Here is a 71,298-nt window from a genome sequence, read left to right as displayed (position 1 = left end):
GGTCATAAGCCCGAAAGACAACGGGGGAATGCCATAGCTTAAGAGGCCAGGTGCACCAGCCCAGTCGGGACTACACAGTTCAACATACAAGCAAAGCAAAATAGTTTTTCTCTCATTATTCCGTTTTGTGCACGTGAAAGAACGTGCTTATGAATGCCTCCCTGGGAAGAAAGGTGCCTTCAAGGCCCTCAGCGTCCACAGCAGGATCCAGCACTGTGCTAGCAGGTACGTTATACCCGATTTTGATGGACTGAACGCCACTGTTGATGACAGAGATGCAGGTTAACTTGTGGGAATCCCTGGGCAAGAGCTAGCAGCCTGCTTAAGGAGGGAGAGCATGGTGTTTAAGGAGCTCCTCATCGAGTGGAGCCTCTGGTCCTCACCACCCCCCTGTACTCACCAGGGTGTCTGCATCCAGGAAGACGCACTTGCTATAACGGGTCAGCGTCCAACAGTGAAGCTTGGTGAGGGTGACTCCTAGCTCCGGTCTGTTCAGAAAGGCCAGGTGGATGTAATCGGCACTGTCTATCAGGTTCACCTCGATCACCTCGTCAAACACCCTCGAGAGGACAACCCTGGAAAAGACACGTGCCAAATACTAGGAGAACAGGAGACCATTTAATGCAGGACATCCTATATCCCTTCAAGAGGACACGCCTTTGCTGCCCACAAACACGGAACACGGATCCAGAACCCCACCACACTCATTGCCATCTCCGTGTTCAGGCTTTATTTTTTTCCGTGGATGTCTTTAGAGCTTTGCACATTGTTCACTTAGGCTCAAAACATACGCAAACTTGAAAAACTTGGCAAATGGTACAGCATTGGCTTAAGGTAGGTTGATTTGGGCTGTCTCTCAGGAAGCTACTTCTCTTTGCAAAATGCGTGGGTAGTGAGGCGCAAACGCTGCGCAGGCAGAAGCCAACACACGTCCACTGCAATCTCTATCAGTTTTTACTTTGTGTATTCAAAACTTACATTGCTCGTTGCCTACAAGTTGGAGTCTCAAATTTTGAAAGAGTGTACCTTTTATCAAAATGAAATTTGCCTTCGTTCCATTTAATAATTATTATTATTATTACTGTTGCTTAAATTCTACTTTATCATTGGCCGGGATATCTTATGCTCACAGAAACTCAAGGAAATGCTAGAAGAAGAATGGGGGTATGTCAAAAAGATATAGGGAGCCAACCAGGAGGAGCTCCCAATGGCCAAAGCTGAAGGAATTTGAGCAAGAAAACAAATGACAAACCCAAAATATAAAATGAACATTCCTGGGTCCCATACTGATATAATCATTGAATAAACAGGTAAACGAGAAAAAGGAGCAGCTCTTCCTTGCAGAAGAATTCCAAGTAATACACGTAGAAGGAATGAGGGAAACAGAAAATCAGCGTTATGCAGACACCCCAGATAACTGCTGCAGACCAGACTCACCGACGGATGCTAAAACCAACGGGGAACAGTTCTGAGGAGAAACAGCATGTTTTCATTGTCGAAAAGTACCTCCCCCAAGATGGTTATCAATTGCAAAGAGGAAAATTCTGACTTCAAAGGAAGAAACACTGTAGATACCGGCTTATCAGTAACAAGACAGCATCACACGCTCCCTGACACGATGTCCTGAAAAAGGCATTATCACTTCCGAGAATTTTTCTTTTTGCCAAAAATGCATAACCTCAGTCTAATCATGAAAAGACACTGGACAAACCCAAGTGGAGAGGCATTCTAGGAAACAACCAACCAGTACTCTTCAAAAACACCATGGCCATGACGCATAAGGCACGAAGGAAGAAATGTCATGGATGGGAGCAAGACATGACAATGAATGCACTGTGGGATCCTGGATTGGATAGTGGGATGGAATCCTATGACATCCTATGCATCCCTTCACTCTCAGGGTTGGTTGTTAGTTAAGCTGTCTCCCACACATGCATCATTATTTTATATATTTTTGTTTGTTTTTTTACATTTGTCATACTTTCTTCTTCTTTGTAATCCTTTCTCACGTTTCATGGCATGGGTTGGGATGTCTCCATTCCATGCATTTCCAGTTTTACTCATTTATCTGTTCAGTGCTGCTTCTTATATACTATTTCTCCTGTCCTGGATTCACATTTCATTTTGCTTAAGTGTATCCTCAAGCAATTTTTTTCCTCAAAAGTCTCTGAGGAATACAATTTTTGAGCTTTTGCTTATCTGAAACATCTTTATTTTGCTTTCCAATTACGCTAATTTGGCTGAGGACAGAAATCTCATTTCAAAATGATTTCGTCCCAGAACTTTGAGACATCAACTCTCTCAATCAGACTGATGGTGAAATACGTTAGGACTTTTTCTTCATTCTTGGTGATTTGAAATGCCACTGTTTTGTGTCAACATTTGGGTTTTCTTCATTCGTTCTGCTCAACGCTCAGGGAACACTCTCAATCTAAAATTCTTTCTCAGAGTTGAAATAGAACATGAGCTATTTTCTCTAATCCCTTCTCTCTGCTTTTTTTCTCTTAGAAACTCCTATTATTAGACACATGTTGGAGCTTCTGGGTCTCTCTTTGCTGTTACTAGCTTTTTCACTTTTACGCCACATTTATCCGTGCTTATTCATTGCACAGGATTCAAAGTAACTATATCTCTAAGAATGTACTATTTCATCACCACGTTCCCCCTGCCTTTTGCCCAGTTATTTACGGAATTTATGGCATTCTCAGGGTTGTATAAAGATCATGGGGTGTGGGGAAGGAAGGCACGAGAAATACCACTCTTTGTCACTACAAATAGCACGGCTTTTTATGTCCTTAAATGCTTCTGTTCAGCTCTGCTTCTTTCCCTAAAACAAATTCCCGGAAGCAGAATTAAGTTTCAGGAATACAATTTGTTTGAAGCGATGAGCACATGCTCCTGGCTTTGTTTCCCTGCAGAAAAACTCTCCCCCACACACATCTGCACCACATAGCCTGGATAGTGGTGGCCCCCTGACACTCACACCCCTGGTAATTTATGGTCATGGGTCATTGTTTGTCCTCTATGGCCCCAACAGTACCATACAGCACCATTCCTCCATCCTCCCAATGACTGGGTCCAAGAAAAACTCAACTGGGTCTGCAACACTGAACCCCTCCCATATTTCCGTGACGTTGTTTCTGAATATTTTAAAGCTCATCTTCAGTAAGCCAAACGACTTAAAAAAACAAATGTTGACAGCTTTTGACACCCGAGGAGACAGAAATCTAGGAGAGAATCATATATATATTTTTTCTTCCACTGATACCATCATTTGAGGGATGATGGGAGAATAGGCAACCACAGAAAGGTCCCCCCAAGGATGTGTGTCCTCCCCCAGAGTCAGCCCCCCCAACTGTGTGTCCACTGGAGTCTCTGGTCAGACTCTGAAGGCCCCAGTGGCCTGGACAGAGGAGAATGTCCCCTGCAGCTAAATGTATTGTCTTTTCTTGTCTTTCTCTTTGGGGCCTGAAGGGCTCATCTTATGCAAGAGGAAATACACTGGAAGCATCAATTAATTTGAAACACTTTTAAGAGAATGGGTTACACTCAATTTAACTCAAGTCTAACCACATGACTTGATGTCAATGACTGAGGTCCGCCCCCAAACCCCAACATTTAAAAAGATATTTGCCAACCTAACCAGTCATAAATATTACCACGTATTGATTGGTCATGCTCTGTACCGCTGTTGTATTCGTCGGTCCATCTTTGCTTACTGTATGTAAGAGTTCTTTGAATATTATACAGACAACAACCCCGGTCTCCAGTATAAATTTTGTAAATGTGCTGCCTAGATTATCTATCTTTTACTTTTGCACGGAATATTTCTGACATTCACCAGTTCTGGTGTCCTTTGCTGGGAAAATGGCATGCCCAGCTTTCAGGTGAATGGAACATCCATCTATGTCAGCGTCTGGGGACACTTTTGCTTGTCACAATTACCGGGAAGGTTGGGGGTCGGTGATCCTACTGGCATCTGGTGGGTGGAGACCAGGGATGCTGCTCAACACCCTACAGCGCACAGGATGCCCCACCACACAGAGTGGTCCAGCCCCACATGTCAGCAGTACCTCAGCTGAGAAGCCCTGATCTATTTACTTCTCAGATTTCTCTGTGCTTTAAAATTTGCCCTTTACATTTACGATCTATCTGGAATTCACTTCGGCACATGTTTAACTTTTATATTAAAAGGATCCCATCATTGCCTTTTTCTGATGTATGGATGCGATGAATTACATTGACAGCATGGACTATCCTTGCTTTCCTAGAGCAAGCAGCATTTATTTCTTTACCCTAGAGCCTGAGTTGCCTTGCCATGTTCTGTATTCAGGGGGCTTTTTCCATCTGTATAAAAACACAATTAAACCTGTAAATCAAGATTTGGGTATCCAGGTCAGGACAATTCCTTAAAATAAATTAACATTCACTTTTTTTGTAGGCTCAGAGATATTTCGTAGTGCATGGACACTAAGTAATTCATCGTGGCCAGTTGAACGGAAAATCCCTCATAACTGCCCAAATCCAGAATCTTTCTACCAGACCAGCCTTTGATAACGCTCTCAATTCTCCCATTCTGACTGGGCAGCAGAAAATCTCTACTTCTTTGGGTGTCAACGTGGGTCATCTGAATTTCCCTGGAAGGATCAAGCACTTCTTCAACACTTTCAATATTATCAGCAAAGCATTCTAGAGAGTATTTGCTTTTAAAATTTAAATTGCATCCAAGCGACTATTTTGTCAAATGGAAGGTTTATTTGTTTGTTTTCTCAAATGGAAGGTTTACTTTTAAATAATCCAACACTTGAATTTGTTGCTTGTTCCCAAAGACTAGGTTTTTTGGGTTTCCGTTTTGAATTTCTTCCTTCTGTTTGCCCTATATATTTTTTTGTTTTCTCTTCTTTTAATTAAAACATTTTTGAACTAGATAATTTCTTCACTGATTTTAATTTTTCTCTCTGGTATCACTGTAGCTGTCCCCTCTGGTTTGTGTAAGTAGCATTCACATAGCAATTACTGTTTAAATAGCATGTAACTCAAGCTTTCATTGGTTCACTGATCAAGTTATTTAGGAGAGAATTGCTGGTTTAAGATGTCCAAGCAGACTGTTTTGTTTTGTTTTGTTTTAGTTTAACTGTTAACGTCTAGCTTTAAACCATTATAGTCAAAGAATATAAAATTCACTTCTTCCTCCAAGGAACATATTAAATGCCTCCTTGTACCATTAGTATAAAATCGATTTTTCTAAGTGATCCATGGTTGATGAGAGAGAAGAGTTTTGTTTACATAATGCATAACATTTTAGAGACACCTCATGCGTTATTCATTAGCTGAATTTACTTATGTGTTTGCTCTGTTTGTGAGTTAAAGACTAGGAGGGCTAAATAGACAGACTCTCCCACCATCATTCTCTCCAGGTCCACGCATATCTAGTCGATTTTGTTTCTACGTTTTAGCTAACGATTGTTGATGCAGAAAGGATCATGTCCAATATATAGATATATATATGTGAATTCGACACTTTTTCATCCAGCATCTCCCGCCTGAATTCTTACACTCAGAAAACAGTGGAACAGTCTCTGCTTTCTCTTTCCTCTCTGCGGCATCCAATATCTCTCTGTCCATCCTTTATTAAATAAATATATTGGCTAAGATGGATTACTTTAACTGTGCCTAGTTTCATAAATATATTTACAACAAGCATTTACTCTTAACTCTAGGTTTGGCTTCCTTGCCCTGTTAAAAAGAACTTTCCCATTAAGTTCTGTATTTTCATACGACGCTCAGTCAACAGCCAACAATTTCCTTCAGTAGCAAACATCCTAAGCTCGTCCATGTGTGCGACTCTTTCTGTTGCTTCCCCGGAGAATGAGCAACGTGGCTGGGCATAAGAGTCTTGGGTCCTAACGTTGTGGTTCCATAATTCCACATCTTCATTATTTTCTGACCTTTAATATTGTAATGAGGAAGCCTGAGGTCATCTAGATTTATTTTTCCCTTTGCAGACAAATCTGCTCTTATCAATATTGGAGGCCCATGGAAATATTTACCATGACGATTTTAAAAATTCTTCAATATACGTCTATGTAGGTTTTGATTTTTTATTTGGTGACATGCTTGGTGTCATCCATTTTCTCCCGGTATTTCTTCAACTCGGGAAATTTTCTTCAAGTATCTCTTCGTTTATCAAGATGATTTCATCTGCATTCAGCTTTTTATCAGGTACATCTCTGTTTTGGGGCTTCCTTCTCTATAAAGTTCTTCTCCAATACTGGAAAATATCTCACGTTTTTGAAAACAACCATTCTATAAACGGTGGGGCTGATTTTATTTCATCATTAAACTACTAATTTAAGTTAAATTAATTTATTTTAAATTTCTCTAAAACATTTAATTTCTTAATGATTTTAATTGTTGGTGATCCATAGCATCTCCCCATCTCATTCTGTTCCGGCTCTACACAGCCAGACCATTTTCAGCTAGTCTGTCATCTTATCTCACTTTTTATCATCGAGTCCATATTTTCCTGAATTTTATTGAAAGCACACCTCGGATCTTTTCCCAACCTTCTTCTGTCTCCTGCGGTAACTCTTTCTCACAAGTATGCTCTTCCCCTGAACTTGAGTGTGGGACGACCCCACCTTAAGTTGGAGAAACTTTTGGTGGGCTCCATGGTGATTTTAATGCTTCCATGTCTTCACCTTGAAATAAGACCTGGGTTCTCCCACCTTAGGGTCCCTCGGGCGTGGGGCGGGGAGAGTCTTCTGGTCTCCCCAGTACTGAGCTGGCCAAGGTAACTTGAAATCACTCATTTAATGATTTAACAGAGGAGAGGGCAGGAGGCTACATGAGGTACATTCCCACGTCTTTCTACTGTGTAATGACGCCGCTGTGCATGGAGCCAAGACTCCTCCATCCGCTGACCCAGCTTCCTTTCCTAGTGCCACCTCTAAGCGGGATAATCCCTTCCTGGAATGGCCATCCAGCATGCCAGACGCAAGCCCATGCAAACTCCTCAAGCCTCCTTCAAACTCTGGGACTCTCCGTGGCCTCCAAGGCTGCCCACTCTCAAGATCAAAAGAGCAAAACACAGAGCCTGAGTCGCGTCTACCAACGGCCAAGTCCTGCCTTCAGCCGTCATCTCCTCTGCCCTCCCACGGTGAGGGAAAGGCCACTATCCTTCCTGACTCACCCTGCACACGAATGCCAAACTCTTCTGGAAGCCGCCCCCGCACTGACAAAGTGGAGGAAGGTCATGATGCCCAGAAGCTCCATCACAAGCTCCTCCAAATGGCAGGCGTTTGGACCGTTTCTCCAGAAGCCCCACCTTCATGAAACGCTGCTGCTTCTGAGAAGGATGCTGGACATCTGCCCTCGCCTCCTTCCCCCATCTACACAGGGGCTGCCGTCAGATGCCACCCGCCCGGTTCCCCTCTGCTACAGGGCTTTCCTACTGGCAAATTCACAAAGGACCTTGGTTGGGGGGCGGGTGGTGACCAAAACGCATATGCTCCCATTTCCACATGGTTCCAGGTTGCACCGAATGCTCTTTCACACATGCTCCCCTATAGCAAGAGTTTCGGAGCTTGAACATCCTGCCTGGCGTCACAGGAAAGGGAGGGTTGTAAATCCCATCAGGCAACTCCACATCCGAAGCTTACATCACTAACTCCCACTGTTCTCAATGTTCTTGCACTGGCTGCTTTCAAGAGAATTCTCTTGAATAGAAAAAAAAAAGAAAATAACATTCTATCCTCTCTTCCTCCACTGGCATCATCACTGTTCAAATGGACAGCTAAACTGAGGGGCCATCGGTTACCTGGAAGCAGCCAGAAGGAATCGTCTCCCAAGTGAACTAACGCAATTCATGATATTCTGATAATACCATCACGTGTCTCTCTACAAATGAGAACATTGCCACGCTCGAGTCTCAGAGTGTATAAGGCACATGCTCTACAGAACAAGAGTGCTGAGCAGCTGCAGTGTTGTGTATCTGTGAGCATGCAGAGATGGAAGCACAGATGTCCTTATGAATCCAAGGATGGAGTCATCCGTGACCTCCCAACTCAACTCCTGCCTCATGATTTCAAGCTGAGCGTCTGTAGCTCCCAGACCCTAAATCCCTGGTCCTAAATCAGGTCAGCCCATGGCACTCAGCTTTTCCCAGGAATCAAGTCCTGGACTCAACATGGCACTCGGCTCTTCCTAGGAAACAAGTCGTGGACCCATCATGGACCCATCATGACATGGACCCATCATGAACTCATCATGGAATAGACTCATCATGGATCTACTATGGCATGGACCTATCGTGGACTCATCATGGATCCATCATGGAATGGACCCATCATGGGTCCACTATGGCATGGACCCATCATGGCAGGGACCTATCATGGACTCATCATGTACCCATCATGGACTCATCATGGATCCACCATGGACCCATCATGGAATGGACCCATCATGGATCCACCATGGCATGGACCTATCAGGGACTCATCATGGACCCATCATGGCATGGACCCATGATGGCATGAACCCATGATGGATCCATCACGGAACAAAACTCCCTTTGTTCCTACCTGCCAAAGCTTCCCTCTATGGGACACTGTGTCTGCGGCAGCATGAAGTAACCAGGTGCCAATGGGAAGTCCCACTTAGCCTGGGCTTGTGCTGTTTGCCCTACATTCCCTCCATGCCAGGGTCTCCCCTCTCCTTCCTCAGACCCTCCAACCCACCCTTGTTGACCACTGACCTTGGGACAGCTCGCGATCTCTTATCATAGTAAGGTGGCATAGTAAGGATAGTAGGTGGCAGAGTGGAGCATTGAGAGACAAGGACTCCAGAGCAAGCTGGGATCCTAGCTCTGCCCCTCATGCCTGAGTGGGTCTCAGGAAAGGTCAGAAGACAGCAGCAACAATAGCACCCAACCCAAGAGGAGTCTTGAGCTTTAAATGAGTGGAGTAGGTGTAAGAAGCTCGCAGTAGCGCCTCCTAAGAGCTGGCCGTTCGCATTGTCATCAGGCCGTCCCAGGAGTTCCAGCTCTCAGGACCCAGAGAATCTGGGCATCACGACTGCTGTGCTCTGGATGCTTATCTACCACCTGTCACACGCACAGCCAGGCTCCTCTCTCTACATGGTTGTTCTATCTCCTATCCTTGCCTGAATTGCCTACGTCCAGACTTCCTTTCCATGACAATCAAGAAAAACCGAGCTATCCTTGTACCCAGCCATGCATTCAGCAGAACAACAGAACTCCCATGCACAGCCACCTGGAGACACCGCTACACACCATCACAGGGAGAGACCCAACAGAGACACACGCTCAAGAGGAAGCAGAAACCTAGTCTACACATTGGATGGCTCTATAGAGCCAAATGTGAACTTCTATGATTTTGGGCTCAAATCTCCAACTTAGTTCACAATAGTTGCTTTTCAAATTCCCCCCACCCCCCAAAAACTTTGACTTCTGAATTTCCATCGCTGAGACAATGAACAGTAAGCATACACAATATTATTTTCTAAGTACTCTGGAGTCAATGACACACCGTGACAGATTTCCCTACCTTAAGGATGACTCGAGGGTCCTCTACAAATGCCAGATGACCCCCATGATTGCCAGCAGTCCAAGCCCAAGAATGGACCCATCATGGATCCACTATGGCATGGACTCATCATGGCATGGACCTATCCACGCCATGTTCCTGGGACCCCCTTGACCACAGTGGACCTTGCTTCCACTGGAGGAAGAGCCACCAGCTGGGCACAGGTGCATCTCCCAGTTTTACCTGAGCAGGCTGGACACGTGAGGGGTGATCAGCACCACCAGCTTCCTGGTCAGCCTCTGGTTCCTCAGTGACTGCCCCAGGACCAGGGCCCCCTGGCAGTAGACGTCATTGGTGGCCAGCGTGACAAAGGCCTGGTCAGACACTGTAGATAGAGACACAAACAGCAGAGTCACGCTCCTGACGGATCTCACGGGATGGCGGGTTGATGCTCGCTCCTCTTCTCCTGTCAAGTTCACAACTCATACCCACTAACCATTGGGTGTCCCACACGGGTTCCTCAGGCACATTCGCACACCTCCTTTCCTTAAACACACACACACACACACACACACACACACACACACAGGAAAAGTGCGAGGAAATCCTCAACACGAGGCGAAGCCACCCAGAGTAGGACTAAAACGTCCTGATGCTACAAATCCGCCAATATGCACGCCTAAGACCGCTGGTTTTGTTTTGCACTCAGGTCTCAAAAACTCACCCCAAATATTTGAGTCTCAGCTGAAAACACTGTGAAAGGTGGAACAACACTGGGATTATCCCAGTGACAATGAAGATGCCCGCCCAGCTCAACAGAAGTGTGCTCCCTGGAGGAGCGGCCAGATCCGCTCATTAAATTCTGCACAGACCAGTTGTTGGAAAGACTTCAACTCAAGGATATATGAGGTTGAGGAGACGGGAGAGGGGAAAATATATTGTTTCATTCACCAGGATGTTCTTAGTTTCCCAACGTCTCAAGAGGAGAGGAAGAAACTCAAAGGGCAGATCCAACTGATGGCAATCTTAAGTCTCAGGGCATAGTCGTGGCGTTAACTTCCACAGGGACTTGCAAACGATTGAATTCTTGGGTCCCCAAGAGCTTGTTGCCAGGATAAAGACAATGGGACAAAGAGATCCTTGCCTTGTGCCGGCTACTGTGCTGTCTGCAGAAATTAAAATTCGCGGCAGGTAGCCTGGGGCCAGAACACACAGGGCAGCCCCCGAGAGGCCCACAGACTCACAGTCATGCTAAATATGACCTGACAAATGGGGCTTCCGAGCCGTGTTCCTGGGGTTCACGCCTTGACCTTTACATTCCATTGGGGTCAATTTCCAAATGTGCCTGTTGCAACAGGTTCCCGTCTACACACTGTCGGGTTTTTTCTTGGATGAGAAGGAATGAGAATTCCTGGCATCTCCACTGTGAGTTGAGAATTACAGACAGCAAACTGAAGAACTCAAGTCTGCAACCCAAAAGGTATGTGTCTGTCTATGTATCTATCTTGGTATCTATCTATCCATCATCTATCTATTTATCATCTATCTATCCATCTATCATCTATCTATCCATCTATCATTTATCTATCTATCTACCATCTATCTATCCATCTATCATCTATCTACCATCTATCATCTATTTATCTATCATCTATCTATCCATCTAACATCTATTATCTATCATCTATCTATCTATCATCTGTTATCTATCTACCATCCATGCATCTATCATCTATCTATCATTTATCTACAATCAATCTATTATCTATCATCTTTCTATCATCTATGAATAATCCATCATATGTCATCTGTCTACCATCTGTGTAACTATGTGTCAAATCTATCATCTATCTACTATTTATCTAGAAACAATCTATTATCTATCATGCATCTATCACCTATCTATCTATAACCTGTCATCTATCATCTAGCTAGCTAGCTAGCTAGCTATTTACCATCCATCTATCTATCTATGTATCATGTATCTATCTATCTATTTATCTATCTATCTAGTTTTTTTAAACAACTGGCTTAAAACAATGCACCGTTCACTCTCTAGGGACACAGATAGTATTCACAGAAATGTGCAGAACGAGAAAAATATGACGGAAAAGGTGAGACGCGTAGCTCTGCCACGAGGAGTTTGAGGGGCGGAGAGACATCCTGGTGGAAAACGTCCGAGAAAGAGGTCTGGAGGAAAACAAAGGTCCTTGGAGGACTCCTCCCCAGAGCTCACGGTGACTAGGGAAGCCCAGGACCAGAACAGACCACCCCGTGACCACTGGCCATCCAGAGAAGAGGACCACTAGGGTGTCCTGATCCAGTATGACTGGTGTCCTTATGAGAAGAGGAGATGAGGACACAGACACGCACAGACGGACGACCGGGTGAGGACATGCGGAGAAGACACATCCATATGCCAAGGAGAGAGGCCTCAGGAGGGACCAGCCCTGCCCACACCTGGATCCCAGACATCCAGCCTCCAGGATGGGGAGACCATCAATGTGTGTTGTTTAAGCCGCCCCATCTGTGGTCCTTTGTTATGGCCCCCGGAGCAAACTCATACAATGGGGCGTTAAAGTCAGGGAGCAGACGCAGGGATGGTGTACCCACCCTGGGAAAACAATGACAGCGATCACCACGTTTAACTTCACATTCAATCGCCCTTCTCTGACTGAGGAATCACCTTTTTCCACTGAGCCTCATGTCCATCCTTGTAACGGTCTACTATATTTCCCACTGAAGCACTTCGGATCGGATCCTCCCCAAAGAAAAAGTAAATTCCCAACAGAGCTACGGGATGAGTTCATCTTGGTGGCCGTTCCTGTTGGCTATTCCTGAAGAGAGCGTTCAATTCTTTCTAACCGGAAGGCGACATGAAGACGTGAAAAATATCTCACCAGCTCATTTTCCAATCCTTCATTGGTCAGAAGCACGTTCCATCGTACCTAAGAAAACTGACACTTCATTTGCTAGATTTGTTTTGACTCAACATGGTTGATAAAAACGGGCTTCCCTCACTGGAGAGTTATAAAACCAGACGCCAGAACAAGTAAATTTTTGACCAGCTCGTGTTTCTGACCCACACGGTGTGGACGCATCGGCTGCTTCTGCATGAGAAACACCAACATCTATCGCGGGGGGAGGCCGAGAGGTCCTGGGAGCAGAGGGAACTGCCATGTCTGTGGACTGATTATTGAGCCTGTCAACAGGATGAAGACGGCAGCAGTGAAGAAAAGAGACCCTCTGGCCAGCGACCCCCAAGACGTGCGTCTCTGAATGTTAGCCACCACGGCCCCAGGCACGATGCTGCAAATTCACGCCTGGATCTACGCTGCATCTCAGCGCAAACTCAGAGCAGCGGATTCCAACGGAACAGAGGATGGAACGTTCATCGATAGACCTTCCGTTCCCACATGGCCTTACCCTGAAGAAACTACCAGACCATCAAGTTTTGGTGTGGCACCAAAGAACATCCCCCATTACCCAAGGCCACCGCACGGACAGGGAGAGCTTCCATGCAACATGGCGCCCGGGGGTCTGGATTTTTGGCACGAGCACAGAGTGGGAAAACACTGTCCTCCAGCCCCAGGTAAAGAAAAAAAGATATTCTTGCAAACTCAAGTGCAGCCTGAAGACTGTGCTGGCTGACAGTTTTACGATGATGCTATGAGACACGTTTCCTTCTGTTCCTAGCCTGCCCTCCATTCAACTCATCTTCCAGCCTCCCCCCGAAATAACACCGGCAGCTTCCTCCTCGGCCCCTCGCCTTTCCTGAAAGGTGGCGTTTGTTTCCTGCAAAGTGTTGGATGGCCACATCGGCCCTCCCAGCACATTCCAGGGCTGATGGAGATGGGTCCGCATGTCCGGGGTTGAATGCTGCCATTATGCAGGCCCTAGCGGCTTTGGGGGAACGTGGTTTTCATGCCGGAGACCTCCAAACCACTCCCTGGAACAGAGAAGGCTTTCTGCGTCCCCTCGGAGCCGAATCTCACAGCACGCCACAGAAAAGCCCCCTTTTGCCCCGGTCCCCGCAAACTCCCTTCCTATGGCCAGTGAGGAGGAAGACAGCACAGAAGCCGCTCGGCGAGTAACCACATCGCTCCTCTGGACAAAAACTAACCTGTTTTTTTAAAAACTGGACTCACGAATGATCCGGTCTGGTCTGATGCAACAGGGGGGTGTCTTAATACCAACAGGACAGGCCTCTTTCTCGCAAATATTCCGCATCACGTCTCTCCGCCTCTGAAGTCGACTGTCCCCATGTGATGTTCGAAAAACCCAAGGGCAGGCAGACAGGACCGAATCTGAGCCCTGGAGGGCCCGGCCTTGCCAGAAGTCCCAGCCAGCCAGCCACCCTAGGCCGGCTGCCCTGGTCAGAGATTAACCAGAGCTCTTTATGGGAATAACAAATTATGGGGGGCGGGGGGGGGGGTACCCAAAGGCCTTGACATCCCAGAGTTTTAGGGGCATGAACTTCCCGTTAATGTCTCCCACAGTTCAACACTATTGCCAAGAAACCAGCCCATTTCAACTCTCAGAGCTTTTTTTTTTTTTTTTTTAATGAGTAGGGAGGCCCTAATAGGGAACCAGGTGTTTTGGGTTTTTTAAGGTTTTTTTTCTTCTGTGAGGAAGATTGGCCCTGAGCTAACATCTGTTGCCAATCTTCCTCTTTTTTTGTTTTTTTTTTTTTTCCTCCCCAAAGTCCCAGTACATAGTTGTATATCCTGGTTGTGGGTCATTCTGGTCCTATGTGGCATGCTGCCACAGCGAGGCTTGATGAGCCGTGTGTAGGTCGGTGCCCAAGATCGGAACCGGTGAATTCAAGGCCGCCAAAGCGGAGCGCGCACACTTAACCCCTTGGCCCCAGGTAGGCCCCTCCCAGGGCTGTTTTTTACAGGAGAATGAGGAAATCCCAACGCCCCCGACCATGCTATAAATGGCCCCCTCCCACATCTCCAGCTGCTCTGGGTGACGCCAGCCCCCTCCAGCCCCGGGGAGGTGTTGGGGAGGCAGATAATGGGAGATGAGAGGTTTGGGGAGATGGGGAGGGTAAAGCGGGGGTCTCGCCAAGCGCAGACTAATGTCCCGTGTGCCCGCAGGAGCAGGGAGGCTGAAGGAGAGGAGCATTCGCGGACTCACCCGACATGGTCCGCGGCTCCGCGCGCAGTGGGCACCCTGGGGCCGGCTCGCGCCTGGGCGCGGTGGGTGGGACGGACTCCCCGGCCTCCAGCCGGGCCTAGCAGAGGCGTCGTCTCCTGGGGGCCGTGCAGATTTCCAGGCCTGCGGGCAACAGCTTTGCATTCTCAACACCCATGGCTGCAGCCTCAACCTAGCGCCCCCCACCCACCCACCCACCCCTGTGTCACTTGGGCCCCGCTCAACCCTGGCCACCTCCACAACCCCCGCACCCTGCACCTCCTCCTCCGCCCAGGCTCCCCTCGACCCCCTGCCCGCCCTGGAGTCACCTGGGACCCCATTGCACCCCGGCCACCCCCGCACCCCGCGTCTCCTCGGCGCTCCGCGACAGCCTCTGGCACCCAGCCTTTGCCCACCCGGTGTCCTCAGCGGCCCCACCGCGCTGGCACTTCCTCCTGGCTCCAGGGCAGCTTCTGCCCCCCTCCTCCCCCCCGCCCCATACCCCTGGACTCCCCACCCGCTCCTCTGCGCTCCGGGCGGCCCGTGCCGCCACCCTAGGCCGCCACTCCCCGATGACCCCCTTCCGCTCGGGCCCCCCCCCCCCACTGCACCCCACACCCCTGAACCTCACCCCTCCTCCGAATTCGGGCAGCCTCTGCCCGCCCCCTCAGGTCCTCCGCAGCGCCCAGGCGGCCTCCACGCCCCCTGCACTCCTCCTGCGTCCCCCGCACCGCCTGTGCGCTCCGGGCGGCCTCTGCCCCCATCCTGGCCCGGCGCCCCGCGATTACTCCCTTCTGCTCCGGTCCACCCCTGCACCCCGCTCCTCGCCGCTCCTCCGGACTCGGGCAGCATGCGCCCCCCGCACCCCTGCGCCCCTCGCACCTCCTGCGCGCCCAGACAGCCTCTGTGCCTCCGGGCCCCCGCCGCGCCCAGGCCGCCTCCACGCCCCCGGCACTCCTGTGCCCCCGGGCAGCCGCGGCCCGCCTGGTGCTGGGAGGCCCCGAGGACGGCGATTGGCCGCCCGCCGGAAGCCCGGCCCCACCCGCCCGCCGCGGGGACCGGGTCTCGGCCGCCACCGCCCCCCCCCCCCCCCCCCCGCCTGGGGTCCGCCTCCGCCGCCGGCCGCGGGGAGAGCCGGGGAGGGGCGGTGGCTGCCTTACACTCCTGTCCCCGCCCCTGCCCCCCACCGCCCCCGCCCTGCTGAATCCGGGAGGCCGCGGTTACTAGATTTGCACAGGTAACCTTTATCCAGCCCGTCCCAGAGTAAATGTTTGCCATGGCTGCGCGGGGCCTGGGCCCAAGGCCAGCGCGCTGCTCCGCCCACGGCCCAGGGAGGAGGCCGCGCGGGCAACAGCCCAGCCCGGCCTGGGCAGAAAAGAGTCTTAGCGAATTCGGGGCTGCAGACTAGGAGAGTGAATAAGCGAATGCATGCACGAGGGAATAAAGGAATGACTGAGTGAATGAGTGAGTTGAATGCATGAATGAGTAAAGGAAGGAGTGAGTTCATGCAGGCATGAGTGGGTGCACGCAGGAAGGAATGAGTTCACGTAGGCGTGACTGAATGAATGACTGCGTGTACTCGTGAATGAATGTGTGCATGTGTGTGAGTGAATTAATTCAATGCACGACTGAGTGAACGAATAAATGAGTGTGTGACGCATGCATGAAAATCAGTGCTCCCAGCCTTTTGCATCCAAGTCCTTTCTGGCTCCCCAAAGCTCCAGTGCTGGAGATAAGGGGCCTGGGAGGGACCCTCTGCGCATGTTGGGTCTAGATCAGAGCCCCCAGGATCCAAGCCGGCAGGGACCTGTCTGGGAAGGCCAAGGTGCCCAGCTGGTCCTGGGGGTGGTGGGCAATGGGACGATGCCCCTCATTGCAGCCAACTGCAGGGGAGAGGGGAGGATGTGGACCAGGCATGCCAGCCCTTACGATTTGTCCTAAGAAGTCCCCGGTTATTTCATGGACTGTCCTGATTATGGGCAAGTCGTTGAAGTCAACAGTCCTGAACTGGGTGGGCCGAGGAGCTCTGTGGTTCAAATGTGGCGCCTCCCCCACCCCCACCCCGGGGCCACCAGTTTGAAACCTCAGGCTGCAGCATGATTACACTGAATGTACAGAGAGAAGGGAAGCGGAGCAGGGAAGCGGGCGCCCGGGGATGCAGTCCTGGGGAGCTGAGCATCTGGGACACACACCTTGAGTGTGGAAGAAGCAATTATTTCAGGAACTCTCCCATCTCGGTGGACCTCCTTGGTCCCGTAGCTTGTCATTGCACTGCTGTCTCAAGCGTGCAAGGGACATATATATCAACAGAAGGACTTGACGTTCCTGTTGCGCAGGAACTGAGCAACTAGACTTCCTGCTCCACAAATGTCACCTGGAGGGAGGGAACGGAGGGAGAAGAACCAGATGGGGTCATCTCCCCACTTAAACCAACCCTGTGCCCCAGCATGTCCAACCCACGGCACTTCTACACCACCACCGCAGACGTCAACACAGTTAAAAATGACGAATGAGGTCTCCACATTATTATGAGAACCCTTTTGTCCCCCCGCCCCGCCCCCCACGCAGTTCTGGGCCTCAGGGAACCCTCCCCCCAGGGTTCCATATCTTACACTTTGAGAACCAAGACAATTCAGGCTCCAAGAGTGAGAAAAGAAATCTTAGAAGGGCCGAGGGGACGTCGTCCATGGGAACCCTATCAGTGCAGTGGGCCGTGGATGTCCAAGGAATGTGGCTCCCCCGGAGCAGGGCTTTGCTGAATTTCATCTGATGCCCCATTATGATAAGTCCCCCTTCACGACCCCACGGGGAATGGGGGCTTTGCCTGCTTAGGAGCGATCAGGGCTCCCTTGCCTTGGAGAAGAAGGGGAGGCACAGAGGAGGAAGGAGCCCCAAGTCCTCGGCACCTGGCCACAGAGACGGCAATAACAGTTGATCATAGCTATCAGCCTTGACGGACAGATAGAGGAGGTGTTTCCAGCTCTAGGTTACAGATGGGCCCAGAGTGGTTAAGAAATCGCATCCAGGTGACGAGGGAACTGGGCGAGGCCAGCTGGGAAACGTGAGGGCAGGGCCCCACCTCATCACGCTGACCCTATCCACACTCACGGCCTCAAAAATGCAGATCTAGGGAGCCGGCCTGGTGGTGTAATGGTTAGGTTCGTGCACTCCTCTTCAGCAGCCTGGGGTTTGTAGGTTCAGATCCCAGGCGTGGTCCTACACACTGGTTATCAAGCTATGCTGTGTCGGTGTCCCACATACAAAATAAGGAAGTTGGCAACAGATGTTCGCTCAGGGCCAATCTTCCTCACCGAAAAAAAAAAAAGTGCCGATCTGGTGTGCAATGAGAGGATCCCTGGTCTGTCTCAACAGAAAAAGGGCATGGGGAAAGTCTCCTATGAGACCATCCCAACAACAGATCCATTTCAAAAGGTCCCAGACACCTCCTGCCTCCTTCACGGCACGGGGGACACTCCCAGCTGGTCCCCTTTCCCTGGGTTAGAAGTCACACCAGCAGGATATCCACCACCCACTAAGGGCCCTCAGAGCTGGGTAATTCTCTGATGTGGGGCCATGCTGTGCACTGTAGGGTGTGGAGCAGCATCCCTGATCTCCACTTTCCAGATGCCCGGAGCATGCTCTTCCCAGCTGTGACATCAGAAATGTCTCCAGACATCACCAGTGTCCCCTGGGGGGCAGGCTCATTGCTGGATTGCTAAATATTGTAAAAAATAGATATAGATAGATAGATAGATGATAGATATAGGTACATAGATATAGATACATATATAGATGATAAATAGATGATACATAGATAGATAGGTAAATAGATAAATGATAGATAGATACAAAGATGGTAGATAGGTGACAGGAAATAGATAGATAGATAGACAGATGATAGATGATAAATAGAGAAATAATAGATGATAGATAATACATAGAATCATAGATTATAGATCATTATAGATAATAGGTAGATGATAGATGACTAAGATGGATGGATAGATAGACAGGTAGATAGGGAGATAAACAGATAGATAGATAATTGGTAGATAGATGATAGATAGAGAAATGATAAATGATAGATAATACATGGAATGGTAGATTATACATCATTATAGATCAAGGTAGATGATAGATAACCAGGATGGATGGATGGATAGTTAGATGGGTAGATAGATAGATTAGATAGATAGATGAAAGATAAATAGAGAAATAATAGATGATAGATAATACATAGAATGATAGATTATAGATCATTATAGGTAATAGGTAGATGATAGATAACTAGGATGGATGGACAGATAGATACATAGATAGATAACTGGTAGATAAATGATAGAGAAATGGTAAATGATAGAATACATAGAATGGTATATTATACATCATAGGTAGATGATAGATAACTAGGATGGATGGATAGATGGATGGATGGATGGTTGGTTGGATGGATGGATGGATGGGTGGGTGGGTGGGTGGATGGATGGATGGATGGATGGATGGATGGATAGATAGATAGATAGATAGATAGATAGATAGATGGATAGATGGATAGATGGATAGATGGATGGATGGATGGATGGTTGGTTGGATGGATAGATAGATGGATAGATGGATGGGTGGGTGGGTGGGTGGATGGATGGATGGATGGATGGATGGATAGATAGATAGATAGATAGATGGATAGATGGATAGATGGATAGATGGATGGATGGATGGATGGTTGGTTGGATGGATAGATAGATGGATAGATGGATGGATGGATAGATGGATGGATGGATAGATGGATGGATGGATGGATGGATGGATGGATGGATGGATGGATAGATGGATGGGTGGGTGGGTGGGTGGATGGATGGATAGATGGATAGATGGATGGATGGATGGATGGATGGATGGATGGGTAGATGGATGGATGGACAGATAGATGAATAGATAGATGGATGGATGGATGGATGGGTTGGTGGGAGGGTGGGTGGGTGGATGGATGGATAGATAGATAGATGGATAGATAGATAGATGGATGGACAGATATTAATCTCTCATGTGAGGTCAGGGTTTCTCAGCCTCAGCACTACTGACAATGGGGCCGGACCACTCTCTGTGGTGGGTCCTCCTGGGCGCTGTAGGGTGTTGGGCAGCATCCCTGGTCTCCACCCACCAGACGCCAGGAGCCAGACCTCCCTCCCAGTTGTAGCAACCAGAAATCTCTCCAGACATTGCCCTGTGGCCTCTGGGGACCAAATCACCCAGGCTGAGAAACTCCCCTGGAAGAAGAGAGACTTCTGGGTGGAAGCCGCCTAGGGCTGAGCCCTCTGCCAGACCCTAAGACAAGACGTGGGAACGTTCCATCTCCCAGATCACCCCACCACGTCTTCGAAGTTTGTGTCAGGGGTCTCTGCATGGAACGATCAAACACGAAACCCAGTGCACACAATCGGGGCTCTGCGTTCTCAAGATGCATGAATGCTGTCGGCCGAGGAGGAATTCATTAGCTGGTTAGCAGGCAAATGGCTGCCTCCCACCTCGCTCTCCGCAGCTCTCTCGCCCTCTTCCTGGCTGACACATCGCTCTCTCTCCAAGCCGAGCAAAAACCTCTGGGCTCCTTTACACCCATCATGTGCCCCTGGGCAGCTTCCCAGGAGCAAAGGTCAAGTCATTCTGGGGTTCCGTCCTGGGGTCTTGCTTCTCGAGGGTCAAGCCTTTGCTGTGCTGGGCATCCTGTGCCATTAGGGTGTTGAGCAGCATCTCTGGTCTCCACCCACCGGATGCCAGGAGTACCCCCACCCGGTTTTGTCAGGACTCTCCCAAACAAAGACAGGGGCTGGAGGAAGGACAGGATTTCATCGGCCCCGGAGAGGACCAGAGAGGCCGGGAGAGTTAAACTGCCGCATTCCAGGTTTGGGGATTAACGGTGCATTCTTGCTGGCTTGCGGAGGGAAACGAGCAGTTTACATGCTATACTGAAACCCAGGCGGCGAGGCAGCGCATTCCTTCCACCCCCACCCCTAAACCAACCCTGTCATTATGATTCCCCACCCAGGAAGAAGCTCTCGGAAAATCAGGGTTTCCTTGGAATACCAACGTTCCATCCAACTCGCAGGAGAACAGGAAATAAGGTCAGGATGGGGTTGAAAGAAGGAAGCATCACCCCCCACCCCAGTGGCCTCATCTCCCACCCCTCTGAGCTGGGTGTGGCTCTGAGCCCTCCCCCCATCTTTGGTTTTCCCAGTGAGTCCTGGGACAGCCCTGGACTGGCAGCCTCCACGTCCCCCCTGGGGGCAATTCTAAGAAATGCACGTTCTGGGATCCACTTAGACGCCCCGGATTCAGAAAACTGAGTCTGGAGATGAGGACGTTTGCATTAACAAGCCCCCTCGATGCACGACGCTCCAGCTTGACCGGCACTGACGGCTTTGACCTTTGGACCCGGTGGGGAGGCCACAGCGGGAGCCGGGATGGCTGGAGAGGGCAGCCAGAGACAAGAATGGGGGGGGAAAACCGCAGAGATGTTTCAAGAGACGGTTTAAGATGCCTGAGCTGGGTGCGTCGGTTTCCCAGCACCAGATACCATCGCCTGCCCCACATACCCAACCCACTCGTCTCCTCCCACCCGCTCCTTCCTGCTCCGAGTTTGTGCTCAGAAAGTGGGGCAGAAGGCAGGAAGCCCCAGGCCATCCGCGCTGACCCCCGGGGGCAAAGGGGAGACCCATTTTTAAACCCAGAGCATGCAGCCCCGCCGTAGGCATTGCTGGGCTGCTGTGCGTGTGGTTCTCCAGGAAGCCGTGCAGAGGGGGCGCCTGGGGACCTCCGGTGTGGACGTGCTCCACGGAAGGCAGTCTCTCCTCCGTGTGCCTGCGAAAAGCTGTTTGCTGACTGCCCCGTGAGGCTGCATTCTCCTAAAGGGCCATTCGGAGAAAATGCATCCTTTTGTTTGTAAACCAGAGACAATATTATCGGTGAGTCACAGGACGTTTTTTAAATCCGGAAGCTTCCAAAAGACACCAACCAATTTGATTGGTAACACGTTTTTTGTGACAAAGGCCCTGCGAATTGAGGCGAAAGATGAGCAAAAGAATGGGAGAAAATATTTGCAATATGCATACACATATATATGTGGGTGTATCACAATTGAAAGTATACATCTATATTTTATACATTGATAAAGGTTGACATAGAAATATGCAAACAACTACAGTTGCAAGCAACTTGATACAAAATAAGCAAAGGCTTTATAGCACCTGCTACTGGCTACCATGCAACCACTGTTCTCTTGCTCATTATTGACAAAGTTGGGGTTTTGCTCCTGGATTCCTGTAACCTCACCTGTGACCCTCAATTTTAGTGAGGGTCTCATTGTGTGTTAATTAGGAATGAGAGGTGGGCTGCTGGCCTGTGGAAGGAAATCTTTACTTTTAAAAGAGGAAAGCCGGGAGGAAATGGTCTTTATTGGGCCTCTGGCTATGGACGGGTGAGGCTACGATGGCTGGAGCTACAGCAGCCCATCTTCCACCAGGAGTGAAACTGGTCAATGATCTGTGAAGGGCAGGATCACAAGAGGCAGAGAACCCGGCCACTGGAGGATAACAGCAACCTCTCAGATTACCCCACCTCAGAGGCCCCAAACCTCAGTAAGTCTTCCTACATGATTCTGTCTTTATGGTTTTAGCCATTTTGAGTTGGCCTTTCTGTCACTTCAGCTAAAAAGCATCCTAATTTATGCAGTCTAGCAGGCTTTCTCAGACATTTTCATCACAAGACTCCTTGACACTCTTAAAAACTATTGAGGAACGCAAACAGCTTTTGTTTTGGTAGGGTCTAAATATCCACATTTTCTGTACTAGAAATTAAAACTGAGCATTTTCGATATTTACTTATTTCAGACATTTAAAGATAACAACAATAATAGAAAATCCATTACATCTCACATAAATAACATGTTTCTATGGAAAAATAAATATATTTTCCAAAGAAAAATTTTTTGGGGGGGAGGAGTAGCATTGTTTATACATTTACAAATCTCTTTAGTCTCTGGCTGATTTCTTAGAAGTATTTGCTCCTACATTCATTTTGTTACCCTACGTTATTCGGGTTGACATATAGGAAAAACATCTGGCCTCACTCAGATGTTTCGTTAGAAAAGGGGGGAGGGTTTTGATAGCTTTTCCACACAATGGTGGACCCTCTTCTTTGATGCTTTGACCAAAGCTTGACAATCGGCGGTTCCTTCAAGGCAAGGCAAGGCAACATGGAATCTGAAAACCCATCCGTGAATTTTCCTGCTCTGTAACGTCAAAGCCCATGGGGCTGCCTTGAACTTCAGACGGATCTTTTACCCACTTAGGATTCTGCAACATCCTGAAGTCACGTGGAGGTCTTCCAAATGTTGGCACATGTCATTACAGAATATACATTTTTAAAACCCCACCTTCGCTCGGATCTCTACCAATCTCATCACGCAAAGGTCTTTAGCTCGAAAAACAAGAGACAACATCTCCCCTGTGAGATTAAGGTTATGGCCTGAATGAGACCTTCTGCATTAACTGAATGCCTGTGTCTCCCAAATTCGTATGTTGAAGCTGTAACCCCCAAGGGGATGGTATTTGGAGGCTGGACCTTTGGGACACGATTAGGGTTAGACGAGGCTGGGATGTCAATCGCCCCATCCCCCCTAACTCCTTCTTCGGTCTACAGCCGTTTTCATTCTTTTCCATTGAGGGGAAATCAGCACATTGTCCTTCTCTGGATCATTTCTGCGGACCCAGCTCTTCAGAGATAGCGGTTCTGGGTGACGCATACCTATTTCAGTGGGGTCTTGTGTGGGAGTAGGAGGGCGACAGCTGCAAAGCACAGATGTGACGACAGCTGGCTGGATTCCGGGCGATGCATTCCGCTTATATTTGGAACTGCGGGGGACGTGCCTCCGTTAGGAAATCGTGGCTTGGACGGATGCCCACCCAAATCACCCAGGGGCTTCCAAGTGAGGAACCCAAGTGGCCCAGAGTGAGAAACCAGACCAGTTAATCTCATCCTCTTAGGAGTCTGACCTTCAGGTAGGTGTTCTCAGGATGGGGCCAGACCCTGGAAATATGGATATATTGATATCAATATACTGAATATTGATATTGATATATTGAAATATTGAGATATTGATGGTTATGTGTTTTTCACCATGAAAAAAAAAATGCACAGCTGACTTTAAAGCTATTCACAAATTTATAATGGCTCAACGAATGGTTGAGAACTCTTGAACACTTCTTTATCTCCCCAATTCTGTAGTTACTAATCGGACCCTAGAGAGCACATGGTAAGGCCTACAGTGCACAGCCCCTTCGCAGTCATCCCCAAAATTCTGATCACATCTTTATTCATGATTTATTATCGATGACAACTGTTTTTATGTGCACATGGGTAAAATTTTAATTTATTTTAAAAGTTTTATTTTTTTCATGTTTTCCCATTAAAATAGAACCTGTATGTGCCTGTTATTGTCATCACTACTCCTCTTACTGGCCTTGGTATTCCTAATGAGAACAGTGTTTGTTTTGTTAACTTTCTGAATCACTACCCTTTGACCAATTGTTTGCCATTGGCTTGATGAAATCATAAATCGTTCTCCATTTTCCAAATTGAAAATGTTTCTTTCTGAAAGGAAATAAAAAGGGATACCATTTAGCTAAACGAATTAATAAAAAATGATTATGGGCCTCTGCGGTGTCAGCAAATCTAATTTTAAAAGATCTTTGGGGATTTGGGAATTGTAGCATTATCGCTCTTTTGTGAATTTTCAGAATTTTAGTGGTGAAATTTAGTGAAAATTAACATCCGATACTTCCTCTTTTGTTTACTGAATTTGTGAAACTGTCGTGCAGGTTGTTTTAAAAGATTTTCAAGACTATAGACCTAGGAATAACATATTGGAAAACATGGCATTTATGAAGCTCCAAGCCCTAACACCCCTTAAGCGAAATATATTTTTATTTTTACAAGATACGTATTTTTTCCCTTTACACAAAAGTCCTTAGACTCACAGGACAGCACAGGAGCTCTCATTAACCAAACTAAGGAGCCCACCTCCACTTGCATTTCTGCACCCCAATAATTCCTTTCTCCTCAGCTCCAAGGACTCGTTGGCGTGGAAAAGGGATCAGATGAGATAACATCCAGGGCCTTGCACCGCGCAACGTCCCTTCTGCACAGAACAAAGATCTGAATGCTTTCACCACTCTGCAAGGGCAGCATGTGAAACATAGCTCTCCTGCGAGCCCAGGGACAACTGTATTTGGCGGGTTCCAAAAGCAATCATCACCTGGACCCCAATGCCTCCGCTAGCTGCAGAATCTCTCACTTTATCCATCTGCAGGGAAACGGTCCACATCATATTTTGGACCCGTGAGGCCAAGGAGACGGAAAAGGTGCCACTTCTGCACGGGGCTCCGAGTTGATGGATTTTCGGCAAATCTGGTGGCACAGGGACAACATGCACAGAGCGGATCTTCAGAGCAGGCTGATGGACAGGCAACCAGGGGACTGCCCCTCGTCAGAATTCCCGAAGGAACGTGTTTGGAAGAATCGAAGAAACATCCATTGGGAATGAAATATGCTAAGTGGTCAAGAAGCCATTGGAAGAGATTAAGATATTTTCAAAGTGCCGCCTACGTTGGGGCCGAGGTGCAAACTATAAGGCACAGAGGCATTCTTTACATCAAGCGAGCGTCTTGAATTGTTTACTATAAAAAGCAACTCTCCTATCAACAATTTGCCCAGGGTCCCAGTCCCACATCAGAATGGCGAATTTCAGGAAAGCCGAATTGCTCTCTTGTGCCTGTTTTCAGCTTCAGAATAGGAAACAGGATCAGAATACAGGCTTCTGCTCTTTCTACCAGAGCAGCCAGCTTTCCAAAACTCCTGTCTCATCACTGGTTGATGGACGAAAAGAAGAACTGAATGATTCTCTTGAAAGCGAGGCTTAAGCCGCCAATTTTCAAAGGCTAGTTATTAGCCTCGAGTGACTGACTTAAGGATGTTTCAGACCGTCTGAATGGGCTTAAGTGAAAAAAGAAAAATTCAAGGGCCGTGTGTAAACAGATTAACATGCATTGAAAAGGTGGATGGCTTCAGAGCAAGGATCCGCTTTTGGGGAAGAGAATGGCACGGTTGGCTGCTGATGGTATTAGAATTCGAATCCTGAAGGAGAGCTGTCGAAATGAGCAGAGCTCCATCTGTGCAGGCTGGAGAGGAGGTTTCATCTCTATTTTGAGGTTCTCCATAGAAAACACTTGGATGAGACCTGAAATCCCTTCTCTGCGTCACGAGACATTTCAACACGACATTTGTCAACAAATACAAAGAGAGGTCCGTGAGACTTAGGAACGCTTGCTTCATTTAAGAGAGCAAGAAAAATAATAGATGGTTTGGAGGAAAATTCCCATCTTCGGGGGTGCGTAGAGGTGCTTTTATAAGAAGCCGAAGGATGCAAAGACAGAAAGGGTAGGTTTAATCACCAAACAAAACGTTAGGAAACGTTTGCTGAAGCTAGAGATCGAACTTGGGTGGATGGTGGGTCCTTGGAATTGAAGACGAGGGCATGGGAAATTGAAGATCTCCTTGAAGATGAAACACAAGGAGTTTTGAGGGAACTGACTTACGTGCTCAGAAAAATGTGTCCTTAAAATCTGTGGAAGAAAAAGCAAGCAAATCTACACTAAATGAGCTGGAAGGAGATAAAATCACAGAGGCCCATGCCCTATTAAAAAGTCTCCAAAATAAACAAGTTTCATTGCAAGTCAGAAAAAAAAGTACGCAATTTGACAGTCAGATTCCAAAATGTCAACGGAACCATAAAGTCATTAATGAACCATAGCAAAAAAAATACATATATAATGAATTATCCAAGAATATTCAACGTATAGTGAATTTATCATGGGAAAAAAAGAGCAGAATCGTTCCAAACCCACTGAAAAAGACCATCCATGCTTGTGGAGCGCTGGACACTTACAGAATCAAAACAAAAAATGTTTGCAGAAAAACCAAAAAGAACTACTTTTTCCAGCTCTATTGAGATATAATTGCGTGTAACATTGTGTAACTTTAAGGTGTACAGCGTGACAACTTGATACACTTATATGTTGCAAAATGATGCCCACCAGAGTGTTAGCTCCCCAGAACTTATTCATTCTATAACTGGCCCTTCGTACCCTTTGACCAACATCATCCATCTCCCGGGACCCCAGGGCCTGGCCGCCGCCATCCTACTCCCTGTTTCTATGAGTTTGGCTTTTTTAGGTTCCACATGGAAGTGAAAAGCAAGATAGACTCACCCTGATGCTCCCCAAGCTGGAAGATGCTATTTTATGGACCACGGGTGGGGCGTACAGCTGCTGAAATGGAGGTGGCACGCCATTGGCCAGAGCTGTCACATGACCGCAATGGCCCACAAAGGATGCTGGGAATTGTAGTTCAGTTGGAAAACCATGAGCCCAGGGACAGTGCTGTTAATCCAGAAAACAGACAGAAAGGATTTGGGGTGTTGGGGGGGCGGGGGGGGGAACCTGCATTCTCTGACACTCAGTGTTTTCCATTAGCGTCTGCAGTTTTGATTTCATGGTCTCGACTTTTGATCTGATTCTCAGAAGTGTCCTATTTATTGCAATGAGCTGCAATCTATTTACATTAAGAAAAATGCTTATTTTAATTTATTTTCTCCCCCATGACATCTGCAGCCCTTACTGCCTACCGGGCGTGACTTGGAATACTTTTCGTACATCAACTCAGCCACCCACAGCACAGTTGGGCACAGCAGGGAGTCTTATTATACTCCTTTTTCCGATGATGTAACTGAGGCCCAGAGAGGTTGTGTAACTCGCACAAGGTGACACAGCTCAAAAGAGAGGAGCCAGGGCGCAAACCCGTAAATTGGGCTTCAGAATACAGAGTTAAATTATGATTGGCCTCGTGCACTATGTCCACAGGCATGCTAAGTGAAGCTCCCATCGTTTCTGAAGTCGGAGATCAAGATGCCAGCCAGGCCATACTCAATCTGAAGACTATTGGCAGGGGATGGGGAGGGGGGGTTCTCTTCCAATCCTCTCTCCCAACTTCTTCGGCTTGTGGTAGCTTCATTCCAAGCTAAACGCGGTGTTCTCCCTGCGTTCGTGTCTATGTCCAAATTTCCCATCTGATAAGGGCACCAGTCAGATTGGGTTGGGGCCACTCTTCTCCAGGTACGACCTCTTCTTAACTAATTCCATTCGCATCAACCTTATTTCCAAAGCAGGTCACGTCCTGAGGCCCTGGGGGTTAGGACTCTAACCTATGAATTTGAGAGGGGACATAATTCGACCCGTAGCAATATATTAATACAGCATGTGTGTGTGTGTGTGTGTGTGTGGGTGTGACTTGATCTTCCAACTTGAGGAACCAGACGTGAATCAGCAAGACCACATGCTTTCCCCTTTGGTACAACTGGAAAGACTTGCATATGGCGGTTTATCCTTGCGGGGAGAAAGGCATCCTTTTTAAGTGCATGTAGAAAAGTAGGGTTAAAAATGTAGCTGCCCCAGGGGACCTCCTCTTCACCCCTCTAAAATTAGCTTTCTGGCCTCTCTGCATTCCAACATGAAGATCTTCACCCGCTGACCACCGGGCATCTTCAAGGTTCCCAGGAAGACTGGGTGACTACTGCTTTTTACGCTATGGCATCAATGCCATCATTTCCTTCTTTCAAGTGCACAGAGATGGCAATTTGTCGTGACTTTTGTCCTCTTTTTTGCATGAGAAGAATACCTCACAGGTGGCCTTGGTGACTCCTTAGAAAGATATTCCCCGAGTAATCATCATTCCAGGGCTTCTATTTTCACTAGGTTGAACATGAACCGTTGTTTCCCCCTTGTCATTTGGGTGATTTGTATCCCCTAACTCTGTAACTATCTTTATGTTATGCATTCATAATCCACTTTGCTCCAAATGGTACCGACGAAAATATTTCTTTCTTTGGAGGATGCCCGTCTGCTTCTTAAACACCTACCGAGTCCCTTGGAACTGAGTGGAGACCATCCCAGAGGCAAACACGCCTCCACGTCCATTTGCACACCCGAAAGACACACAACTGAGCTTAGAAAAGGATGTCTGGGATTCATGCAAAGCTACGAAGTGGCATGATTTTTCAGGCGCTTCCACAGCTGTCTTAGAGTTTTCTGTGCGAAATATAGAAAGGAGAACACACCCCCAGAGCCGATTTTTTTTTTCTTTTACATTTAATTCAAATGACGAAAAGTTGCGTAGGACAGTTACAGAAAATAGATGAATCTATCTTTAAAAATGCTTCCATTGCACCCCCATATACACGTATATGTGTGAACGTGTGTGCTCGTGCACAGAGACACGCACACTTTTCAACAAGAGTTATATCGAACTCACACTGAAGCTCATATCTGGAAAATGTTGAGTCGGCTTGAGATTTTTTTTTTTTTTTTTTACTTTTGAGAAACCCTCTCCAAGAGGTGAGAGGAGGCACAGAAGATTCCTATTCAAAGAGGAAACGCGTGCCGTCTTCAGATTGCTCAAAATCATGTGTAAATCCGTGACGTGGGGCATGCACTTCTGAGACATCTCGTCGGGATCACTTGCATGAAGTTCTTTTTCGATTTGGGAAGCTCTTTCAAACCCTCTCTGCTTTCAGCTCCCTCTTTTCGGAGACCTGGCTCCCCGTCCATAATGAATGAGCACCCAGCGTATTTGGGATTGCTATGGGTCTCTGCAGGAGCTCCAGACTGTGACAAATGCCTCATCTTTGGTTCTGGTGTTTAGGCCAAAGTCTAAATGCTCCATAAACATTCATCTGAGTTGAATCAAACTATACCAATATGCCCAAAGTGTCCTTTTTCCTCTTCCCCAAAGTGTTACTAAAAGAGAAGCAAACAGTTAGTATACTTTTTCAATGTTTGAGAAGACGAGGTTTTCTGCTCCAGCAAAAAAAAAAAAAAAAAGCGTCAACGAGGGAAAGCAATGCTGATGACTTACAAACAGGTGCCTGCAGAACGTCAGAAACCAAAAATTACGTGAAAAGCCTCAAGTTCTTAAAAATCACTATTTCTACCCTCTATTTTCCAAAAAATACTGAAACCGTAAGATTTCACAGGAAAAAAGGATTCCCCAGAGAGATTCCCCGAGGTGGTTTTAACATCAGCGATCCTGTCCTTAAAATGCCAACATCCAGCCTTACTTCCACAGGGAACGATAATTTTGTATGCAGACAAGTGGGAGCCAAAATGATGCCGGAAGTTCTGCGTTTAACGTAAGGAATCACTCATTCCCACTTCACTCGTCATGGTGAACGCCCCGAGGTTTCCGTAGCAAGGGTCAAGCGTCCCACCACCGCTTGTTCGAAACCCCAGCAGCATCCTTCATCTCTCGGAAGCCGATAGCAGCCTCACGCAAGAGCCTTGCCGTGCTGCCGCCGTTGTGCTTTGTGACGACGTGGACGGCGTTCAATGTTGGCGTGTAGGACAGCACGAGGTAGTGCAGGAGCTCAGAGCAGAGTCAGAATCTCTCTGTCTAAATGATCGAACCCACAGATCGAGCGATCCTACTACCCAGGGTCTGGCTGATGTTTATGAATGCACCACGCCCAACGAATGGGGGTTTTTTGTCACACAGCTCATTGATTTCAAGCAGGAGAGAAAGACACTTCACGGTGGCGGGTGGTGCCAGGAATGAAAGGAACTTTCCGCAGGAGCAATAAACAGGGTACTTGTCTTGACTGAGTTTTCCTCCCAGAGCGATTAGTGGGTCCTGAAGCCCTCACACGTTCTCTGGTTCTGTAAGGGAAGATGGGGCGCAAAACGTCATCATTAGGAAGAGAAAACTCTACGGGTCGATTTTGAAGCATTATTGTCCCTTTTTGCTGTTGGCCATTTGTTAAGGGCTTTGAACGTCTTAAATCAGTTGAGTAATCGTATCTTTTTGGATAAAACTAATATTTGTATGAACCCCTTTTTGAGACGTGGTCTAAAATAAGTCTTCATAACCTCTGAAGCGGGAGTTATTATTACCTCCATTTTGCAAAATAAAGGCAAAGCATGATGCCCAAGCGGTCCGCTTTAATGGATGGACATCTGTCGCCGTATATGGCCCCATCCCAATAACTCTGTCCCTACAAGGTGCACAAGCTTCAGAGTGGGCTGCTGCCTGCGTACAGCCCCACAGGTTGCGCACTGCACCATATCCTCATAGAGCTGGCCAGTGTCCCACTACCACCACCCTTCAGGAGAGAGCGGACATCCCTGACCCAGCTTAGGATGCTGGACAGCTGGACAACATCAGCACGACGGCTTGGCGTCACCTTCACTCCTGTCTAGGAGAAATCCCACACGTGGAGCCACCTGCTTCAGAAACTCAAGTAGGGCACAAGATTTCAGCAGGGACCAGAAAACTCAGAAATCAAGATACGTCGTAACACCTTAATGCAACATTTAAAAAAAAATCAAAATTAATACCAAAAATATAATCCGCGATGAACAGAATATCAAAATGTGAAATCAAGGCAGGATCCAGTCCGGCATTTGTACATCCGTGCCTCACTTGCCTTTGCTTAAACCCGGCCCTGTGTCTCAATAAAACTTTATTTGTATAAACAGGCGACAAGCCTGCAGGCTGCAGTCTGCTCATCCATTATTATTTCTTTAGAATTGCACTAAAATGTTGCTTATCTTGATGAGTTTGTTGGCCCACGGCCTTACATTTGTGCCGAGATGAACTGCCTCACCCAGTGTAGCCCCTGAGGTCACAGGTTCAGCGTATTTACCGGTCACTGCCGACGATGCGGCCACAATGAATGTGGGCCTTTTCGGTAATGATCAGGCATGTTGGCAGGAAAGCAAGGGTTGTTTTTTTTTCCATAAATTCTGTTTCCCACCCCCCCAAACTTTCAGGCTCACCCCAGCCAAGGCGGGTGGTCAGTACCACCCGTCCACCAGCAGAGGGAGGCCACGGGCAGGTTTTAGGATTCTGAAGACGCAAATTCGAAAGAAAAGACCTTTGGAATAACAGGCTTCTGTTTCAGAGCTTCCTCTGCAGACAGAAGGGAGGTGTGGAGACAGATTCAGACCTGGGCGGTCTCGGGACCAAACCTTGAAAAACCCTGAGTTAAAAGTCGACCTGCTGCTTCTGCCATAAAATACGTGTCTCTCTGGTCTGACCCTCCCTTTGTAGAGATGTCTTAAGGGCATCCCTTGATCAGCAGCCGGCCCCTCTGCTCCTAAGGATGGATAACTGGGTCTGATTTTCCCAACCAGGGAGCCCGGATCCCAAGTTGACCCAGAAAGCCACAGCGGCCCCCCCACCCATTTCCCTAGAGTCATGCCCAGCCTCTGAATTGCACAGAAAGGTTTACAACGGAGTGGTACTATAATTTTTTTTTTTGAGGGGGGGAGAATCATGCAAAAATTTCAGGTCCAACCCAAATACGTTTCCTGACTCGCTTCTGATTATAATTACACTGAAAACGAAAGAAAACCGTATCAGTTTTGGTTGGATGCCACCCCCTGGTTATCACGCTCCATTCCACGTGAGCATTTTATAAGGTCTTTGGCTGCAAAATCGAATCTCACACATCGGGAAACTGTTTTAAAAATTAGCCAAAGGATAATGCGTTAAAATGCACGCATTGGTTTCTGTCAAGCTCCCGCGTGTCCGTGATAAAGTCTCAACTTAAAACGACTTCTTAACGCAAGGCGAGCTACGCCCGTCGGACTTAACCAGAAGTAACACCGCTAAAGATGCCACAAAGTATTTTTTCTTATCAGGCTTTAAAACTGAAAGAAGAAAGTCGGAGCGGAACTTGCCGTTTGTGTGGAAACAATTCCTCCTCCTGTTGCGTTGGCAATAAGTGGCCACTGTGCCCACCAGCGCCACCACCACCACCGACACGATGGGAGACACGATTTTCGCCACCGTGTTGCCTGCAGGAGTCGAAAAGCAAGATCGTCTGAGAAAAACACGGCCAGCAGGAAACTCTTTATTTTAAACAACTCTGCGGTCCCATCCCTTGACCTCTTCACTCTCAATATTCACCCCCCAAAAAAGAGGAAATCCACACAGGAATCCTTAGGAAGTGATTCTGCTCATTGATCGAATCTTAGCCATCCAGGACGTGCAAGAGTTTTGCACAGGAGAGGCACCTGACGTGTTTTCTATTTATTTGTTTAGCATGATGGATTTGTACCTTTTTAGAATGTTTTCTCATGCCAAAAAAAAAAAAAAAAAAAAAAGATCCACGGTGGGGGACTTGGTGTGACAAAAATCAACACTCCCCCAAAAGAAGAAGTCATCGTTTCCATTTAAAATAACCACCCACGTCTTAGATCAGATGGGGCCAAGCACCTGGCACGTCGTAGGCGATGGATAAATGGCGGCTCCATGAATGAGGCGCCATGTTGGTTGGAAGGGCATTTTCACGGAGCCCAGGGATCCAACCTTCATCTGATAATATGCCTCACTTGCCTTCTGCTCTCCATCCTTCCCCTCCCTGCACGCACACCCCGCTCTGCAAGGTGATTGGGTAGCATCCCCCATCAAGAGGTGGGGGCCAGGTCTTCATTCTCTGAATCTGTGATTCAGCCAACAGAACACGGCGGAAGTGAATCAATGCTGGTTCTACGCCCAGGCACGCATTCTCTTCCTGCTCTCTGCACCCTGCGTGGCGCCATGTGAGCTAGCCCAGCCCGGCCTCTGGGAGGGACCTGGGCTGATTTTGGCCCGATTACTGACTCACGTAATCATAATCCTAAGAAATGGTTGTCATTTCAAGCCGCTTTGTTTTGGGGTCTTCTGTTACGTAGCGTAGCTAACGGATACACCTCTTTTCTCTCTGCCGTCTCACGCAAATCAATCAAGTCATGGGCATTGTCACCACCCAATGGTCCTCAAACCTGACCCTTCTCTCAACGCCCACTGCCCGCACCCTAATTTGGTTCACCATCATCTCCAGTCTGGGTACTTAATCGGTCTTAATGCTGATCTCCATGACCCTTAGCTGGCCCTCTCTGATCCAGGCTTCATGTAGGTCTAGATATGGACAGGCTCTTTCCTATGAAGCTTGTATAAAGGGCAGATGTGTCCATTGCTTACCCGGCCAGTCTTGAGTCTTCTCCCTTTCTCCATCACGCCCCCCGACCCTGGCCACACAAATTACTGGTGTAGCCAGGAGCATACCCAGCCTGACCTCGTACCCTATCATCCGTCCCACCTCACTCTCCGCTCCTGGCTGTTTCCCCTGCATCCTTTAGACCTTGGCTTGGATATCATTGACTCCCGGAAAGCTTAAGGGCCCCCAGCCCACTCCAGTCTAGGATTCGTCGCTTCTGTCTTGCCAGAAGACCCCATATGTCCCAACAAACCACATGTCAGACCTGCCTTTCTGTCTTTTCTTCACCCCTCCTGCCCCCCACCTCCTGCCCAACAGAATAATCCAGCGACTTGCTAAGAATACACCCAAGAAAGAGTGACGCTGAGACTCTGTTTGTGCGTTGGGACTCAGGGGGTGGAAGCCACTTTGAATCACTTTCTTCTCCCACGGTATTGATGACTTACAAAATCCTCCCGGTTGGGCGGGCAGGTTCACTTCCAACCTCAACATAAATGCCAAATCGTGAAGGGGCTGGGCCTCATTCTCCCAGCCACGCACGACAAAAAGTCCACCCCTCCTTTCTTAGACCTGCGATGGGGCTGGCCATGCGCCGTTGGGGTTTCCTCCAGGGTCGAATGTCCTTAACTTCCTTCCCCTTCTGTCTCTTGGCCTCAAGTTGGTACCGGTCAACAAAAGGGGGGGGTCCTCAGTGGCACTAATAGCGGGCCAAGAACCCCAGCTCTGCTCTCAAAGCTACGAGGCATCTTCCAGCCTGAGAACAGATCCTATCTCCTCCTCTGAGCCCCCGCGGAACCGATCCCGCCCCGAAGGGCAGGCGTTTTTGTTCACGAGCTTCCTCACAGACACGAAATCTGTAAGCGCTCCGTGAAAGTCCCTAAGGTTGAAACAATAACGTGAACCCACAGGTGCCCTGCCCAGAGGGATGCACAGCACACAGGTGCTCTTAGTAAAGATCGGGGAGGCCGCGCCAATCGATTACCATATTGGGTGCCGTACGTGGAATATCCGCCTCCACCTGTAAGAGGAAAAAGCACAGAGTCATTCGTGTTTTCGGCAGAGTGTGTCGCTGCCGTCTATTTGCCAGGCAGTAAGGGGAGGCTGAGGATGTGGCAACGAGCAGAGCTGAGAAAAATCTCTGCTGTCACGGAGCTGACCTTCCGGTGGCGGACGGGGACAGAAGTCAGCGTCAGGAAGGAGGGCTGTAGGCGTCACATCCCACGATGAGGAGTGGAATGGGGCAATGACGGGAGAGCGGAATACGGCTTTCATCTCAGGGGTCAGGAATATACGCACACGTGCAACACACCCAGGCACACACGCACAGGCACACACATGTATGCACAAATATGCATGCACACACACACACACAATAACACCTATACACGAGCCTTAGTCCCTTTCAAGAATTTAAGGCAGCATCGAAGGCAAAACATATTCCCCCAGCTTCAGTGCCCCAGGGGGACACAAATTAGAGACCCAGCTGGTCAGTGAGTCACCATGCAGGAGACAACCGGACAACGAGACACCAGCGCCCAGGCAGAGAGTTAGTTCTGCGGAAGGAGCGTGCCTCCTCACACAGCTGTTAAGACATCATTCCTTTACCATAACTACTTCCACCCGAGCTGGATCTATAGCGCCCTCTTCCTGCAGGAGAGAAAGATCTCATGAGACGGAAGATAACATGCTTGGGGAAGTCTCGATGACGTCTGGAAAGGAAGGGCCGGTGCAAACGCCAGCATCCCGGAAGCAAGATGTCGTGCGGGGCTGCCAGGATTCCCCGCCCCCCCGCCCCCGGGCTCTCCCCATGCAAAGGGAATGGGTGCAGTCCTAAAGGGGTCCTCTGAGCACGCGGAGACTGGCGGCTGAGCTCGCCCTGCAGAGCGATGGGGCTCTGCTGACGTCCTTGAGAATGTGTGGTGACCGGGGCACGTTGCACGCCCATCGCCGAACACTGGGCGCTCCACATAGCCTGTGTGCAGACACCGTCTCTGTGCAGTCAAAAGCAGCCCCCAGCCGATGGCGGTGGGGACGGGACCGCGGCAGAAACACAGGCTAGAAACGGGCATCACAGCCGGTAAAAATAAAGGAGATTTCTCGATGCATTCTTCTTATGTCTTGAGGGCAATTTTTAAAGAAAGGTTTCAGAGTAAAACAAAATGCTTGGTGCCGATTTTGTTAATTTTGAAGGGGAATGGTTGTCTGCAGGTACTATTTGAATATCGAGGGGTAATTTTATAAGCTGCCTCTTCTGAGTGGACGATGGGTATTATGGGCTGAATCGTGTTGCCCAAATTTACATGTTGGAGTCCTGACCCCAGGACCTCAGGATGGGGCTGTGTTTGGAGATGGGTCTTTAAGGAGGGGATGGAGGTCAAATGAGGTCACGAGGGTGGGTCCTGAGGCAACAGGACTGGGGTCCTGATGAGAAGAGGAGATGAGGACACAGACACGCACAGAGGGACGACCACATGAGGATACGGGGAGAAGATGCATCCACACGCCAAGGAGGGGCCTCAGGAGGGACCAGCCCTGCCCGCGGGAGGAGGGGACCTGCCAATCACGTTTTGCAGCCTGGCAGGGAGAAGCGGCATGACTCAACCAACCATTGCTTAACCGCAAACCTCGACGCTAATCTGAGGGCTGATTCACAGCCTCGCCCAGCTCCGGGCCAGAGAACGGGGGTCCCCACAAGGACAGGAGCAGATGGGCCTTTCAAGCGCCGCACGTGAAAATGAGCGTGGCACACCCCCCCCACCCCCCCAAAAACAGTGCCATCACCCCTGTGTGCCACACGGGCTTGGTCCAGCTGCCATTTGCGCTCGGCCCCACGCACCAGCACGGGATGCTTTGCAGAAGCTCGGCCCCCGGGATAAAACATCATCCTGACGGGGGGTAAGCATTCATCCCCTCGGGAGCAAGTCCCCAAGAAATGGGTGGCTCCTGGAGCACAGTTCTGACTAATTTCCTGAGAAAACATATGGAAACCCGCAGGGTTCCCGGGAACACTACGGGAGGGGTCTTTTCTCTCCGACTCATGAATCAGGCAAACAACAAAAAGACACACCCTAGAAAAGATCCGTACGGAGCGAGGATCTCCAGAGACGTGTTTGTAGGGTACAAAGGTGCCCCTGAGCGGGGCATTTCCCCAGGCTGGAGGGATGTCGGGGCGTCTGACAATAAAACGCTCCACGTGGCTATTGATAAAAATATTGAATTGGCTTTTGCCCCTCCATTCAGTCGGAAGAGGATGACGGGAGCATCGCATCAGCACGTTGAGTTTAAAGTGGATGGTTCTTGAGCGGGACATCAGCTGTCCCACGCTGAGCTTGTGCACCTTGTAGGGTCACCTATAGGGTGACAGACGTCTATTCCTTAAAGACGAGTGCCTTTCAGCATCATGCCTCGCCTTTATTTCGTAAATTGGAGATAAAACCAACTCCCGCTTCAGAAGTTACGAAGATTCAGGGGACCCACCCCCCATCCCAAAAGGACAGCACATCTTGTCAAAGCCATAGAAATAGGGGTTTCCGCCAAAAAGATAGTCACTCAATTCATGGAAGATGCTCAAAACCCTTAGCCAACGGCAAACAGAAAACAAAAATCACGGCAAGGCTTTAAAATCAATCCACAGATTGACAGATGAGTGAAGGGCGTCAAAATCAACCAAATTCCAGTTATAAAGTAAAAAAGTCCCGGGGACGTCACGTCCAGCACGGAGACTAGAGATGACAATTCTGTGTTGCGTGTTGGAAGGTTGCTTAGAGTAGATCTTAAAAGTTCTCATCACCGTAAAAAAAATTTCTAGCTATGGGTGGCGATGGGTGTTGACTAGACTCTCCACGATGATCATTTCACAATATATACAAATATATGCAATGTGTTCGATATACAAACATCGAATCATTCTGTTGCGCACCGGACGCCAACAGGATGTTACATGCCAATTATATCTCAATTAAAAAAAAAAAAATCAATCCACAGAATTTTCTTTTCCCGGCTGTGACGTTTGGCTCCCAATCTTCCCTTCCAGAACCAGAGAAGGGCTGAGGACGGCAAGATCCGCTGGTCACTCTGAGAACGGCCCAGTGAAGACAAGAAGCCCGTTTATCCCTCCTGCGGAACGTTCCTTTCCTTCTTAGCATAATCCACCCCCCTCACAAGGAAGCCCTAATTCCTTGGATGTTGTCTCTTTAATGAGTCTTGGGTTCCATTCCTGTTTCTTTCTACCTGGGAGAAGGTGGGTGGGGGCGGCCCACAGACCCCGGGACAGCAGAGCCGGGACAAGCCGGAAGGTCAGTGCAGAGACGGCGGCTCAGAAGACGGCGCCCGCAGAGAGAGAGCCCCAGCACCCAAGACCCCAGCAAGAAGATATTATGAGGAATGCATCTTGGAGCTCTGGACATTCTGCCCCGAGCCCGCCGCCCACCCCGGGCCCCAGGGTGGGGTGTACCGTGTGTGCTTCCGTAGCCGTCATAACCCGGGTGGTGGCCGCCGCCGCCTCCTGTGGGAGAGAAGGTGGACATGAGAGATGCTCTGGCTGCGGAGCGTGGGGGTCCCGGCGGGTGTCCACCTGGGTCAAGTGATGGCGCCGAAGCCACACCCGAGAGTCACCCCCAGAGACGGCCTCATACAGCGGCTAAGAGCAGGGCCCACCGGGGGACACCCAAGGGTGCCCCCCAAAGTCACAGCTTCCCAGTGGGAAAACTCACACCAAGACGAGCCCTCTGGAAAGCTCTTTGCCTTCAGAGGACACAGACGCACCCTGAGGTCTCCAAATTAACGCAGGCACGTCCCCCTCCTGCAGATTCGCGAGGGGGCCGGAGACCCAAATACAGAATCGCCTTTACCAGAAGGAAGATTGGGCAGACCATCCCAAGCATAAATGTTCCTTATTAGAGACTAGGCATTCTCACTTTTTTCCTGATCGTCGCTGAAACAACCTTTAAGACAAAGCTGTTTCTTTATTGCATTTAAACATTGCAGAAAAGATGACCGGATGCAGACGACAAACATGCCCCTTGAAAGGGGGATCGGGGACAAGGCCCTTAACTCTTCCGAAATAAAATCGCAGCTCTAAGGAAGTGAGACGCCTCATATTCTTGAAGATAAAGCCTCGTGTGTTATCAGTGGAGCCCAGCATTGCTGCACCTGTCTGCTAAACGACCTGGGATTTTATTTACGTGTGAAGAATTCCAGGCAGCTGCTCACAGGCCGATTCTAGAGAAGACGTTACCTTAGGAGTCTTATATATGCAGATATGGGTGTGCATGACGGTACATGCCCGTGGATAGACAGATACATGTATATGAAGAGATATATGTGTAGAGACACTTATATGTAAAGATAGATCACAAATATAAACAGGTATACACATAAATGTATATAAAGCATGAATACAGTCCTATATAAAGATTTACATAAATGTGTATATATAAAAACATATATGTAGACGCCCATATAAGACTATATAAAGATATGCATATAGAAAAACACATGAATATGTAATCTATAGAGACATATGTATGCACGTATATAATACACACACATATGCACACATATAGAAAGGCATATATCTGCATCATTTTATAAAAGTGTGTAGATAGAAACACACATATATAAATATATATATGCACATACATATATAAAAAGGTGGGTATACAAAGGTATATATATATAAATACAAAGATAGACGTAGCAACATACATATATAAAAGAATATATATATATACACATGTATGAAGATATATATATGTTTATATAAATAAAGGTGTATCAATCAAGATGCTATATTTATACATACATAAGTTATACACATGTGTATATATATATAAAGGTGTATATATATAAAAGCACACATAAACATATAGACACATAGTTAGATACATAAATACAGAGATTTATAGACAGAGACAAGATCTTCGTTGTTTCCACCACAGAAAGGACCCGACGGTTCTGTGACAAGATGGGGCTGCTGAGGTGGTGATCAGACGTCAATATACACACGTATCAAATCGACACTTTCTACCCCTTAAACTCACACGGTTATATGCCCATTACGTCTCCACAGAAGCAAATTTAGAAGAAGCTAGAGATAGCGATATAAAGGTGTACATATATGAACACATCTCTATAAAGACACGTGCACAAATATACGGAAAGACAAGTGTGCACACGTTTGTAGGAAGCTGTGTGTACACACAGGTCCGTGCAGATACACGCACACACACGTGTATGTTTCTACGGAGACAAACACCACTTTTCAATGCAATCTGTCCCATTGCCAGCTTACGCCCACACCACAAACCCCCAGTGAGGACATTCCCATGGGCCTCACCCCATTGGACGTTGGAGGGGTGAGCCCCACACCCCCACCTTCCTCTCAGGCAGACCTTGCACCCAGGCCCGGTCCCATGGCCTCCCACCCCGTCTCCAGTCAAGTCAGAGAAGCCCCCCACATACCTGCTGGCTGCCTGGGTCTGGGTGGGTATCGGCCATCACTGCGGTCCCCGTCTAAGAAACCTGTGGGGCACAGCACAGGGCCGGTCCTAAAGTGCTCTCCAGACGGCCCTCTTAAACCCCAAGCCCCCGTGAGGGACACGGGGCAACTTATGGAGAACAGGGTTCCAGCCCCCGCAGGCCCTTTCCAGGATGCTAGCGCCGCCGGGGACCAAACCTGCAAGTGTCCGCAGGGCCGTCGGGGTGCACTGGCCACCCTGCCTCCTCCCTGTGCGGGGAGCCCACCAGCCTGGGAAGGGTGATGCATAGGACAGCCCCCTTATGATCTGAGAGCTTAAAAAGAAATGCAACCCCGAGAGGAAGGCAAGATGGCCCTTCATCGCTCGCGCCACCCTCTCCGCTCCCTCCCGGCCACCCTTCCTGCCTCAGCCCCCTGCTAAGATGACCTGCACCCGGCACGGGGTCCCATAGATTCCATATTTACCCATCTGTTGGTTCCTCTGCCCCCACCACCCCACATGGGGACACAGTCCGTTTGGACACCAGGCTCGGAAGATGGTGAGACTCAACTAAACGCTTTGCAATTCATTAGCAAGAGGTGGAAGCAACCCAAGTGCCCGTCAATGGGTGAATGGATAAAGAAAATGTGCTATATATATATACACACACACAATGGAATACTACTCAGCCACAAAAAAGACAAAATTCTGCCCGATGAAGAGATCGAGCCCGGATGGTCCAACGCACAGGTGACATCCTGGACTCGTGACTGGCGTCTGAAGGGGGGTTATCTAGTGGAACTGAGCCGTCCCCCTGTGGAGTCCAACACCGTCTCCAGGCAAATGGCATCAGAGTTGAGCTACCCATTCAGTGGTGTCAGAAAACACACCCACCAGAGAGACCCTGGAAGTCACCCATCGGTTCCCATTTGGGAAACTGCCATCTGGTTACCTGTGCCCTCCAGGATTTCCCTGCCCGATTCTCGGTCTCCTTTCTCACATCCTGAGCAGCCGTGTGTTTTTTTTTTATGATTTTTTTTCAAAATAGGACCCAATTTCGTACGCAAAACGGTCCACGAAGCTCCCTTTCGGGTTTAGCCGCGGTCATTTCTAAAACTCTTCTGGGCACCCAAAGGTGGAGACTCTTTTCCGGAAATGTCGACGTGTGAAGTTTGGCAAAGAGGGGGCGTAGTGATTTCAGCCCGGGCTGCCCGCCGGAGGGTGCAGGGGAGAGTCCGTAATTTGGAGTCAGAATAAACCTCAGGGCCTTTAGGGGCGGGGGCGAGCCTGTCCGCTGAGCCTGGCTGCTGGACGTCAGCAGCACTGGGGGTGTAGCAAGATAGCAGCACCCACGGCCAGCGATGGTCGTCCCAGGCAGGGACATGCTCTCTACTCCTATTGGCCTGAAGCCACTGCCCTGGGGCCCCTGGGGCCCCCGCACCCATTCTCCATCTGCATCCTGCAACCACAGGAGGGGTCCTAGGGGAGACGCCAGCCTTAGGATCCGAGCTGTGCCCATTGCTGACGCCTCTCAGATGCCCACAGCCAACTTCAGAGTTGGAAGATGTGGACCCCAGAGGAGAACCAGGGGAGGCCCACAGGGCTGTGGGGGGGCCTGGGGCTGCAGAGGGGCATTCAGGACCGTGCCTGCCAAATTCTAAGGGTCAGGAGGCTCCTCCCCGTGGAAGGTGGCCGACGGCTTGGATGCATTAAAACTACCTGCTTCGTCCCCAAGAGCCAAAAGAGGCTGCCAGGATGCACCCGAGAATGATGACAGCCCCATGGCTCTGAGCATCCTCTCGGCAAAACTTCCCACGGTCTCCTTTTCGTACCACCGAGTCCAAATGCCGCTCTATTTTCCAAAGGCGTGTGTCAAAGACCCAGCTACTTGGGGCCTGCAGGAGCTCCAAGAGGATCTTCTCCTCCTGGTTTGTGAGATGCATCGTTACTTCTGGGTCTCTCTTGGCTCTCCAAATTCACTCCTTAGAGAAATGATTCCGTCTTTGTCCGTCTCTAGATGCACAGCCCTCGCATCGGGGGTAAAAAGCGTGCCACTGGGGCTTATTAAAAGTGTGAAATGCGAACGGCGGGCGAGGGTCCTCTGCTTTTTTTCCCAGCAAGAATCGGTCCGTCAGCAAAGCCCTCCCAGGACCGTGGGGAACCCCCAACCACACGGCGTCCCTAAACTTGTCTTCTGAAGCAGAAAACAGGGTCGCATCTGCAAGCAGATGAGACTCAAGGCTCTGGAGAGCTCAAGATATCTATTGTATTTTGTTTAAAGGAGTGTTTCTGAAACATCGTTGAGCACAGAAGGGCCTGGATGAGGACCCTTATTCACACCTTGCAGCACGTGTGAACTCCAAAGCCAGAGATTTTGGGGGCGGGGGGGGGGGGACGACGAGGGGCCGTTTTGGAGCATTCTAGCAAATGGAGTTTGCTGGAAGGGGTTCGGGGGTGAGTCCGCCGTCAGCTCAGGCGTCTTTCACGAGGTTGATCTTTATCCAGAACCCACTGTGTACAGCGCCGGGCATCGCTCAGGGGAGACAGCATGGAACGAAAGGCAAAAATCCATGCCCGCGTGCAGCTTTCCTTCCCATTCAAGGGAAGCAACTGAAAACAGTTGCCCGGCCTTGCATATTAGTTTCAAGGGCTTCAGGGCAAGGGGATTCAGAGAAAGGGATAGTGGGGGCCAGTGGGACATGTGGGGATCATGATGTAGGATCTGGAAACAGACCCCCAGGGCGAGACCTGCCAGAGGGGGCAGGCAATCCCGCTCAGACAGATCCGTCAGTCATCCAGTTGGCTGTCAACGAAGAGTATTTGGGACCCCAGGAATTTCAGGCCCAAACAATGGAGAGAATCAGCGACACTCCCCAATGCCAAAGGAGGTTGAAATTAGGACACCCAACACGTGTTAGCTTTCTCCAGCGCCCATCGGCCTGCACACACGTGCGCCCACGCCGTGGAATTATTGCAATTCTTCCACCTTCGCGGGCCAGCATCCCTGTCCTGAGTGGGCTCCCCCTCTCGTGCATGATTTCCAAAATTTCATGCAAAACGCTGCAGGAACTCGGGCACAGCGGCCCTCAACGGCTCTTGGAAAGGGAAGCCAACTTCAGCAGAAGCCCAAATAAAAAACAGACAACACGGGACAAAGAAAGAAGCTGCTTCGTCCAGAAACACATGGAATGTGCTTTTTTTCAGCATTTTTCAGCCCATGCAGCCAAAAGAAAATAAAACATGTTGGCCACCCATCTTCCCCCGGGTGCTGGTGGGGAGCAGAACGGATTCCTCAGAACAGAACCTCCGAGAATTTCAAAAGCAACGGGTATTTCCCCACCGAGGATGGAAGGTCACGACCAGAGATGGTAAACGGCCTCCTGACACTGAAATGCGTCCCACGCTCACGGCTCTTACCTCCACCGCTGTCGGAACTGCCGGGATGCGGGCGAGGCGGTGGCTTCGGTGGGGGGTAAATATCTGTTGGCAAACACCAAGGGGGATTTTAACAAAAGAGCGATGAATCAGCCACACAATCATCCTAAAGAAGGGACTTCTTGTAAATCTACCAGCTGTCCGTCAAGTCACGGGGTGGAGAGACCTTGGAGAAGGGTCTAGAATGGTCCTATGCCCATTTCTCCACGATTGCTCATCCACAATGGCCTTCCTTGCACAATAGAACATTCCAGAACTCCACACTCATATGCAAAGGACTTGTCACCCCTGCTTGCAATTTACATTTACAGGTGCCTGGGCGAGCCTGGGCTAGCCTGGGCTAGACTGGGCTAGCCTGGGGCAAGCACGAGATTCAAGGACAGCTTCCCCTCCTCTATCACAGCTCCCACCAGGTTCCCACCAGCTTGCTTTCCCCCGTTTGGTGAGGAACGCCTTGGGTTTGCTCCCTGCCTGAGCCAAAAAAGACTCCACAGTCTGACATCAAATATAAATGAATAATTTGGTAAGACACCCTGCCCCTGGCCGCTGGGTTGGAGCAAATTGTGAAAATATACCCCGGAAAGCACCATCCCTGTTCACTCTGGATGCATCGGCAGCTCCAGCCATGAGTCACCCGAGAGAGTCACCTCCCATGCCTGGCAGTACCCCCCACGCCCCAGGGTGGATGACTCGGCCTGGTGCTGGCGGTTCAGCTTACGGGATGGCTCACGTTTCCAGTTCTCAGGAGTCCCGCCCTTGGCAGCGGGCCCCAAAGATATTGGAGCAAGAAACACTTTCCATGACGGATTCCCATCGGTACCTCGCAGAAGAGTGGTGCTTCTTGGGACAATCATTTAAAAAAAAAATACTGGGAGGAAATCATATGAGCAAAAGCTGTGGAATTGGGGATGTCGATTATGGAGGAAAAGAAAAATAAGGAAGATGAAATGTTGACTTCACCATCTCATAACTAGTACTGTTAATCTAAGTGTGGCTTTTCAATGAGCTAACAGCTTCCTCGGACCTTAGTCTTTATTTTTAGTGACCCCTTCCTACAAGGAGATAAATTCCCATCCATCTAAATGCCAGGGAAATCTTCCAGGAAGCTTCTAGAAGCTTTCGACTTAGCTGGCTTCATGCTGCTCCATCTTGTCCATCAGGTTTTAGGTTTTTAGGGTGATTGAATTGCTGAGAGCTCTATCAGCCAGTATTTCCCTTTTTTTAACTTTTTTTTTTTTTTGCTGAGGAAGATTGGCCCTGAGCTAACACCTGTTGCTGGTCATCCTCTCTCTCTCTCTTTTTTTTTTTTTTTGTCTCCCCAAAGCCCCAATACATAGTTGTATGTTCCAGTTGTCGGTCTTTCTAGTTCTGCTATGTGGGATGTTGGCACAGCATGGCCCATGAGCGGTGTGTAGGTCCACTCCCAGGATCCAAATGCAAACCCGGGCCTCTGAGCAGAGTGTGTGAACTTAACCGCTTAGCCACGGGGCTGCCCCTTTCCCGCTTTTTTGTTTTTGTTTTTGTTTTTAAAGAAATATACGGGAGCAGTTTCTGCCACCTTTTAGAAACCACAGAGAAACTGGGGGTAAATGACATAAAATGCACCGGGCAGGGGAGCTTTCTTGAACAGGAAAGTCAAAGCTATCAGGAGCTCTGCCAACAAGCTGGACAAACAACTTGTCCTCCAGCCTAATTAAAAACCCATCACGTGAACACACAACGTCCTCTGAGGACGCCCTACTTTCCAGGTGTCAGAGCACCGGGAAAATGCAATTACTGGTATCGGTTCAGTCTCCCAGGGACCGTTGGCCGTTCCTTGCAAGGCCAGCTGTGACTTATTTCAGAAGCGGCCACGTGAAAACTCCCAGTCAAGAAAAGCCAAATTTCTGGGGCCGGCCCGGTGGTGCAGCGGTTAAGTTCCCACATTCCGCTTGTCGGCGGCCCGGGGTTCACCGGTTCGGATCCCGGGTGTGGACATGGCCATGCTGTGGTAGGCGTCCCATATATAAAGTAGACGAAGACGGGCATGGATGTGAGCTCAGGGCCAGTCTTCCTCAGCAAAAAAGAGGAGGATTGGCAGCAGATGTTAGCTCAGGGCTAATCTTCCTCAACAAAAAAAAAAAAAAGGAAAAGAAAAGCCAAGTTGCATGTCCAACCAGGTTTGCAATGAGTCTGAATGCTGAGAATTCTTACTTCCGCTGTTGTCGGGCATCCCAGGCTGTGGGTGATAAGGGGGTTTCGGCCTCGGGTGGATATCTGTGGGGAAAACAGCATTGTGTGTTTAGAAGAGCAAAATATCCTTCCGGCACGAGCAGCCTATGAAACAAGAGCATCAGCCGCATCGTAGATTTTACGTATTATTCACATGGGCTGTTCATGGTTTTATAGATGATTGTTGACCGGCTAAAAGTCGCTTAGCCACTAGGAGGAAAACCTCAAAACCTGAAACTGAAAGCATCACACACACACAGAGAGTCCTTTTGTCCTGGAAGCTAATTTTCGTGCAAGAAGACGGCAGACTAGCTGCTTGCAACACGGAGGGGACTGCGATCCGAGGTTCTGGAAGATCTTGGATTCATTTACCAAAATAGTGACACCTGGTTTCCTTTCAGCCCCTCCTCCCACCTCCTTCCTGGAGAAAAAGAACGCAACACGATTCGACAGTCAGTGGGTGCCCCTCCCAAAGCAGCTTAAAACGTGACTGTGGAAGTAGGCGCCCATAAATGAGGCATAGTTTTTTGGGTGCGTTTTCCAATTGACGTCAATATTGTCTTATTCTGCATGTTTCTCTCTCTCTTTTAACGGCTTCTTATATATGTATATTTGGAGAGATGATTGACACGTGACATTGTTAGTTGGGGGTGTACAAAACAACGGCTCGCTATTTGCATATGTTGAGAAAGGATCATCACGATCAGTCTAGCTAACGTCCGTCCATCCCAGGGCCCGGCCCGTGGCCGAGTGGTTAAGTTCGCGCGCTCCGCTGCACTGGGCCGGGATTCGCCGATTCTGATCCTGGGCGGACCTGGCACCGCTCCTCAAGCCACGCTGAGGCGGCATCCCGCAGGCCACAACTAAGAGGACCGCAACTAGAACATACAACTATGCCCTGGGGGCTTTGGGGAGAAGAAGAAAAAAAAAAAAAAAAGAAGAAGATTGGCAACAGATGCAAGCTCAGGTGCCAATCCTTAAAAAAAAATAAAAATCCCATCACCACGCATAGTTACAAAACGACTTTTTTTTCTTGTGATGAGAGCTTTTAAGATCTCCTCTCTTAGCAACTTCGGCGCTGAGATATTATTAACTACGTTTATTATATATTTTGAGATGCATTCATTCTGATGCACACAGACCTACTTTCAGATTAACAGCTCCACTGCCTGATTCCACAATGGCCAAACTGATGACCATTTCATTGTTTTGGGGTTTTTTGGTTTTTTTTTGCAAACAATGGTGCACCCCTCCGTTCCCTGCTTTTCTCCTCGTGCGGAACAGCATGACGTGTGGCTGGGTGTTTCCTGGAAGCTGAACTGGTTGGGGGTGGGGAGGTGGGTATGCTGGTATTTAAAAGGCTCTTCAACTCATTTTTTGGGGTTATCACCCCACCAGCAAGGTTTACGCAAATCGTTGTTTCCAGACCTTGAATCCATTAGGATTGGTTTGCATCTGCCTTTCGCTGAATGTGCATGACCTCGAGCGTGTTTTTCTTACAAGCGTGGTTTCCTGTTTCTGAGCTGCCTGCACACGGCCCCTCGGCATGGCTGTTTGGATGTCTTAGAAGCAGCATCTACATATTTTGTACATTAAACCTTTGCTGGCTATGTGAAGGGCGTAGAGCCTCTTTTAGCTATTCCTAAAATTTTAGCATCATCTAATTTTCCAATTTTTAAAAGTCTGTTGCTTTCGGGATCTCACCTCGGAAAATTCTCACGGCCCTGAGGTCGTAAGACACGTCCCTCTATTTTTGCAAAACTTCTCACGTGTTCCTTTTCACGTTTAGGTTTTTCATCCAGCTGCCGTTTATTTGTAAGGATTGCAGGACGCTGAGATTTAATTACTTTACCCACAGGAGCAGCCAAATGTCCCAGCCCGGTGCACGTGGAATCATTCTGTCCCCACTGTCTTGTAGCTATGATCCGTCCCGGGTACCAAGTTAGAATTCGGTCCAAAGTCCATTTCCAGCCCCTCTGAGCTGGTTCATTTCTCTGTCTGCCTCCGAGCCCCTGAGTCCGTCCTTCCTCCACTGACCTGCCACCCAGCCCTGGTCATGCATCCGACGTCCACCTGCCCAAAAGCTCTATGTCCGGGCTTTCCGGTCTGATCTGATGCTCAAAAACGTGTCCATCCCCAGACCAACGACATTCTGTCCTCCTAACTAAATTAGCTGTGCTACAACCGTCTACACTGCGTGAGGCGGGAAGTCCAAAAAGAATAACAACTAAGAATATATGGTCACAATGAGACATCCCCTTACACCTGTTAGTATGGCGATTATCAAAAAGGCAAGAGAGAACAAGCGTTGGAGAGGATGTGGAGAGAAGGGAACCCTCATGCACTGCTGGTGGGAATGCAAACTGGCGCAGCCACTATGGAAAACAGTATGGAGATTTCTCAAAAAACTAAAAACAGAACTACCATATGACCCAGCTATCCCACTGCTGGGTATTTATTTATCCAAAGACCTTGAAACCAATAATTCAAAGAGACTTCGGCACCCCTATGTTCACTGCTGCATTATTCACACCAGCCAAGTCTTGGGAATAACCTAAGTGCCCATCGACGGATGAATGGATGAAGAGGATGTGGTACACAGACGCAAGGGAATACTACGCAGCCAGAAAAAAGAAGGCAGTCCTGCCATTTGCAATAACGTGAATGGATTCTGAGGGCTTTATGCTGAATGAGATAAGCCAGACGGAGAAAGACACATACGGTATGGCCTCACTTGTATGTAGAATCTAGAAAAACAAACAAACAAATTCATGGCTGCCGAAAACAGATTGGTGGTTCCCAGAGGCCGGCTGGGGGGGCGGGCAAAATGGGTGAAGGTCGTCAAAAGGAAATAATCCTAAAAAAAGAATGTGTTGTTTAGGTACACACATCTAAGATAAAACAAAATGAAAGAAAGTGAGGGAAATCACCCATAAAAATTCTGTATAGTGTTTACCTTTGATGAGGGGACAGGAAGAAAATTTCTAGGTAGACGTATGTTACCGCAAAGTATTGGTTCTTGAATTCATCACTAAATTAATTATAGTATGAAAAGGCTCTGCCTGCACAAAGATGATGGAGGGGCGTGAAACAAAGATTAAAGTTTGTCCAAATTCTGTGCAACTGTATATATCTTTGACTTACATTTTTTATTTATTTACATCTATGATAATTAATGTACATTATTGCTACTTTTTAAAATTTTTTCCTCCTTTTCTTTTTTTAAATTCTTTCCTGAACTCTATTTAGTTAATCAAGTCTACTTTATTCTTCATTTTTTTTCTCCTCATCTCGTGCAGGAATCAAGCATTCAATTTCTATTTTGAACAAGAGTATTTGAGTTTTAAAACATCGAAATCCAGCAATGCTGGGTGACTTGCGCTGGATTCTCCTTCTCGACCTCCCTGTTACCGTTTCCTAGTATTTAACTTAAGAGTTTAATTGCATTTTCTTGTTAAAAAAAAAAAAAAAACCAACTCATTGACTTTAACAGTTGATCATCATTTAGTTTTACCAACATCTTAGTCCCTACTGCTTTTTGCATCCACTCTACCCTTCTGGGTTCAGATTCCTTCTTACTGAAGTACCACTTGGAAGTTCTTTCAGTAAGACTCATGAGGGGACCAGGTTCCCTCCGTGCAAAGGCAGGCTGCCATAGGGACAGGACAACTATTTTTAAATTTCCTGGCTGGAAAAGCCTATTCTGGACATCTCGTATAAATGAAATCACACACTATGTGACCATTTTTTGTCTGGCTTCTCTCACTGAGCATCATGTCCTCAAGGTCCATCCACATTGTAGCCGTGTTAGTGCGTCATCCCTTTTCATGGCTGTATAATATTCCATCGCGTGGATGGAGCACATTCTGTTTATCCTTTCATCCATCGATGGACGCTAGGGTTGTTTGCACCTCTCAGCTATTAGGAATAGTGCTGCTATGAACATGTATGTTTATGTTTTTGTTGGAATCCCTGTTTTCAGTTCTTTCGGGCATGCACCTAAGAGTGAAATCGCTGGATCATGGGGTAACTCTATGTGAAAATTTTTGAGGAGCCGCCAGACCATTTTCCACAGCAGCTGCACCATTTCCCACCCCCGTCGGGAGCGCACGGGGGTTCTGATTCCCCCACATCCTTGCCACCACTCGTGATTTCCCATTTTTCGGTTCTAGCCGTCCTCGTAGGAATGTAGCAAAGTCTGGGTGTGATTTCGATTTGCATTTCGCCAGACTAGGGTTCATTTAGCATCTGCTAACGGGAGATCACTTGCGCCTCTTTCACGCACTCCGAGACCCCATATCCTCACGGACCCCCTCCAAAAACACCAGCTCCAGGGCGTGGCCTCAGTCCCGCCCCGCCACGTCGCCACTCACCTGAGCTCGGCTTCTTGGTGGGTTCTGCGGATGGAGAGAGAAAACACACTCAGTAAGCATGGAGGATGCATCCACAGCTCAAAAGAAAGAATCGTCAACACCCTGATAAAGATTGAAAATTTTAAGGCGCTAAAAAGTAAGTCGTGTGAACACGCATTCCATTGTGTATTCAGGGGAAGAAAAAAAAAAAAATCAAAGACGACACTCTTCAAATCTGTACCCGCCGGTCCTGCCAGCAGCTGTGCAGGAGTCAGGGGCGAGGAACGATTTAATGAGACGGTCAGCTTGGCCCCTTAGCAAGTAGATTTGAGCAAAGACTTGCAGCAGGGGAAGGGGCAAGATTTCACAGCCCTTCAGGAAGACCCATCTTAGCCCAGAGCATCGGAGCAGGTGGGCGCTCAGCGGGTACCACATGCCCCAAAAAGATGGTGTCGGGTCTGGTGAACCGTGATGGGCGAGGCAAAGAGAAAGCTGGAGAGAGCCCGCTCGCTTCTGGACGACGCTGTCTCATTTTGTTTCATGCACGCCTTGATTCATTCGATAAACGTTTATTGAGTGACCGTTGGTGCCGGAGAGCATGCATACGGGGCCATCACAGCGTCCCAAGCATTTGCAAAACCACAAGGTCAGCACTCATGGACGTGGATATCAGGAAACCTCGTGTTTGAAAGCTCCCTCTGCACTGAGCATCACGTCTTCAAGGTCCGTCCACATTGCAGCCTGTCTCAAGGAAGGAAAGGAATTCCTTCCTTTTCCTGGCTGAGTAATATTCCATTGCACGGATGGACCACATTCTGTTTATCCATTCATCCGTGGGTGGACTTCCGGGCTGTTTCTACCTCTCGACCGCTGTGAATCAAGCTGCTGTGAACGCGCGTGTCCATGCATACGACGGAGTCCCTGCTTTCAATTCTCTCGAGCGTCTACCTGGGAGCAGGACGGCTGGGGCGTACGTCGGCGGTGTTTTTTAATCGGTAAAACACCGTAGGTGATTCTGCCCCTGAGCCTGCAGCCTGACCGGGGAGCGGGGTCTCAACACTGGCGTGCATCGTGAGCTTTTCCTGCCCCCAACCCCAACCCCAACCCCAAAGCTGAAGCTGCAAAAATTAAAACTCCCCTCGAAATATTGGCACTCACCGGGGTCATCCAGAGCATCCGCCAGGTCGAAGTCGCCTTGACCTGCCAGGAATACACACAGCGTAAGTCACACCAGGATAGGACGCTCAGGGCCCCGGTTCTGTCTCTGGGGTCGCCTCCCTTTGCCTCGTCCACCCACCGACCCAGAGATTCCCCCCTCGGCGCACTTCTTTTATTTTGTTTTTAATTCATTAGATTTTTTTTTTTTATTGCAGTAACCTTGGTTTATAACATTATATAAATTTCAGGTGTCTGTTGTAACATATTTTGCTTTCTGTGCATATTACATCACGTTCCCAACCCAAAGACTAATTATAATCCATCACCGCATGCATGAGCCGAATCACCCCTTTCTCCCTCCTGGCTCCCCCTTCCCGTATAGTAACCACCATTCCAACCTCTGTTTCTATGCGTTTGTTTCTCATTGTTTTTATCTTCTACTTGTGGGTCCCATCATATGATATTTGACTTTCTCCCTCTGACTTATTTCACTCAGCATAATAGCCTCAAGGTCCATCCATGTTCTCACAAATGGCAGGATTCCACCATTTTTTATGGCTGAGTAGTATTCCCTTGTGTATAAATACTACATCTTCTTTATCCATTCGTCCCTTGATGGGCACCTGGGTTGCTTCCAAGTCTTGGCTGTTGTGAATAAGGCTGCAATGAACACAGGGGTGTGAGTATCTTTATGCCTTTGCATTTTGAAGTTCTTTGGATAAATACCCAGCAGTGGAATAGCTGAATCATACAGTAGCTCTATCTTTAATTTTTGGAGGAATCTCCATACTGTTTTCCATAGCGGCTGCAACAGTGTGCAATCCCACCTCTTTCCGGTTCTTTAATGGAGAAAGATGAGGAATGTCACTCAAGGCAGCGGTGCAGAGGGGACCAAAAGACAGCAGGCAATTCCACCTCTGTGTGAGCACACCTGGAGGTCTTCCTGGAGGAGGCGACCTCGGAGCTGTTTCGAAGGCAGGAGCTGGTGGACCCACCCAGGAGACTTTCTGACCCCCGTTTTGAGCCTCAGGGGTGCTCCCGGGAAATTTGATACAGGGGGGCCCCTGTGGCCAGAATCCTGGGATATTTTCCTTTGTCACTAAGACAGAAGGGGTCTTGAATTGAGGCCCGGGCATACGCTGCCCCTCCCTCTCCACGACTTCCCTCAAAACCTTCCAAAAACTTTTCAAACTGTACCCTCCTCCCTCTGCCCAACGGGCTCAGACGTTCTCGTGACGTCTGGGTTTCCAACTTGCTAAAAATCATAAAAGGAAATCTGCAAACTGGAGAGAAGCCAAGACCGTATTTTGGCTCAACTCAGAGAAGCTTCAGTGGGTAAAACAGGAGGTGAGGGGCCAGCCCGGTGGCTCAGTGGTTAAGTGCGCGTGTCCCGCTTGGGCAGCCCCGGGTTCGCTGGTTCAAATCCCGGGCGCGGACATGGCACTGCTTGGTAAGTCATGCTGTGGTAGGCGTCCCACATACAAAGTAGAGGAGGATGGGCACGGATGTTACCTCAGGGCCTGTCTTCCCCAGCAAAAAGAGGAGGATTAGTGGCAGATGTTAGCTCAGGTCTAATCTTCCTCAAGAAAAAAAAAAAATGAGATGAGGGTGTCGTAAGAGACTGCTATCGGGCACGGGGTCACTTTTAGGGGATAGAATGTTCTAGAGCTACATAGCGGTGATGGTTGCGCAGCACTGTGAATGCCCTAAAAATCTCTGCACAGTACCCTTTAAAATGGTCAACACACTGACTTTTATGCATGTGCATTTTATCTCAAAAAAACAAAAATTCTTTTTAACAAGCCAAGGGTGGGCGGGCTGCCCCAACTTCCTCTCTTGCCCATTAAAACCCTTCTTCCTACACCCACTGGCCCCCTCTCCGCCTCTATCATTGGAGAAGCCAAGTTGGAAGTTCTCTGAGATCCCGACCAATTCCAAGGTCACTTTTTGGCGATCACAGTTTTTTAAACAGCTTTATGGAGGGAGACTTTGCAGAACGTACAATTTTCCCATTTAAAGCGCACCATTCAGGGGTATTGAGTGCCTTTTCACAAGGTCGTGCCGCCGTCGCCTCTATCTGATTCCAGAACATTCCATCACCCCAAAAGAAGACCCTCCCCAACCCCAGGAGCATGTGTTCTCCATTCTCCTCTCCAGGCCCTAACCACCACTCACCCCCTTTCTGTCTGCAGATTTGCACGTTCTGGACGTTTCACGGAAGTGGAGTCTGGCTTCTCTCCCTGAGCATCGTGCCTCCGAGGCCCGTCCACACGGCAGGGTGTCTCGGTGAAGAATCCTACGTTTACACAGAGCAGGGTTTCCGCCCACGCCAGGACGTCCGTGTTGCTACCACGCACCTCTCCCAGCTGAGGAGCCTGAGTTTGCAGGAGCTTAAGGGCAGAATCAGACGCTGCACCCAGCCCCTCCGGCAGCCTCGGTCCCGGCGGCCGTGCCCAGAAGGAGGGAACAAGGGGAGCCCTGGACGCTGCTTCTCCTCCAGGCATGCACTGGGGTCGTGCTTGCCCTGGAGGAAGGTTTGCCGGGTCCAGCGTAGGGGTCAGCCAAGCCCCTGCGTGATGCCAGCTAGGACGCCATATGGGCCGCTCTGGGGACGTCAGACCCCTGCACAGGGTGCATCCCCAAGAAGGGGGCCTCCTGAATCAGGACGAGCCGCAGGCATTGGAGTGTAGGGTAAACTGAGGCCAGAGTGCAGTGATCGGTGGCCCCAGGGACTGGAGGCTGGGGGCTGGTGCGATCACAGGCCCAATTCCACAGTCTGTGAGGTCCCACATCCCTCAGGACGCCCCTCTTCATCCCCGGGGGCCCCACTTCCTATTTACGGGGAACGACCTGCCCTCTCTTTTCTCCCTCTGGCTTCCTTGGTCCTCATCGTCCTGGCCCTGGGGTCAGGAGGCAACATCAGCCTCTTGGATCCCGACACAACCCTTCCGGGGCGGCCAGCGGGAGCGTGCCTGACCCTCCATCCAGTTCAAATGGACGGATGGTTCATGCAGGACCCCGAAGCCGCTCGGCTACACAGGCCGCCCCGGAGTTTGCATTCCAATCGCCCTTGGTCGTTTACACAAATAACTTCCATGCCGCGCGGTGCCTTGTGCGTCCCAGCTGTTCCAGGCATCCCCCAAAATCTCCTCCAACCAGCTTGCCCGGCCACTCCCCTCATCAGAGACAGTCAAAGGCCTCCGTGTTCTTGATCCCCACCTGCCAGCCTCCATACAGTTGCACAAGATTGTTGCAGTATTCCTCGCTATTGTTGCACGAGACAGTCAGGCGGCACCCGTGTGTTCTCAGAGAGGTCGCTGGGCCCCCGCCGGGGAGGTCAATGCATCCAGCAGAGTGTGGCATTCCTGACAGCCAGCCTCAGTTTACAGCAGGCCGCCCGGGGGGGCCCCCCTTCCCGGCTTAGCAAACAACCAAAGGCTCCCCCATCCGTGTCCGAGGGCCTTCCCGCAGCCTCTTTCCGCTCAGAGATGCTTCCGATGCCACTGAGGGGGCGGCAAACACAGGGCATGTCATTTCTGTGCTGCATGGCAGGGAGCGAGTGTGAGCATGACTCACGCATGTGGGGCAGGGCGTGGTGCCGCCTGGGTCTCGTTGCATAAGCCGGGCGGACTCCGGCCAGCATCAGGCGGCCGCGCGTGGAGATGACTCAGTCCTGCCGGCCTGGTGGGGATTCACCGGGAGCCCTCTGCTCTCCGAAGACATTGGAGGGGGTCCCCGCCCGCTGGAGGGGTCCCCGTGTGCGTCAGGTCATAGACCATGCAGACCCTGGGCTCAAACTCAGGGGAAACGGTGCAGGGGGCGCTGCTCACGAGGCAATTGCTTTTCCAGCCTAGTTTTCCACTCCGAATATAAGACGGGCTTGCCACGGAAGATTTGTTTCGTTTCTTTTCTTTTTCTTTTTTAAAGATCGGCCCTGAGCTGACACCTGTTGCCAATCTTCCGTTTTTTTTTTTTGTTTTTTTTTTTTCTCCCCAAAGCCCCAGTACATAGCTATATATTCTGGTTGTAGGTTCTTCCAGTTGTGGCATGTGGGACGCCGCCAGGTCAGCGCCCAGGATTCGAAACTCCAGGCCGCCGGAGCCGAGCGCGTGAACTCCACCCCCCCGCTCCGGGGCCTCTGGAACATGTTTCTGATCCGCTTTTCTGCTCTCAGCTAGCTCAGCGACTTTTAATCAAACCCACGTGTTCCGGGATGGTAAACGCCCGAGGAGACAGCGGCCTCCTCGGTTCTGGGGTCACCACGCTGGGCTTCCAGCCGACATCCTGGGGAGGCGGCTCGTGCTGGTGGGTGGGAGATCTTCGAGTCGCACCCAAGACCCCCCACCCTCCAAAAACTAAAAGCTAAACGTAAGAAAGCTGCCCACCGGCGCTCGGAGCAATTGCATCAACTCTAGGAACCAAACCCAGAGCCACTGCCCCCTCTCTGATCATACTCCACCCTCTGCGAGATGCTAAGCTGCTTCACGTTGGAGTTTCCGTGCCCTGAATGTCCCCACTCCGACGCAGACCCTGCGGTTAATAGGACCAAGGGCGATTTTGCAAAGCAAAGAGCCGAGCTGTTGTTGGAGTAATAATAACAGGGCCCCGAGGCTGGTGCAGAGGAGAGAAAGCCTTGCAGCTCCAGGTTCCGCTAACCACTGAGTTATTTACTTGCATCTAAAGGAGACGACCAGCCCCAGGCGACCTCCAAAAAGAGGGAGAAAACAGAAAACCACGCCACTCCCCAGCGCCCTGGCACCGATGACACCGGTTACCAGCGGAATTGAAACGCCGCCGAAATTAATTACCGTCAACCGCGTCCCTTCACGTGGCTCGCAACCCGCTCGTGAACACAGACGCCTCTGGGGTTTTATCACCCCAACCAACGTCCTTGCATCTGCGTCCTCTCTTTAAGGAGCAGCTGCCCTCTGAGGCAAGAGTTTCGCCCGTTTCTTGACATCAGATTTTAATGGTTTCCCCCGAAGTACGGGGTTAATTTAAACCGGTCCTTCTGGGCTCAGCTGCCGCCCATGAAGCCATTTTGCGAGGCTTACATCTCTACGACCCCTTTTGTCCTTGAGGAATCCCACAGCGGGAGGCCGGCGGCTTGTGATGTCACGCATTTGGATCAAGGCCTCCCAGAAAACCCATCTTGACTTTCCTCCTCCCGGCAAACCTTAGGAGTCCCGCTTGGGGCTCAGTTGTTTTTAAGATGTAGTCACAGAAAGCGTGTGACAGCAGCTGTTTCTGGAGACGGCGTGAGTCACGGAGTGGAGAAAATTGGTAAAATTGGCCCGGGTTAGTACTTTAGGTTTAAAGGGAGGGTAAGAAGGAAGGAAGCACGGGCTGCTCCTTGGGCGCCCCAATCCTCCTTGCCCTCAGCCCCGGAGAGCAGCCGAGCCTCCGCCCAGAAGGTCGACCTATTGTCCGCGTTCTGGGCATCACAAGAGCCTTTTAGTGCAATGCAGATCAAAGGCGTCTGCACCCACGTAGAGCGTCCAGGAGGAGACGCGTTTGGTCACAAAGGAGGAAGCCACGATCGTTCCCCAGAAAAGCCAAGACGTCCGTGGCGAAACGGAGACGGGAGGAAAATGCTGCAGACTGTGTGGGGAGGCAGCGTTGGGCGGCGTGGCCTAAATCAGCTTTCCCAAAGGGACACAGGCTCACAGGTCCCCGGGGACGTGGGGGGGCGCACACCCACGTGGGTGGGGCTGAGAGGCGGCGTTTCTCAGCAGCTCCCAGGGGAGACTGAGGCTGCTGGTCCCTGGGCCTCACTCTGCAGGACACGAACGTCGTGTTGGTTTCCTGGGGCTGACGTGACAAAGTGCTACACGGGGTATACTAAGTACTAAGACGGGGCGGCTTCCACAGCACAGATGGCTAGCTAGCTGGATATGGATAGAGAGACACACACATAAATACATGTATAGACGAGAGAGAGAGAGATGACAGATACATACATACATATGTAGATAAGACGTGATAGAAAGATAGGTGATTGATAGACAGACAGATAGATGATAGATACAGAGAGATAAGATAGATACATATATAGATGAGAGATGATAGTAGATAATATATAGATGATACAGATGATAGATAGATAATAGACGACAGATAGATATATAGATAGATGATAGAGGGATAGATAAATCATTGATAGATAGATGATAGGTAGATAGATGGAGAGAGAGATACAGAGGTAGACAGATGATACAGGATTGATAGACAGATGATAGATTGATAGATAAATGATATAGATAGATGATATAGACAGATGATAAATCAATAGATACATGATATAGACAGATGATAAATAGATGATATAGACAGATGATACAGATAGATGATATAGGTAGATGATATAGATGAGATAGATGATATGGATAGATAAATGATAAATAGATAGATGATAAGATAGATGCTAAATAGATAGATGATATAGATAGATGATAAATAGATCGATAGATGATATAGATAGATAAATGATAAATAGATGATATAGATAGATGATAGATAGATGAGATAGATGATAAATAGATCGATAGATAATGATAAATAGATGATATAGATAGATGGTAGATGAGATGGCTAGATGATAAATAGATCGATAGATGATATAGATAGATACATGATAAATAGATAGATGATATAGATACATGATAAATAGCAACATGAGATAGATAGATGATAAATAGATCGATAGATATCTAGATAGATAAATGATAAATAGATAGATGATATCGATAGAGAGATGATAGCTGGCTAGAGACAGTCTCCCGTGCTAAGGCAGGATTTCTCAACTCAGCAGTACCGCCGTGTGGGGTTGGATAACTCTGACGGGTGGGATTGTCCCGCGCACCACAGAACATTGAGCGGCATCTCGGCCTCCACCCGTTTGACTACAGCAGTCCGCCCCACGCCCAGTTGTGACAACCGAAAATGACTCCCGATCCCGCCAAGCATCCCCTGGGGACAAAGTCCCCCCCCCCAGCTGAGAACGGCTCTCCACCTGGCGGTGTCACTTCCGGCCTGCACGTGTTGGGTGATGGGTCTCCGAATCGGGGAGCAAAGATCAGCCTCCCCCTTGGGACGGGGATCCATGAGGCTCAGCCCAAAGGGAAACCCCGATGGCCAGGCTCTCAGACATCACCTCTCAAAGGGAGCCTCGACTCCAGCGCGGGCGTCACCCGGTTCCCCAGGGCCAGGCCCATCTACCGAATGAGGATCTGGAGGGGCGGGGACTGGGGCGGGCGCCTTTAAACCGGCTCCATTCCAGCTGACTCGTCCACACAGCAAAGGACTGAGAACTGCTGCCCTAAATAGCTGGGCGGGTTCATCCCCCGCCGATGGGCAAGGCCACAGTGGGCGGGTCAAATGACCCCTTTGGGACACGACTGCCACACCCATAGACTGGTCAGGTCAGAGGTCGTTTGGGGGCCGCGAGGAAGGAGGGAGGGTTAAGAGAGTCTGCACCCAGACATGGAGGATGAGGCCAGCGAGGCCGGGGTCGCCATTCCCAGAAGCAAGACCAAAACGGCCCCCGCAGTGAGGACAGCAAGTCCTGCCCGAGACCTAGCACCCAGCCTCAACGACCTTCCCTGGGCGGCAGGGGCTCAGAGACACGGCCTGTGGCTGTTAAAAACCGTCGAGAACCCGGCTGCCAGTTTTTATTATTTTTTTTAGGACTGTAGGTAGAAAAGCGGCTCTATTGAAACGCGCACGGGGTTTTAGTCATGTCTGATAAGGGAGGAATGCACAGCGGGTGTGGAAGAGAAAGGTGGAGCCAGTGTGTAATATATGCACAGAAAAAACGATAATATATATACAAGAAAATAATATATATATTATTATATTATTTTATATATATTATTATATTTTTAATATATATACAGGATGCCATGTGCACATATATATATACACATATAGGAAGAAAGAAAACATAAGGATATATGTATAATATATATTGTTATGTTATATATAATATACATATAATATATACTTACATATAAAGTTATATAGTTATATATAATATATATACAATATACACTGTATATACACTGTAATATATATACAATCTATATACACAATATAAATACATACAATATGCAATACATATAATATATATGCAATATATTGTGTATATATACGATACATATACAATATACTATGTATATACAATAGTATATAAATATATATTATATATAAATATACATACTATATAAAAATCTATATAAATTAAATATATATTTATAAGCATGTATACAGTATTTTCTTTTTTTGCAACAAACCGAACATTACAAACGACCCTTTGCAATTTCCATTTCTGGTTCTTCTTTTTTTTTTTTTTTTTTTTTTCCTTCTTCCTCTTCTCCTCAAAGCCCCCCCAGTACACAGCTGTATCTTCCCGTTTTGGGTCCTTCTGTTGGTGCATTTCTGGTTCTCCCAGCTTCTAGAAGACCCGAGGCCGTCTCGTGTTCTCCCTCAAGACCCTCTGGATTTTGCAGCAAATATTAATTTACGTGCGGTGGAAATTTGCAGCCGCCGAATCGCAAAGCCCTATCTCTTAGGAATAGGGCCGCATGGCCATGATTTTCTTTGAAACGAGTAATTTAACGACGATCAGAATGCTTTACAGGAGGTTGAACACGACCACGCTCCGCTTTCCTGGGGCGTCTGTAACAAGCATCTCAAGAGCCCTTGCAGAAGGTTTTCGGGAATCTCATGAAGTCGCTCAATCCTACGTCCGGGGACGATTGAGGTCCGGGGGGGGCTGTCCACAAATTTCAATAATTGCCCAGGACTCGGGGCCGCACGACTTATTCACAGAGAGGAACCCCGATCCAGACCTCCCGTACTTTTCCTGTCGCTCCTGCAACCAACCAAGCCCTCCGCATCCCGCCTGTGCGTTTCAGCAGCGGGCAAATGCTTGGTGCCTCAGTTTACCTTTCTAGAAATGGCATCAAGCGTGGCCCGAGCCGGGGGGCGGGGGGGTGTGTTTCCCACAGAATTACGATGACCTGCGTGGCTAGCCAAGGGGATCTGACACCCAATTATCCCCAAAGGATGGGATCAACTGTGCATTACGGCGGCCGACGGAATACGGCAAACCCGCAGTCCTGACCGGAACCCCAAGGAGACCAGAAGGAACTCTCCAAAGGGGCTGGGTTTGCAGCTGGACAGAATTCACGCGTGTCAGCAGGGTCCACACGCCGAGTAAGACGTACAGATGACGCTGATTAATGAATGACGCTCCGCACACCGGGATCTCTCCCAACCTCCCATCTGCCCGAAACCACCAACCTCTCCCCTCCCAACACGCCTTCCACACGACAAACAGGAAAATGCCACCACCCGACATTGGAAGAAAGGATTTTAATTGAGTTCCTGACCGTTCCCGCTCTTCTGTTCCACCCCGGTATGCCGTGCTCTGGACTCAGAGAATTCAAAGGACCACAGTTGCTGTCCGACTGCTGTTTCAATCCTACACTTGAGGGTTCCTCATGCTTTCTAAGCCGGGTGCCCCACCTTCCCCGTAAATCCAAAATCCGGGTGTTTGGGAGACACACCCTGCAAGCCGGGCTGTTGGGAGACACACCCTGCAAGCCGGGGTGGAAGTTTTGGGTGTAACCCACTCATGAGATGTTGACTCTTGACAACGACAGGATGCCGTTTATGAAAAAAAGCTTAAAAAATCCTGACCGAGCCTTTGCCCATCAAGCAAACTCAATCCGACCTTAGCCGTCCCTTGAAAAACCCAGCTGGGTTTCAATTCCCCTTTTGGCCGTACGAAAACATTCAGAAGTCATATTTTGAAGCCGAAAACAGGGAAGTTAAAAACCCCGGCATGCCCCGTCCTGGAGCAGCATAGATCTTTTTTTTTTTTTTTTTTTTTGTAACTGTGTGATACCCACACACACATCAAAACCAGAGGTTTGACTTCGAAGCGCTGTGAACCGGCATCCGACCTTTCCTGTTTCGATTCCCAGACCCCGGCTGGGCTCCCGGTCCCTTCTCCATGTCCTCCCTAATTTGGGGTGGCAAGCTATAGCCATTTACTTAGCCGAGGCTCCTTTGGAAGGAGTTTTTTTTTTTCCAAAAGCCACCCGACGGAAACCCACACACCCACGCGGCCCTCCCGCAGAGCCGACCGTCCCTCACCTCGAGCGTGGGTCAGAAAACACAGGAACGTGACACACCACAGTCCCCACCGGCTCTCCATCGCGGCCTTCGGGACTCAGGAAGCTCAGCGGATACGCCCCAGCCCTGGCGGGTTGCGAGATGCAGCCGCCCCACCCTCGACGTGTTGTTTGTTGACTTCTGCTCTCCCAGCTTGGAAGGAAGAGAGGCCGAGCCTTCCAGCGGAAATTAGAATCCTTTTGCCAAATCCCAATAGGCCTGCCGCTCAGCCTGCAAACCCCGCAGCCGGGAGCCCGCGGGACAAGTGTGTGCACGCTCAAGAACGCACCCGGGCCGGCCTCCCTGAGCTGCGCCGGCCAACACCCCCCTGGGAGGATGGAGAAACAGGCCATCGCTCAGCGCCAGCGGGCATCCTGGGCTTTGGGAAGCGGGTGCACCTGCTTGGCAGCTCTGCTCCCTGTGGGCGTGGGGCGTGCAGCATCAAAGGCACCAACCCTGAGCCCCGGGGACAGGACTCCCCGCCCCTCGTCCTTCCCAGGAACCCTCCTGCAAAGTGGGCACAGGTCGGCGAGAACTGGCATCGGGTCGCTTCAAAGATCAGGTGGCAGAACAAATAGTCTGAGGGGGTACGGGTGCGAGGGAAGCAGATGAACCCGGTCCTCTGCATCTTTCACCTGAGCTGCGTTAGAGGCAGTCAGAAGCACCGGATTTATAAATTCCAGGGTTTCTGCTTTCCGAGTGGGGGCCATCAGATGAGTTCGTGCATTCGTTCAACAAACATTCGATGCAGCTGTTCTGAGCCAGGCGCATGTGAGGTGCAGATGTGTGGTGACGAACGACCAAAGATTGTTTACAAAGAGGACAGCACACAAATGGCTAAACCAGACAATGGTAGTATGATTTTTTTTTTTTTTTTGCGCTGAGGAAGATTGTTGCTGAGCTAACATCTGTGCCAATCTCCCTCTGTTTTGTCTGTGGGATGCCTCCACAGCACGGCTTGATGAGCAGTGAGTAGGTCCACACCCAGAATCTGAACCTGCGAACCTTGGGTCGCCTAAGCAGAGTGCACGGACTTGACCACTAGGCCACCGAGCCAGCCCCCAGACATTTGTGCTGTAATATTAAACGATTTGGGGGTTGCACACGGAGGCCTTGGGGTACCTGGAGGGTTCTGGGCTCAGAGTGTATCACAAAGGCTTCTGGAGAGGGTTGTGGCCTTGCACCCATTTTATAGGCTGAGTACGAAGAAGGAAACGGCCTGGGAGAGACACCACAGCTCTCTGTCTCTACCACGTGAGGACACAGGGAGAACACGGCATCCACATGCCGTGAAACCAGGAGGAACCAGCCCTGCCCACACCTGCATCTCAGACTTCCAGTCTCCAGGACGGGGAGAAAATATATTTCTGTTGTTCTGAGTCCCCCAGTGTGTAGTCATTTGTTAACAGCAGAAACAGGACACTCACACGGCCTTTCTTCTTTAAGAAAAAAAGGCACCGACTCATGGAAAGTCTTTTTTCTTCCAGAACAGAAACAAGCCCCCTGCAGCCCCCACAACGCTAGCTGTCATTGGAACATCATCATTGCCAGGATATCAGCGCTACCTCATGTTATCAGCACAATGATACAGAATTACAGACAGACCTTCTTTGAACTTTTTTTTTCCCCTCCAAACAGGATTTGGATCCGGACAAAATTTTATCCTCCTAGAAAGGGCTGGAGATGAGCCGAATGCCTTTTTGGGGGACGAGGGCACGGGGCCTTTGTCCAAAGTGGCTGTCCCTTCTCCTCGACATGCCTCCTGCAGAAAAAAAAATGCAGACATTCTCTCTAAGGGCAATTCCAGGGGGACCGAGCCCGGCTTTGCAGTGGCCACGCAAAGGGGGAATGATGAAGGATTGAAGCAAGGTTATCGTAAAAGATGAAGACGGTAATCGCCCAGCTTCATGCCCGCCCGAGAAGCACTCAGTTGCCGGGATGAGCTGCCGGGCTGTCCTCTGAAATAATTAATTGCTTTGCCCGCGCCAAGACGCGCAGGGCAATTGGGGTGGAAGTCCAGAGCCCTGTGTCGCTTTGGAAAACATTTTGTTTTAGTGTCAGTGTGAGGTCATCCCACGAAAAGGGCAACAATGGATGAACGTGCATTATTCAAGTCGGAGGCATTGTGTGTAACTACCCAGTTCTTTACGTCTTCCATTGGAAATCTCTGGAGACGAGGGATACAGCCGGCCTGGTGTCTGAGTCCAGTGATGTTTTCTTATTTCCGCAGAATTTATTTATTTTTTTCCCTAAAGCTCTGTGCCTCTGTCTCGTGTATCCAAATACACTCATTGATCACCCAGTGCCAGCTACCCTCCTCCAAGCAAGGCGGGGGGGGGGGGGGGGAGGAGGGGAGAATAAAAAGTGAAAATTTGCAAAAGGCGCTTCGATCTCCTCTGATAAGTGGAATATGTGCCCGAGAAAGAACAAATAAATCCTGGGTGGGAGAGCAGTTCCTAAATCTCCAGAGAAGCTGGATTTATGGCCAACAGAATAAAAAAAGAGAAATGAAACTAGATGTCTCGTGCAATTTTTTTTTTGGCACCTAGAAATGCTTGTATATTTTTCTTGATTGTCTGGTATTTGGGTCTCGTTTTCCATGTAACATCTTTATAAAGCTGAGTTACTTAGATGGTCAAGTTTTGGTGCACACAGGCGTGTGCATGTGTGTATGCGTGCAAATGCTTTGAGAAAACATGCACGTATAATCCTAAACCGTAAGTGGGACAGTCGAGGAGAGCAGAAGATGCACCCGGAAAGACCATTCTTTCAAATTTCCCCAACCATAAAAACGCATGGCGCCCCCACACCTTCTATGACCCTGAGGAACCCTGAAAATCTTATGCTGAGTGAAAGAAGCCACACGCAAAAGTCCACACAGCGTCTGATCCCATGCACATGAAATGTCCACACAGGCAAAATCCATAGAGATACAAAGTGGATTGGAGGTTTCCCGGGGTTGGGGGTCGGGGGAGACGGATGGAGAATGTTCTGTGAATGGTGTCCCCACCGCCCAAAATCATATGTCGGAGTCCTCACTTGCAACAGCTCAGAATGTAACCCTGGTTGGAAATGGGGTCGGTGTCAACATAATTACTTAAGACGAGGTTGCACTGGAGGACGGCGGGCCGTGACGCAATAGGACCGATGTCCTTGTCCTAAGAGATTGGGACACAGACATGCACACACGCGGACAAGGCTGCGTGAAAATGGAGGCAGAGATGGGAATGATGCAACTACAGGCCCAGGATTTCAGCCGAGCCCCAGAAGCCAGGAGACAGGCAAGGGACGGACTCCCCCTCGGAGCTTCCAGAAGGAACCAACGCCACCCACACCTTGACGTCAAGCTTCTGATCTCCGGAACGGCAAGAGGATAATTCCTGTTGTGTAAACTGCCCCATCTGTGGGGCTCTGTCACGGCCACGCACGGGGCTGCAGGCCTGAGGACAAGCGTGGGCAGCAAGGGACGCCCAGGGGGGCAGGGAGGACCTCCAAACGCCTTCCTACAAGCCCGCTGGTGGTCCTGCAGGGGAGACGCCGGCAGGAAGCACCGAGGGGCTCCCCAGGAGGGGAGAGGACAGGGAGCGAGTGGTGGAGGGGGCTCTGGAATTAATTTATTACACCCAGAACTGGGTGTGTCAGAGAAGGTGGAGTGCAAAGATGGAAAGGGACCTGTCGTGACATGAAAGGGGCCCCGTGGGGCCTGCTGAGGCCCAGGCTGAGCCGGACTAGTGTGGACAAGCACCAGCCAGTGTAGACGTAATTAGTTAAGACCAGGTTGCACTGGAGAAGGATGGAACATAATGCAATAGGACCCGGTGTCCTCATAGCGCCTCATACACTGGGGCAGCAGCCGTCCCAAATCCTCGCAGATGAAATGAAAGTGCAAAATCGTTGCTAACCTGCCATGACGCCCAACACGACGGTGTCGCACGCCCAACTGTGCAAGACACTTCTAAGCATCTTACATGCGTTCAGGCAAATGTTGCCAGCCTCCTTCTGTAAAGGGCCGACGGTCAACACAGCCACCTCCGCAGGCCGTGCGGGCTCTGCTGCAACCCCGGGACTCGGCCGTTCCCACAGACTGCGGTCACCCAGCGGGCACCTCTGTGCGCCATGCAACGTTCTCAAGGGACGCCGAGTCGCACACAATTCTCATGCATCGTAAAACATCCCTGTTCTTTCAAATGTTTTAAAATCATTTAGAGGTAAAAAACCCATTTGCAGGCCGTGGGCTGCAGGATGCTCGCGTCCACGCTGTGCAATCACCACGAGTCCCGAGACGCACGTGGTCTTCTCATCTCTGTTTCCTACAGAGGTGGAGAGCGGCCGCACGGCGTGCGACACGCGGATGGCTGGTAGCGGAGGGCAGTGTGGCCCGGCGAGTGTGAATGCAGAGCGAGGGGACGGGAGCCACGCTCTAGCTCACCTCCCTTACCCTAAACGGGTCGTGGGGGGAGCACGGGGACACACAGGGCTGAAGAAACAAAACCGATAGGGTGCATTTGACTTCCGTGCCCTCGCGACCTTAAAGATGGAGAATATGCATCTTTTTCGATGCACACGGAACTTGCACAAAATTCGCCAGTGGACCAGAAAGCAAGCTTCGGTAAACCGAACAGAAGCAGAAATGAGACGGCCGCCATTCTGCTCCCACATGGCAGCAGAACTGGAGATGGATAAGCCAACCCGGGGGAGCAAAGAGCAGAAAAATATCCCCTGGACATTTTTCAAACTTCTTCAACCCTCAAGTTGACAGGAAATACAAATGGAAAACGCCGACCGTCTAGAAAAATAGCAAGAACGGGAGCTGACCGTGCCATCGCTGGGGGCACAGAGGGAATGTCAGAACCCTGAATGTCTGCAAGATTAAACAAGAAAGAATGAAAATAAATGGAACCGAGAGGCGTCCGGGTGGAGGGAGGGGAACAAGTGAAACCCAAGGACAGCAGATGAATGGGTCAAAAACGGAGAAATGGCCAAGCTTAGAATTAAAAAAATACTCGAGAAAACGAAAACGGACAAATAACGGCTACACAAAATAAGCACGTGGCGTTCTCCGCAGACTTGGAGGGGACTGAAGAATGATAAGAAGTGGAAACTTTGCTCAAATCTATGCAGCGACATTTGAAAACTTAGGAAAAATGGACGATTCTCCGACGAAGAAGTAGAAATCTAGAAAGTTGTTCTTTTTTTTAAATTGAGCTCTGCCCAATAGAGAAACAAAATTAAAAACCCAATTTTCCCCTCTACACACACACGGGCGTGCACATCAGGTCCAGGTCACTGAACCCAAACCAACTTCCCAAAATATAAAGAAGAAAGTCTACCAAAATCTATGAAGAAAGTGCAATGTTGAAATAATGCAACAAGAGAACACTGACCAATTTCTCGTGCAGAATTTGACAGAATCATCGTCGGGAGATTAACAAGCCCAACAACAAATAAAATCCGATTCAAGAATGGAAGGATGGTTCTGGATTAGCTTATTTATCATAGTGCCGTAATTATATTTAATTCTTCATATTTATAGATTAAAGACGGAACGATATGACCATCCTCGCAGATCCTGAAAAAGCAGTTAACTGAATTTAATGCCCCTTCCGGACAAAATTCTTAAGAGGAATAGATTCTTCCATGATTATACACACATTTATAGACACATGATTTTATATATATATTCTTTCATGACTATATATTTGATTTTATATGTGTGTATTACACATATATGTATCCGTATGTGTGTGTATATATGAACAAGAGAATTCAGAAAATTCACATTGCACAGAATTAACATAAATCAAGATTTTATATATAAAACAAGAAATGTGCAAATCAATACAAAAATGCTACAGAGGGATGCAAAAAATGTCCAGAAAAAGGAAAGGATATAGCTTGTTCTTAAACAGACTGACTCTATATTATGAAGACGCCTAAATTAATCTGCAAATTTAATATAATCCTGGTTAAAACGTGAACAGGATTTTCCTTCGAACAAGCAAGCTGATTCTAAAATACAAACGAAAAATTAAACAGCAAAGAATGACCAAGAAAATCCTAAAAAGTAAGAATAACACAGCATTTAGTCTCAGCAGATAGGAAAACTCATCATAATTATCAACTCACATTAGTGAACACCATGGGGCACTGGCTGGTTTGTCAACAGTGATAACGGGAGAGAAGAAAATGCAGAAGTACCTCCTTTCCCGGGTTGCCCAAGAAAATAGTGGATAATGTAAGTTGCATTTCAAATCAGTTGGGAAAACAAGGGTTATTCAATAAATGGTTTGGAACTAATGGGACTTTTCCATGGGGGGAAAAAATTGTACACAGAGGAATCTCTTCCTCATTCCTGATACAAAAATGCATTCCTAGGGGGTCAACTATTTTAAAGTACAAAAAAAAAAAAAAAACAAAAACCCAAAACCCTACATATAAAAAAGTTAGAAGGAAATATGTAGTTTTTTAAAAAATAATGTCAATAGGGTCAATGCTTTTCTAAGAATGACATATAGCCCAGAAATCATTAACTAATTTCTCTACATAAAAATAATAAATACAAATGGGGGAAACATCACTTCTGAGTTACAAGGTTAAGGAGAAAGTGAAAAAGCCTATTTGCTACCTACTTCACAGTCAAATGGCACTATCTTTCATATGTAAAGAGTTCCTACAGATCAACAAGAAAAGAACCAAGAACACATATAAAAATGGGCAAAGGGCATATTCGAGTGGCTTCCCCCTGAAATGGGATGCAAACGGATCTTCCACACACAGATTCTCAATCTCACTTGGGTTAGGAGAAATTCAATGTAAAACAGTTAAGATTTGATACCGTATTTCCACTAAGAGATTGGCAATGACCAGAAAGTTTGCAGGACTGCGAGGAAACAGATATGAGACATCAGTGCGGGTACCGCAAATTTGCGCAACCTCTGTGGGGAGCGAACAGCAGTGTCCATAAGTAATTAAACACAAACACATCCTTTTGCCCCACAAAGCCAACTTCAGACATTTATGCAACACACACACTTACACAGGTCCGCAAGAATATAGTTCCAAAGATATTCATTGCAGCATTTTCTTGACAGCACAAACTTGACCAAAGCTTCAGCTGGTTGGCTAAATACAGTAAGACCCAGATTTATAACACATCCTGTACTGTGTTATGGTCTCTCATTAGCCCTTAAATAAATTGTTTACCTTGACTTCCAAACCCGTCATACCATAATTTCTTTATATATATATATATATGCAAGCTCCAAAATGATTAAACAAGGCAATTTTTTTGGTGAAGGTATTTAATGAACCAACAAGCCACCTGATTTAAACTCAATTTTTCCAAAAGATTATTTATTTTATGTCTCTGGGAAACGAAACTGTCTACGAAGATGTCCATTCAGTCTCCGTAAAAAAAAGAATAAGCCTAGTGGACGTATTTCTTAAATGTACAGATTTATTTATGAATGAGTCATAATTTCATATACGTTTACAAAAAATACCCATTCTTTCGCTATTCTCTTCTTTCATGAGACATTTATGCTGATAATACGATTGCAAGGCTTACAAACACGTCAATGTTATTCACAGAGTTACAAAAAGGTTGATGCATTTTTTTCTCCTTATTATAAAGCAAGTCGGTGTGCAGAATCTGACCTCAAAGGCAATCCTTGATGCTTCGTTGGGGAGGAATGTGGCTGTTGTCCAAGAACGGTACCTCTTTTTAACCCAAATGTTCCGAGCTAGTTAACAACAGGACCCAGTCGTACTGGAGAAGGCAGACCTCAGCCCATGAGAATTGACTGACCTCATCATTTGATGGATGAGTGACACATCTGTTACACCCTCTAGAATCCAGGATGTCGTGTCCTCCACTGTATGCACCTGGGCCCCAGAGGGAGGCCAATAGGTGTTGGTTGCCCGAAACAATGAATGCAAATGATAAATAACCAGGGGTCTCGATCCTTTCTTCAGCCTGTTTCACACGCTCAAACACAGAAAAACAACAAATACCGAAAGAGCCCGACAATGGTCCTCATTGATATCTTGAGACTCAAGCTCTGGGAGCTTTTAGACAAGGAGAGAAGCAAGGACCCGTGAACGGATGTGGGTGTGGGGAGGGCTGGAGGCCTCGACAGAAGGGGGACACCGCCGATGCCCACCTGCCAAACTACGGGCGGGGCTGATGAGCTTCAAAGAGCAAAAGACCCAGAATGGACGGCTGACGTCTCCATCCCAGCCCTTTCCCCACATCCGGAGATCCGTGCTGGCAGCCCACACAGGTGGGTAAATAACAGCCCACCTTTGAAGTGGGAGAGACTTGCGTGGAACCTGACTTTGCCCGCAAGCAGCAGCTCCTAACACCGCTACGAGTGACAAGATTAAGTATTCTCATTCTGCGGGTAACTATCCTAAGAGCTTTTGTTAGCGCCGCTGCAAGGCAGACTGAAGACATCCTAATTTTTCGGCGGAGGGAACTTTATGGATGAGGTCCACGCCGTCTACAATATCAGGGCTTCTCGACTTTCTGAGGTCAACACAAAAATGCAAGCAAAGCCCTTTCCAAGCTTCTCTATAAAAGCACGCATTTTTGGAAGCACTGGAGCGTGTGCATCGCCTGAGATGGGGAAAGGCTTCTAAACAGGGAGGAGTCGTCGCTCATGGCAAGGAGGAAGACTGCCTTCAGTTCCTTCCAAGCTGTCGGAAAGGATCTAAGGAGATTCTCTGCCGAAGAGCAGTTTTACCCTGCGGTTAAACTGAGCTCTCACATCAAAGCAGTTATACATTTTGGAAAGATGATAAAAAAAAAAAAAAAACAGTTCACAAATTCATGGCATTCACTCACGTGGAAGAACGAAAGGGGAGTATCTGATAAGGAGGAGCATCTTCTGAGGGGGAGTATCTGGTGTGTGGGGAGGCGGAGTATCTGATGCAGGGGAGAATCTGATACAGAGGAGTATCTGCTGAGGAGGAGTATCTGATACAGAGGAGTAGCTGATGAGGAGGAGTATCTGATACAGAGGAGTATCTGCTGAGGAGGAGTATCTGATACAGAGGAGTAGCTGATGAGGAGGAGTATCTGATACAGAGGAGTATCTGCTGAGGGGGAGCATCTGATGCAGGGGAGAATCTGATACAGAGGAGTATCTGCTGAGGAGGAGTATCTGATGTAGGGAGTATCTGATACAGAGAAGTAGCTGATGAGGAGGAGTATCTGATGTAGGGAGTATCTGATACAGAGAAGTAGCTGATGAGGAGGAGTATCTGATACAGAGGAGTATCTGCTGAGGGGGAGTATCTGATGCAGGGAGTATCTGATACAGAGGAGTAGCTGATGAGGAGGAGTATCTGATACAGAGGAGTATCTGCTGAGGGGGAGTATCTGATGTAGGGAGTATCTGATACAGAGAAGTAGCTGATGAGGAGGAGTATCTGATACAGAGGAGTATCTGCTGAGGGGGAGTATCTGATGCAGGGAGTATCTGATACAGAGGAGTAGCTGATGAGGAGGAGTATCTGATACAGAGGAGTATCTGCTGAGGGGGAGTATCTGATGCAGGGAGTATCTGATACAGAGAAGTAGCTGATGAGGAGGAGTATCTGATACAGAGGAGTATCTGCTGAGGGGGAGTATCTGATGCAGGGAGTATCTGATACAGAGAAGTAGCTGATGAGGA

The 71,298-nt window shown here is 48.8% G+C and overlaps 4 protein-coding genes across 14 annotated transcripts in view; all 4 read right to left on the bottom strand.

The window, feature by feature from the left end:
* Window positions 1-15,705, bottom strand: part of GYG2 (glycogenin 2) — a 37,626-nt gene extending 21,921 nt beyond the window's left edge. Inside the window, exons 1-4 of one of the 2 annotated variants that reach the window (XM_070501819.1) lie at window positions 15,567-15,705; window positions 14,688-14,828; window positions 9,789-9,930; window positions 401-575 (exon numbers count right to left, since the gene is read on the bottom strand). In XM_070501819.1, coding sequence (XP_070357920.1) covers window positions 401-575; window positions 9,789-9,930; window positions 14,688-14,694 — 324 coding nt within the window. In that variant the 5' untranslated portion in view covers window positions 14,695-14,828; window positions 15,567-15,705. Of the gene's footprint in view, window positions 1-400; window positions 576-9,788; window positions 9,931-14,687; window positions 14,829-15,566 lie in introns of those variants that run through there. The other variant, XM_044768220.2, reaches the window with a different exon arrangement.
* Window positions 15,706-28,920: 13,215 nt separating this feature from the next.
* Window positions 28,921-61,997, bottom strand: XG (Xg glycoprotein (Xg blood group)). Of its 10 annotated transcripts, XM_014826800.3 has the most exons (11): window positions 61,604-61,924; window positions 51,443-51,484; window positions 50,306-50,329; window positions 45,915-45,977; window positions 43,704-43,766; window positions 40,291-40,350; window positions 38,282-38,332; window positions 35,434-35,475; window positions 34,811-34,846; window positions 32,528-32,644; window positions 28,921-30,502 (listed from the first exon to the last, which is right to left on the bottom strand). In XM_014826800.3, the coding sequence occupies exons 1-11, from the start codon at window positions 61,662-61,664 to the stop codon at window positions 30,486-30,488; spliced, it is 576 nt and encodes a 191-aa protein (XP_014682286.2). In that variant the 5' UTR covers window positions 61,665-61,924; the 3' UTR covers window positions 28,921-30,485. The 10 variants fall into 10 exon arrangements, with proteins under 10 accessions (XP_014682286.2, XP_014682287.2, XP_044624165.1 ...); XM_014826801.3 differs by lacking the exon at window positions 35,434-35,475 and having other exon boundaries at window positions 61,604-61,997; XM_044768230.2 differs by lacking the exon at window positions 40,291-40,350 and having other exon boundaries at window positions 61,604-61,917.
* A 7,062-nt stretch (window positions 61,998-69,059) lies between these two features.
* Window positions 69,060-71,298, bottom strand: part of CD99 (CD99 molecule (Xg blood group)) — a 35,159-nt gene continuing 32,920 nt past the window's right edge. The window contains exon 10 of the mRNA XM_070502666.1: window positions 69,060-71,298. This exon is cut by the window's right edge and continues 978 nt beyond it. The gene's annotated coding sequence lies outside the window, so the exon portion shown is untranslated.
* The window catches only part of LOC123285073 (uncharacterized), a 3,024-nt gene continuing 785 nt past the window's right edge, over window positions 69,060-71,298 (bottom strand). The window contains exons 2-3 of the mRNA XM_070502908.1: window positions 71,059-71,298; window positions 69,060-71,008 (exon numbers count right to left, since the gene is read on the bottom strand). The exon at window positions 71,059-71,298 is cut by the window's right edge and continues 317 nt beyond it. Coding sequence (XP_070359009.1) covers window positions 70,463-71,008; window positions 71,059-71,298 — 786 coding nt within the window. The 3' untranslated portion in view covers window positions 69,060-70,462. The remainder of the gene's footprint in view (window positions 71,009-71,058) is intronic.

This window comes from Equus asinus, chromosome X (assembly GCF_041296235.1).
Source record: "Equus asinus isolate D_3611 breed Donkey chromosome X, EquAss-T2T_v2, whole genome shotgun sequence".
Taxonomy (NCBI): Eukaryota; Metazoa; Chordata; class Mammalia; order Perissodactyla; family Equidae; genus Equus; species Equus asinus.
This window is presented reverse-complemented; position numbering and strand designations above follow the sequence as displayed.

Bases quoted from the DNA above. Each gene is read 5' to 3' on its own strand.
- XG (XM_044768221.2), bottom strand. From the start codon at position 54,805: ATGCCACACTCTGCTGGATGCATTGACCTCCCCGGCGGGGGCCCAGCG. The intron at 50,330-51,442 runs GTGAGTGCCAAT...CTCCATCCGCAG, and splicing joins GGATGCTCTGGATGACCCCG to AACCCACCAAGAAGCCGAGC. The intron at 45,978-50,305 runs GTGAGTGGCGAC...TTTTCCCCACAG, and splicing joins CACCAAGAAGCCGAGCTCAG to ATATCCACCCGAGGCCGAAA.